At 46.2% G+C, this 67,647-nt stretch overlaps 9 protein-coding genes and 1 long non-coding RNA gene across 14 annotated transcripts; 5 read left to right on the forward strand and 5 right to left on the reverse strand.

Moving 5' to 3' along the window:
- Positions 1-764: 764 nt before the first annotated feature.
- On the reverse strand, positions 765-2,942 carry LOC117836091 (GPI-anchored protein LLG1). The gene is made up of 3 exons (XM_034715467.2): positions 2,600-2,942; positions 2,463-2,522; positions 765-1,402 (listed from the first exon to the last, which is right to left on the reverse strand). Exons 1-3 carry the CDS (start codon positions 2,688-2,690, stop codon positions 1,044-1,046), a joined length of 510 nt encoding a protein of 169 aa, XP_034571358.1. The 5' UTR covers positions 2,691-2,942; the 3' UTR covers positions 765-1,043.
- Positions 2,943-3,409: 467 nt separating this feature from the next.
- Positions 3,410-6,083, reverse strand: LOC117836103 (GPI-anchored protein LLG1). Of its 2 annotated transcripts, none has more exons than XM_034715478.2 (3): positions 5,499-6,083; positions 5,341-5,403; positions 3,410-4,043 (listed from the first exon to the last, which is right to left on the reverse strand). In XM_034715478.2, the coding sequence occupies exons 1-3, from the start codon at positions 5,584-5,586 to the stop codon at positions 3,691-3,693; spliced, it is 504 nt and encodes a 167-aa protein (XP_034571369.1). In that variant the 5' UTR covers positions 5,587-6,083; the 3' UTR covers positions 3,410-3,690. The 2 variants fall into 2 exon arrangements, with proteins under 2 accessions (XP_034571369.1, XP_034571378.1); XM_034715487.2 differs by having other exon boundaries at positions 5,341-5,400; positions 5,499-6,040.
- A 251-nt stretch (positions 6,084-6,334) lies between these two features.
- Positions 6,335-12,566, reverse strand: LOC117836075 (phosphatidylinositol/phosphatidylcholine transfer protein SFH8). Of its 3 annotated transcripts, none has more exons than XM_034715446.2 (15): positions 12,306-12,565; positions 11,765-11,873; positions 11,339-11,654; positions 11,149-11,248; positions 10,723-10,989; positions 9,957-10,034; positions 9,775-9,876; positions 9,647-9,696; positions 9,473-9,572; positions 9,262-9,354; positions 9,050-9,169; positions 8,686-8,848; positions 8,190-8,551; positions 7,523-7,597; positions 6,335-7,258 (listed from the first exon to the last, which is right to left on the reverse strand). In XM_034715446.2, exons 2-15 carry the CDS (start codon positions 11,769-11,771, stop codon positions 7,238-7,240), a joined length of 1,854 nt encoding a protein of 617 aa, XP_034571337.1. In that variant the 5' UTR covers positions 11,772-11,873; positions 12,306-12,565; the 3' UTR covers positions 6,335-7,237. The 3 variants fall into 3 exon arrangements, with proteins under 3 accessions (XP_034571337.1, XP_034571329.1, XP_034571347.1); XM_034715438.2 differs by having other exon boundaries at positions 8,190-8,554; positions 12,306-12,564; XM_034715456.2 differs by lacking the exons at positions 6,335-7,258; positions 7,523-7,597 and having other exon boundaries at positions 8,494-8,609; positions 12,306-12,566.
- A 2,548-nt stretch (positions 12,567-15,114) lies between these two features.
- Positions 15,115-18,222, forward strand: LOC117836118 (transmembrane 9 superfamily member 12). Its single transcript, XM_034715496.2, has 2 exons — positions 15,115-15,428; positions 16,034-18,222. Exons 1-2 carry the CDS (start codon positions 15,414-15,416, stop codon positions 18,026-18,028), a joined length of 2,010 nt encoding a protein of 669 aa, XP_034571387.1. The 5' UTR covers positions 15,115-15,413; the 3' UTR covers positions 18,029-18,222.
- A 3,027-nt stretch (positions 18,223-21,249) lies between these two features.
- Positions 21,250-24,356, forward strand: LOC117836128 (transmembrane 9 superfamily member 12). Its single transcript, XM_034715508.2, has 2 exons — positions 21,250-21,480; positions 22,021-24,356. Exon 2 carries the CDS (start codon positions 22,065-22,067, stop codon positions 24,033-24,035), a length of 1,971 nt encoding a protein of 656 aa, XP_034571399.1. The 5' UTR covers positions 21,250-21,480; positions 22,021-22,064; the 3' UTR covers positions 24,036-24,356.
- Positions 24,357-26,795: 2,439 nt separating this feature from the next.
- LOC117836139 (probable amino acid permease 7) lies at positions 26,796-32,601 on the forward strand. The gene is made up of 5 exons (XM_034715518.2): positions 26,796-27,250; positions 27,348-27,584; positions 28,644-28,737; positions 31,387-31,604; positions 31,721-32,601. The coding sequence occupies exons 1-5, from the start codon at positions 27,151-27,153 to the stop codon at positions 32,461-32,463; spliced, it is 1,392 nt and encodes a 463-aa protein (XP_034571409.1). The 5' UTR covers positions 26,796-27,150; the 3' UTR covers positions 32,464-32,601.
- A 3,065-nt stretch (positions 32,602-35,666) lies between these two features.
- On the reverse strand, positions 35,667-40,099 carry LOC117838724 (ADP-ribosylation factor GTPase-activating protein AGD12). Its single transcript, XM_034718863.2, has 9 exons — positions 39,727-40,099; positions 38,278-38,374; positions 37,818-37,902; positions 37,491-37,566; positions 37,160-37,323; positions 36,948-37,077; positions 36,688-36,804; positions 36,501-36,596; positions 35,667-36,251 (listed from the first exon to the last, which is right to left on the reverse strand). The coding sequence occupies exons 2-9, from the start codon at positions 38,327-38,329 to the stop codon at positions 35,976-35,978; spliced, it is 996 nt and encodes a 331-aa protein (XP_034574754.1). The 5' UTR covers positions 38,330-38,374; positions 39,727-40,099; the 3' UTR covers positions 35,667-35,975.
- A 5,129-nt stretch (positions 40,100-45,228) lies between these two features.
- On the forward strand, positions 45,229-50,258 carry LOC117836164 (KH domain-containing protein At5g56140). The gene is made up of 7 exons (XM_034715546.2): positions 45,229-45,495; positions 45,959-46,044; positions 47,614-47,762; positions 48,692-48,796; positions 48,873-48,989; positions 49,370-49,513; positions 49,614-50,258. The coding sequence occupies exons 1-7, from the start codon at positions 45,386-45,388 to the stop codon at positions 49,761-49,763; spliced, it is 861 nt and encodes a 286-aa protein (XP_034571437.1). The 5' UTR covers positions 45,229-45,385; the 3' UTR covers positions 49,764-50,258.
- Positions 50,259-50,703: 445 nt separating this feature from the next.
- On the reverse strand, positions 50,704-58,541 carry LOC117836155 (enhancer of mRNA-decapping protein 4). Its single transcript, XM_034715536.2, has 13 exons — positions 57,733-58,541; positions 56,971-57,020; positions 56,651-56,807; positions 56,347-56,565; positions 55,581-55,709; positions 54,345-54,915; positions 53,371-54,269; positions 52,640-52,999; positions 52,451-52,570; positions 52,079-52,249; positions 51,780-51,944; positions 51,489-51,614; positions 50,704-51,382 (listed from the first exon to the last, which is right to left on the reverse strand). Exons 1-13 carry the CDS (start codon positions 58,468-58,470, stop codon positions 51,074-51,076), a joined length of 4,014 nt encoding a protein of 1,337 aa, XP_034571427.1. The 5' UTR covers positions 58,471-58,541; the 3' UTR covers positions 50,704-51,073.
- LOC117836174 (uncharacterized) lies at positions 51,493-56,278 on the forward strand. Of its 2 annotated transcripts, none has more exons than XR_004636034.2 (2): positions 51,493-51,633; positions 55,989-56,278. It is a non-coding gene; the product is annotated as an uncharacterized lncRNA (long non-coding RNA). The 2 variants fall into 2 exon arrangements; XR_004636033.2 differs by lacking the exon at positions 55,989-56,278 and adding an exon at positions 51,747-52,183 and having other exon boundaries at positions 51,494-51,633.
- Positions 58,542-67,647: the final 9,106 nt, after the last annotated feature.

Consider the following 67,647-nt stretch of genomic DNA (forward strand, 5'->3'; position numbering starts at 1 on the left):
GTGGAGCGCCGGTTGCGCCACATGCTTTGGCGCGGCTCAGGTTTAATCGTGCCAAGCGGCGTGGCGCGATCAAAATGACTACTTCTTGAAATTTTAGTTTAACTTAGGCTGTTTTTAAAATTTTAGATTAAAAAAGGTTAAAACAAAAAAATTCGCTTCTGTCTGGCTTCTCACTCAAAGCTGCTCTAATTCTTTCATATAATTTTTGTCTCGTTGGAAATTATTTTACCGAGACCTATCTCGTTACTGATCTGTTTTTGTCGTCGCTGCTTCCTGTTGACTGTTGCCGCGATCGCAGTGGGTTAGACGAGATAAGAGTCGGTTAACATTCGCGCGCAAGTATTTGCAATAAACCAGAGTCTTTGGTATATTTATGCTAATCCGAGAAAAAATTAGAGTGATGAGTGTGTTCACGATCATGAAATGGTCTAGCAAGCCACTGAAAAACTATAAAATTGGAAGCATCTTCCTGTGAAATTCTTTGACTCTGAACTGAACGGATAAGGATTCGAGGACACTTTGGGCCCAAGCCTTGCTGAACAGAAAGGAAAAAAAAATGCCTTTTTTATCGCTCTATCTGATACGAGAACACCCGGAAAGATTACGGTGTTGTGATTGTGACTGTAGGTGGAAAACCACCGCATTTCTCTGCACCGTTTTCTTGCCAAACAGAATAGGTCAAACTTCCTGTAGAGTCACTTGCTGATAATATAAGATGTTAACAGAGGAACAGAAGCTGGTGAACCATGGATTCCTTGCTCCTCTTACCAAACAAAAATAGGCCACTATTCATATGAATGATAATTGATATGACAATACAATGATACTGTTGGGTTGAGTTGAGTTTGAGCTGAACACCAACTTTGACAAATCTAATTCCAGATAATACACAACAAGTAGTAAATTACATTACAAGAGATTTTACACATAAAAGGAAGAACGTGGCAACGGACTCACGATGAGCACCATAAGGCGCCATGATCAAACTCAAGCCTCATCAGTTGCAACACCCTATCTTTGAGGGAAATGAAAGGAGTTATCGTTCAGTGGAACAACAACGCTACTACCACACTCAAGACAGTAATCCATGCAAGCAAGCTGCTTTGAGCGTGTTGTCCACCGTTTGCAGTGGTAATGTCTCTCTGAGGGACATCTGCGCACGAAAGCCCCAACTTGCCTTCCTTGCACTCGCTGGAGAACAGCCCTGGTGGGTACTTGCCATAGAGGTTGATGTAGGTGAACATTGTTGTTGCGCAGCTGCTGCTGTCATCATTGAGGTACATATAAAATGGGCATGCGAATTCCTTGAGAGCGGCACAGCATTGTTTGGCAGGAAATTTTGGCCCTTTGCACTTGCTTGTGATGATTGTGTAGTTTTGGAACTCAAAATTCACTGGGCAATCTGATAAGCATAGGTAGGAATGAAAAAAAATATGTCAGACCGAGGTACCAAAAAGTACAGAACACGATTTTCTTCTTCTGAAAAGAAAGCATATAACATGACTTAGAGGTCAATTAGACAGAAATACATCAGAATGAAAAGATAGGGTCAGCTACTCAGCTTGATGTTACTAGGTACTACTCAATATCAACGATACATATGTATTGCTCACTGCATTAATGTTACGAAAACATACAATCATGGACTGCCTTGAAGAACTTGATCCATCTGCAGATTATTGCAAGGACCAAACAACCTCACTGACTTTCAGTTCCTAGAAGAGATTTGCTATTTCACATTAGCTAATTTTCGCCCCTAATTTCTCAATATGGTGCATGCTCTATTCTTTTCGAGGTGATTCCAGTTGATGAGAATATGAGATGGCCCCCTATTACCAAGTCAGCAGGGGCATGTGCATCTCGCTCTTGCCCTAAACCAACCCCAAAACAGTGGCGAATGGCACCGTTCAGCTGCACGCTGAGATTTTCCATGTCGAGATCAATGCACTCCTTGTCTTCAGACCTCTTACCATGACGCTCAACTGCCTCATCTGCTAGAGATAAAAATGCAGGTGTTGTATATATGACTTTCTACCATCTATTTCATTTTCGATAGCACAGCAGCATCGAACCTTGAATTGTCAAGAGTCAGTTTCCCCTTTGCATTTATCAAATGTAGTTGGCTGAAAACTTGGTGTCTTCAATTTTCTGTTTGCTTCCCTCAAATACTTCACAGCAAGGATGGGTTTTCCTTTTCAGCTTAAAACACCGTCGCTTGAGAGGTTGGGTAAGCAACCGAGTGTATCTGTATGACGACTTAACCGCCAATCACTTACGCCTAAGATTTCCTGAGCTAGTTTCTCCTACTCGCGGGAGCTGATTTACCTTGCGCAGGAAATGGGGAGGGTGGTTAGCGCTTGACAGGTCAGGTCATCCTACCTCAATTTCGGACCAAACCCCATCTCGAATCAATCACGGATTATATGGTGGAGGAATTGAGCAAGAAAGAGAAGGAAACATACCCTTCCTGGCCTGCAACAAGCTCCTCCCAGTGGATCCGGCGCTCACCTGGAACACGCCGTCTGCACACCAAGCACGAGCAAGAGTTACAAACGGAAAAATGCAAAATTGGCAGCAAGAAACACCGGCACGCACTCACCGGACAAGAAAGGGCCAGCGGCAGAGGCGACCCCTGCCAGGGCGGCGGCCGAGAGGAGGAAGAGGAGCAGGCGCCCGCACGCCACCGCCATCGCCCACGCGTCCTCCCACCGGAAGCAGAACTCGCTGCCGCCGCCGCCGACCGTGAGACTCTACCAGCGGGGCTGCCGGAGGGTAGTGGCCTCGAGGGAATGGAGCTCGGGAGCTTGGCGGAGCTAGGCCGACGTCGATGACGGTGATAGAGGATTAGAGGTGGAACGCGGGATGCTGGACGCCTTCGCTTGTGGCGTTTCGCAAGCTCTAACTCTCGTGTGTTGGTCGACGCGTCTCGGCGATATCTTGAGTTCTTGACCAAGCGGTTTGGGGTCGCTTTCTTCTCGTGCTAGCTAGCTGGTTGCCAATTGCCAGTTACAGTTGCAGCGGATTTCTTAAAATTTATTTAAACTCCTGAGCTTTGACGATATTTTCCAAACACGCAAAAGCTTTTCGTGTCAAATTTTATAGATAGAAGTGGTCGTACATGGACCAAAATACATCGTGCATTAGACCAAGCGCGCGTGTGGCCTACAATGAGATAACAGAAGACAAAAACAACCGAACCCAGGAAGAGCTAAACAAGCTTTGACAACTTATTTACATATAATAAAGTTAAGCCACAAGAAATCCAACGTTATCTGACTACATCAGCATTACAAGATGGCAACAATAGTTTGTTACAAGTGCAACGTTTTGCAGAGGAACATACAGTAAGCTGGTGAATGGTCAATTTGTTTCTCTGATGAAAAAATATTCACAGGTACAATCATACGCATGAATGAATGGTATGAATTCAATTTAATTTAATGCAACAGTCACAATACAATGGTATAGTGAATTGAGTCCCAAAGCTCTAATTCGGCATCGACAGACGACAGGTGTGAAGCCCATAGAATATGCAATCTGTCATAAATTACATTAGGAAAGATTTTTACACATAAAAGGAAGAAATTCTCAGACCCGCCCACAATTTTAGCACCACAAGGCACAGAGAATGAACTTGAGCCTCATCAGTTACAAAAACACCATTTTTGGCGAAACTGAAGGCATCATCATTCAATGGAACAACAATGCTACCAATCCACAAACGAGCGTAACCAAAACAAGAGAGCTGCTTTGAGCTCGTTGGCCACCATTCGCAGCGATGCTGCTCTGGGCATCTGTGCAGGCAAGCCCCTTCTTTCCCTCACGGCACATGTTGGCAAACAGGCCTGGTGGGTACTTGCCATAGAGGTTGATGTAGCTGAACATTGCCGAAGAACAGTCGCTGCTGTCTTCATTGATGTAATCACGGAACGGACATGCGAATTCCTTGAAAGCACCACAGCATTGGTCGGCAGGAAATTTTGGCCCTTTGCACTTGCTTGTGATGATCGTGTAGTTTTGAAACTCAAAGTTCATGGCACAATCTGATAAGCACAGGTAAGAATAAATAAAAAATTAAGATCCAAGTACTGAAAGTATTGAACATGACTAGAGGTGTGTCAGGGGCAGAATACATTAGATGATAAGTTGGGCTCATCATGTTAACATATTTGTTGCAATTAACATTTTTTTCCTATCTAAACAGTTCAGCTGTACAAGAAAAGGTGTTCCTGCTTCACCATCACAGGGCACAAGCTTGGTGATATGCTTCATTCATTTCAGGACCTCTATTGGTATCATGGTAAGGACTGGGGATGAATATACATGGATATAAATTGAAATTGTCTAGTGAAAGCATCCTAGTATAAAGCATCAGCAAGTAAAGTTCAGGTAATAACGTTTTGACTGCTCCTGAATCCTAGTGTTTGGCAATTTTTTTCATTTAAAAAGACAATCCCTTGCAATACTCCCGAGTGACAGGATCATAAATTCAATTGCCAGCTTTCCTTTTGTTCTCCAAGTCAAGAAGCCCCACGCCCCCTCTCAACCCCTCTCAACGATATAACCATATAGGCATATATGCACCTTTCGTCACCACAAAGAGATTGATCCTGATTCCTGAGTGTCTAAATGTGGTGCATCTCCTGTTGTTTTCAAGGTGATCCTGTCAATGAAAGATCAAGATGCCTCCTGCAACCAAGTTGACAAGCCTGCATGCTGCCCTCATGATCTCACCGGAGAAAGTGAACAGCACTCACACCGTCATATTCTAAGCCAAGATCAATGCACCCCTTCCCCGTCAGACCATCACCATCACTTGCATGTGCCAATGCTGTATGGCATCCTCTTAAACTAATTAATTTGATGTGTTGTTCAGAGTTGTTCTATGTATGATTTACTCCCTTTTTTTTTTCCCTCAGAGGCGCCATTCAATCCTTAGTTGTCAAGTGTCCATTCTGCCCTTCTTTCTTTCAAATGCTTCACATCAAGGACAGACTTGAGACTTTCTCTTTCCTTTTTCAGCTTAACCGGATAACGCCATTTGCCCATAAGGCTGGGATTTGCAACCTAGCAAGAGCTACCTAGATGACTGCTTTGATTGCCACTTACTTGTGCCTAAGATTTCCTGAACTAGCTTATATTAATGGATGCCGATTTGATTTGCGCAGGGAATGTTGAGGATTAGCGCGAAGCTCAAACAATCTAAAAACTAGTACATCTAACGGCGCCGCTCCCAATTTCAGATCGAACCCCTCCTACCTTACCACCCCAGGGTAACCTCGACTCGAATCAATCACGCGTTGTGCGATGGAAACGAGCAAGAAAGGCATGGAAACGTACTCTTCTTGGCCTGCAGCAAGCTCCTCCCAGTAGATCCGGCGCTCACCTGGAACACGCCATCTGCTAGCCAGCATTCACACAAAACCAACCCACCATCAGGAGATGCAGTTACGGGACGGAAAAGCAAAAGCGTCAGCAAGAAACACGCTCGCGCTCACCGGACAAGAAAGGACCAGCGGCGGAGGCCACCCCGGCAATGGCGGCGGCAGAGAGGAGCAGAAGGAGGAGGCCGCGGTCCGCAGCCATCGCGGCGCCTCTCTCCCCACCGCAAACAGGAACTCGCTGGCGCTGAGGCTTTGTCCGCGGGAGGCTGGTGGCCTCCGGGGGAATGGAGGTCGTGAGCTTGTTGGATGGATCTAGGCCGACGACGAAGGCGGTGGAGGTGGGACGCGGGATGTAGAGGCCGCCCACATGCGCGCCACGACGTTCGCGGTGGTGGTGCTTGCAAGCTCAAGCCCAGGTGTTACTGCTCCAACTAAATTTTAGTGTCGTGGGGTGGTGGAGATGGACAGGGAGCAGAGCTTGGAGGTTGGAGCGGAGCTTGGAGGGGGCCACCGAGCCAGAGAGTCGCGACAGGGCAGGCAGGATTAGAAGGGGCGCGACGCGGTTTGTTCGGTGGGTTCGCGTCCGTCCCTCTGTTTCTCCCTGGCTGACAGTGAGTCGGTGACGCTGGGAGTTGGGACTAGCTGGGCTTGGAGGGAACGGGGGAAGAGCTCGAGGAAAGTCTTGACGAACAACGATGATGCTTCTTTTTGGAGGATGCCTACCTGCTACTGCGTTTACTAATACTCGAGTAAAACCCAGTGAACGGTACGCAGCAGTTTGCTGATGGGGCGAAAGTGGTGATGGTGTAAACCTCACCTTGAGTCGAGCAGATCAGTAGATTACTCGAGATTTTTTTTTGAAGTAAAGATTACTCGAGATTGACGGAGTACCAGACCTGCGAGTGGAGCATATATAAATAAAAATCTTTTTCCTAGTCAAAAGGGGGCAGTTAAGGCAAGGATGATTTGCAGCTGCAAACATTTATCTTACGGAAGTGTCACAATCAATGGGGCACTGGTACATCCTGGGTCAGAGGGCAAAGTCAAAATTACACAAATTCTCTCATCATCGACAGGTTCAAATGCTCAGAGTTGGACCTTTCCGCCACCCTTTCCTCGCGGACATGTGCGCTCTCGCATGCTCACGGCTCACCCATCCTCGTCCTCGCTGCCCAGGACTTCTGTTCTGCCAGAATATGACGCCTCCCAGCTGGCATCTGGCTGTGGTCTCCTTGACAGCTCAGTGGATGCATCTTCGACTGCCAGACAGCTCATGATGCTGATGAGCATCATTCCTCGATATGCTGACGGTGTATAAATGCAAACTTGCAAAAACTTGACCATTGGGCATGGCGGAAATAAGTTCAAACTTGTTCTCACTTGATCCCGGTTAACACCACCAAGTTGAATCATGAAGTTTGATAGGTGTATTAAGTAATCAACCAAAAAATGGATTGAATTATAAGTGAAACTAACTGTTCCGAAAAATGAGAGGAGAAAATGCACTGAGCATTGGAATACATATGGCAGATCAGGAGGGCCAACGCTCAAAGGAGCATATACAGAAGCATGGTGAGGGCATAAGCTGTGCATTGTGCTCTTTTATAATTCCTTTTGCTCTATAAAACTGGACGGTGTTTGGGCATTTTCCAGGATGCTGTTTTTGACCATCTCCTCAGTGTACAGGTCGACAACTATCTGTTGTTATTGAGGCTAAGATGCCATTGCTATTTGCTCATCTCTGTAGGCCAGGGCAGCCATGTACAAAGCAATGTGGTTTGATTCTGTCGGGTATCAGATATTAGTAAGTAACCAACTTGTTTCTTGTTTCTGTACAATTGCAATTAGGTGTATTATGTACAAAATTTCCTCCTCTGCACCAAAAAAATGCGAACAAAAACAGATTAGTGCAGACAAGTACAATTATAATCTGCAGGATGGTCCCAAAACCATCTATTTTATATGCTATAATTCAGGCAGAAAAAGAAATGTAAACCATGCATAGATACACATGCTATGGTTGTGTCACTTTCAGACATTAGTGCTCTATCAAACTCAAATTAAACTGCATTATATGGATTTGAAGAATACTCAAATGTGAGCAGGATAATGAAAGTATGTGATTATGTTATACTTACCCTAAGATCAGACTCCTTCACAGCTTCCAAGGTCTCAGCCATCTGCATTTGTTTGATAACTGTTGCATGCAATACCTGGAGGCACAGACCAGGAAAAAAAAAGATCACCTGAGTACAAGTTCACTTGAAATACGAGAACAAAGAAAAATAAGCTATCAGTTAGATCCAGAACAAATAATGAATAGGTATCTGATGAAGAATAACCAGTATGCACATTGCACTATAGCAAAGACCTACCCTCACTACACACTGGCATTCTGGAACAATAGCAGGATATAAGATATATACACAATGGAAGTCTCGAGATCATCAGAAAATGTGTTTCAACAGGTGCTAATCAAATATTAACTTGTGGTTCCCACAAAGTTGTCCTAAAGATATATCAAGTGGGACCCAACAAAGGACTTAAGCTTAAACCAGCATGTTCCCTGCAGTTATGTTTGTACTATGAGTAATAATGTTTCAGCCTTTCATGTCAATTTTAACATCACAAACTGGCAGATTTAAATTTGTAAAAGCAACTGTCATATACAAGTTCAATTCGCACTGTCCGAGATTTTGTCTGTAATAAAAGATGTGCTACAAAAGGTAAGATGGAGCTATAGCCATCAAGGCTAAAGCCAAAAGCAAGTCTAAGCACCATAAGGTCCTTAAAACATAAGTTTACCTTCTTTGTCTTCTCCAGATCAAACTCAATGGACTTTATCCTGTCAAAAGAATCTTGTATGGCCTGATCCTTGTCCTGAGGAAGCTCTGGAGGCTTTCTGCTCAGCTGATTAAACACTGACTCAAGTCGATCAAGACGCTCAAGGCAAGGATTCACACGATCTTCCCTAATAATCTGAAGATCTGCCTGATTACGGGGCACAGTTGTAGCATGCGGATGAACGTTTTCCAAGTGTTGTCGCCGACAAATGAAAAACCGCAAAAGAGAGAGTACTTTAAGAAATACAGCAACAACTTTTCTTGATAAATGTTTCAAGATCCCATCATCAGCATTGCCCCCACCATTGTTCGGGACACGCCGACCTGCTGGTTTGAATCCATAACTTTAAGCATCAGACAACTGGCCATCACTGTGAGACAGCTGATTTGAAGAAATCATAGCATATGACATCGTTTTTATATAGCTTAACCCAATCGTGTATATTGTGAATGGATACCTGGTGCAGGTAAAGCCCCATTTACGAAGGAACGTTGTTCAGTATTGAACTGTCTAGCTTCATTTCCAGCAGTGTTGTATCTTTGGTTGGATCCTACAACTTTATCCGCCATATGAGATGTGCCATCAGAACCACTGTAAGTTGTAGATCCTGATTCCCTCACCTACAAGGTCAACACTCAGAGATGAACTAGAAAGTTGTACAACATGCTAATATGGAGGCATGTGCCCAAAGGAAAAAAAATCAGATGTTTTCTTTTCTCAGTCTAAATGTCCAAGCTAAAAGCTACATAGTTCAAGGTAAACACAAGAAAACGGTTGGATTTTTTTTAAAGAAAAAGTGGTAGAACTGAGCAAGACTTTACTTCCTCACGAACTGGTGCCAAACTAGGATATTCAACATCTTCAGGAGCCACAGGGGATCCAAGATCGTCAATGTCTGAACCTGATTCAGCATTTGATGTGTCACTAATTCGTTCTGGTAACTGAAAGAAGCAGGAGAACCACATCCAATGTCAAAATTGAAGAATAGAATGGCTTATTGAGCAATATGAGACTTCATGATAGGTAAACTTGCCTTGAGAGCACGCAATCTGACAGAGCCTGTAATTGTTTCCTCTATATCAGATACTTGCCCAATTTCCCTCAATGACTCCATGCTATGTACAAGCTACAATAGAAAATAAGGTCATCAGAAGCAGTGACAGATAAGTTAAATCTATTCATGTACCATAAGAACTAGGAGACTACGATACAGTACGAGGGCATCAGAAGATTCATGAATTTACCTTCATGATTGAAGGATCGCTCCAGGGGCCTTTGTTGGACCTCAGGCACCCTCCGTGGTTAGGACATGAGCATGATCCACCGAAGTATTCAGGTAATTGGCTGCAGATACATTTTGCTTAAGCTTTGCATAGAGGTTCACCAATAAAACAATCTTTAAAGAAGCAATCACCAACCTTGCATCAATAGCTTCAAGAAGTCTGCTTTGATATTTTGTTCCTAGAACCTGAAATCAAAGAGTCGGTATGAAGCCACACAAAGACAAACATGGATAGTGAACTACGAATGGTTGCAAAATCAGTACATGGATTTTAGATGATGTCTTGGGGTCAAGAAGTCCCTTCACAGTACTCCAGATCAGCTTGAAACCAGGTCCAGCATTTACAATAAACATTTGGTGTAGTGTCTGCATAATTTTGTGACATGCTTGGTAATCAGAATGGTCTCAGACGTTCTATATTTAATCGTCTTGCTAGTATGGCTAACCTCAGGATAATAGTCACCATCTATTTTTTGCATACAACGCACCAGATCCCTCGCAATCTTGCTAAAATTCTTCCAGCCCTATATCACAGGGAACATAAAAAGAAAATAGAAATCTTAAACATTGTGCATACAGCACAAAGATGCTAAACAAGAAAAGGTTCTTTACCAAAAAATATCATAGATTCAGATATGCCAAACGTATAAGGAATGAAGTAACAGAGCTAATGAATTAATGCAGTTCTGTCGGCATCAGTAGTACAAAGGAACTTAACCTGCTGCTCTACCAATTTTTTTTCATTCGTGGATTTACACCCCAAGCATTTGAAAATGTCAACCAATTTATTAGAAACAAATCTACTGCACCATTTTTTCTCGAAAAGGGTAGGCTTGATACTATAGACATCTATGGTGATATACGCTATGGAGATTGAAAAACCCACAAAAGTTGGACAGCTTTCAATCCAGGGTCAATTTTGCACCAAACATAAAGCCAAACAAATTACAGGGATGTTTTATCACAATTGATGCATTTCCATGCCAACATATATCCCAAGAATTGTGACTGAGGATTGCATGTTTGTCTCAGAATTGTAACTGAAGGCAAAATCGAACTATTCTGCATCCTGATATCTTAACTAGAGAAATATCTGGCAAGACTAACAAACATGTTGAAATAGATTATAAACAAAAAAAGTTAATTTACTGGGATACTATTGTAAAGTAAAACAGTTAGAGGTTAAAAGAACAGTTAAGGCAATGAACGTACCACGCCATGGACATCCAATATTGTAGTTGTGGTATCTATGTGCCTTTTGGCAGCAATTGAGCATGCAGGAAATTTCTCACGGAAAGCTCTCTCGAACTCTTGCACATGATACTTAATGTAGCGCTCCACTGATGTAATTTGTACAAGCTTGTTGGGTTCTACTTTCCCAAGCAACTCAATGTATACTGGCCTTCCTTCCTTGTCAACCCCATGATAACCATGGGGATAGTATTGCAGGACCTCCTCTAGCTCGTGGAATTCAAAATCCTTCAAGGAGTATATGAATTAGCTGCCGTTAGTATGAATAACATAGTATTGCAGAATCATATGCTGGAAAAACTTAGAAAACATACAGCTATGCATCTAAATATCTGTAAAATTTAATATAATTCTGAGATCAAATTTTTACAATGGACAGCATCCTACTTCAAAAATTGTGTCTGTCCCGAACTCCTTTCTCCAGTGCAGCATGTCTGCCCACATCTGTGCTGCCTTCTCAAGGTCGAACTTCCTTGCTTTTAAAAATCTGCACCACAGATTGGCCACAGTGAAAAATCACTAACTGGTATGTCACAGCTGAAACCAACAATATGATTGTATTTCCACAGATACCAACCTAAGCATCATATGGTAGTCATCATGCTTGACTGGCAACAAGCCCCTAGCAAACAAAACCTCCCGAAACGAGCTCACCGCCTGCTCTTCCTCAGCATCCCTGACATCCTCTATCGCTATCCTTTGTACTCTGCAGTCCACTTTCCTCTTCCCCCTCTTCTTCAGCGAGTGTGTCAGCCTTGTCGATGCATGCAGCGCTTTCTTCCTCAGCAACCGTATTTTTGTGTGCCTCGGCTCGTCCTCTGAGATCTCAACATCTGCTCTGTCCCTCCTCTCATCATTACTAATTGCTATCTCGATGCCATCCACATTTCCCTCTGCAACAGAGAATGGCAAGCCCCCAGAACATTAGCTGCACCTGCATTGCATGATGGATTCATGAAAACTACATGCATATAGCAACGGGCACCTGGCCATACGCCCATACCTGACATTCTCTACTAGAGCAGATCAAACGATCAGGCCCTCCCTCTTCGTATTACTCTGATCGATCACTGATTCCGTGTATACAGATAAAGTGGCACGAACCCCCCACGCTGCCATAAACAGTACATAGATAGAGGTTAGAATTCACAGAGATGCCTTCGCATCAAATTCGCAGCGCATTTCTCTGGTACAAAGCCAGCGGCGGACTAAACGAGGGCCGTGCGGACTCAGTTGAGCGCCACATAAAATTGGAAATATAAACCAAACCACATATATATCAGTACGAACTCCAGCAACGCAGCAAACAAGCAGCCAACTGGATGGATTGGGAGAGCGACGAATATTCGACTTCCAGAGCTCACAACGAACAAAGGGGGCGAGATTCTGCGGAGAAACCGAGCAATCGGTGTGCCTACGATCACTCGGGTTCACACGGATCGGATCTCCACTCCACGCCGGTGGCGTCTCAGGGGGCCGGGGACGAGGCCGTCGCCGACGGGAGGGGTGAAGAGAGGCGCGGGGGCTGTCCACGGAGGGGGTACCTGGATCTGGATCGCGGCGTCGGACGGCGGTGGCGCGCCTAAAAAGCTCGCCTCCGTGGCCGCGGTGAGATCGGCCCGCCGCCCTGGGATCACGGCGGGGGCAGCAGCACGAAGCGTTTGGTGTGATCGGAGCGCGGGGCCTCCGCTTGCCTCCTTCCCTCGGCGCCCGTCTCCTAACGCTTACGCTTCCGTTGCTTCGTTTCCGCCTACTACTCCTCCCTCTCTCCCCCCTAGACTTGTTGCCTTGCCGCCGCTAGTGCTCGGGTACTGGGGCGGGCGTGGGCGGCGTTCTTTTTCCCGGTTCTTGCTGCGGGGCGGGGCCCTGGCGTCAGCGGCGCTCGCGTGGTGTCGTGTACGCCAGAGGGGAGTGCGCGCGTCGCGATTGACTCGCTCCCTCCCCTCTCGGCTCGGCGCGCCCGCGTCGCGTGACTGCTTTACACGCAGCCAAGCGGGCGCCGACGCTCACGTGCAAGGTCGCCGCAGGCGCTGTGCGTGGGCCCCACATTGCCCGTTGAGGACATTGGCATCCGCTCTAAACATGCAAGGTGAGAAATTTCGCTCTATGAGCAAATGATAGTAGGAATTACTTTCTATCATCCAAAAAAAGTTATCTAAATGACTAAATCACTTTCAGCGTAATAACGACTTAAAATCCGTTTTCCCAAAAAAACGCATGTTGCGAGAAGAATAATTCTAATCGTCGATATCACGACAACCACTAAAGACCACAAAAAATATAACGAAGTATAAATAGATAGAACATGCAATTATTTATGTGCATGCAAATTTTGAGTTTAAAACTTGCCTGAAAGGAGATATCGACATGTGTATTGTTACGAATTCCAGCATGGCACCCAACTATTTATGCACATGTTTTTAATCAACGTCAAAATTTCCACAATAATGGATTCTTGCATGTTTTATCTATATTTATTTTTCATAAATGTTTTATGCACATTTAGCTATATCACCGACTCGCTCGCGTGCGTTGATAGCCTAGAAGCATGCACGCGCGCAAATAGAGAGTAGTGGTACCTTTTGTCGTTATAGCAACACACCTCAAGTTCCAACCTATATGTATGTGTAAAACTTAACGTTACCTACGTTGCAGTATTATACTAGTAAAAGTCTAGTTTCTTAGAAATATAAGAAATTGATTGCGATCGTTTAGTAAAACCGTCTTATAGCTTAAACAATGTTTTTCTCCAAACATCTAGTTAGGATTATAAAAACATCCATAAAAATCTAAAGGCTTATAAACAATAAACAAACTTGATATTGCGATCATCTATCTTCTACGGCCAATGTTTGGATACAATATGGTTTTAGTACAGGAAAATGAGATTTGAGAAATGATATGCAAAGGGGTTAGGGATATCAAAACACATGTTTTTTAATTTGTAGTTTATACTTGGTTTAGAATAGATATAAATCATTTATGACCAAATTACCATTCAACTAATAGTCACAAATAGAAAACAAAAATAAAAATCATCTCATATGCTAAGAATATTCTTTCCAATCTGATACTGCCCTCGTACTGTGTACATCTGTCTAGCTAGAAATTACATCTGTCTAGGTAGAAATTGGATCGTTTGTTAGCTCGGACGGAGGTTGGACCAGCTGGTGTTTGCTAACCTATTCGGCCTCCCGGGCCAAACCTGCGCGGTGGAAAAGAGACCTTCCAGCTTGCACGCGTGGAACTCCACGGTGCAAGCCCGGCGCGGCTCTCCCGAGGTGTTGCGATGACCGGCGGTTCTTTTCTCCTCATGCACGCACACACGCTCAGAATGTACCGTCGCTCCCCAACGCCATCGCCGCCTCCTTCACCCACGCCATCCTCACCGGCGGCGTCAGTCCCCGCCCCAGAGGTCCCACCTGATCTAGCCCGTCCCCGTGCCCCACGCCCGACAGCCGACGCCGTTCCCCCCGCGCCACCCCTGTCCGATGCGGCGCCATGGACGGCCTCGCCATGGGCTGCCCCTACCCGAGCTTTCCGCATCATCGCGCGCCTCGCACCCAGCTGAATCGGCGGAGGAATCGATGATCCGCCCACAGATTCTCCTTCACGGCCGCGAGCAAGTCGCGAAGCAGCGCGGCGAGGCAAGGAGCGCTTCGCATCCACCGCGGCATGCTCCAGCGACGGGATGCTGCCGAGCGGCAGCGGCGCATGCACGTTGTGGCGTGGCGCGGGCGAATCTGCGGCGGCGGGTTGCTATTGCTGTGGCATGCTCGAGGGAGCCAGCAGGGTAGTGTACCGTGAGAGAGAGCATAGAAGTATGATGTCGCTTTGCAATTGGATGTTTTTGAACATGGATTATGTATAATTTGGGAATGGAAGAGAGACCCAAGATGATTTGGATCTCGAAAATTGTTGTTTGGCCTGAGAAATTATTGTGGTTTTGAGATGAGTTTGATGCTGATCGGGAACACAAATTTGCAATTGGAAATCATTAGTTGGATTGAGAGATTTGCAATGGAGGATCCGGTTCTTCCTCTACTGACCTTGCTCTGCGACGGGCGAAGGCGAGCTGGCAGCAGCCACAACGGCCGGGTGAGCGACGAGCAAGCGAGAGCAGCACGTGTGTGAGTGGCAGCGCGCGGCTGCCGAGGGTCGCGGCTGACGGGCTAGGTGCTGGCACAACGAAGAGGAGAGGTGGTGGTAACTCCGCCATGGGTCAGATACACGGTGAACCTATCTAACACCAAATAAGATCACTGAGACGTGGTCCATGAGATGCAGATTTGCCCGTCTCTACGTCTCGTAGGTATGGCTGGGCTGGCTCGAGCCGGCACGCGGGCCTGGCTGAGGCAGAGGCAGTACAGCCTGCCAAAACGCGCCCAAACAGATTCGGCACGACGGCAACAGAACAGATCGAGCGAGCCCCCTCGCCTCGCGACTCGGTGGCCTCCTCTCCCGGCGACGCTGCTCCCGGCGGCGCCCGCTCCCGGCGTCCGCGGAGCCCTTGCGCGGCGGCGCCCGCTCACGGAGGCGACTCCTGCGGCAGAAAAACGCGTCGGCCCCTCTCTTCCTTTTCTTTGCTAGCGGCGACAACTGGGCGAGCGGCGCCACCTTACGCCAGGTCTTCGTCGGGCCGAGCGCCGGCGATGAATATCCACCAGGTACGCCCTTCATTCCATCCCCTTCCCTCCCCGCTGTCGAAATCGAGCTCACCGGACGCTCTTGTTAGCCAATTTCATTCGGATCTGACCCAATTATAAGTATATACATGTATCATATACATGTCCTGTACTGGATTCGCCCCTGAATCTACCCAAGGACCAAGGTGTAGTGCAATTATTTTGCAAAAATCCTGGAGGCTGAACTGAAACCCCATGCCGTTAAGTCTTCCCCTGCATCCTAGTTTCCGTCCTGACTCCGAGGATGGTTTTGGCGAGCAAACATCCTGTGCAATTAGTTGATCTCTTATGCAAACTATTTCAGCTAATATATGTGTAATTTCAATGTTACTCAATATATTCACGATATCATGCACTCTAAATCGTCAACATGAATCTTGAAAACCTGGCTAGCAGTTGCTTTGTTGGGTCTGATTGGCTGTAGCTTACTGCCATTTCAGTACAAAACCTGTTTCTGTTTGCAAGGACAAGCCATAAGCACATAACTGTCTCGTGCTCTTCTGTTCAACTTTGGTGCTGCGCATTTACTGTGCACACATGTCTATTTGGAGATACTGAGCGTGGATGATGTTTTTCTTTTGCTTCAGGTTATAGGCAAAGTTTGCCTTGAACTGCCAATCATGGTGAAAGGCTGGGTATTCTCTACTTTGTTAGTGGTGTTTCTAGTGTTTGCTCCACCATGCGGGGCATTCTACTTGCCAGGTAGTTACATGCACACGTATCGGCAAGGCGAGGAAATAGGGGCGAAGGTGAACTCCCTCACTTCCATTGAGACAGAACTGCCCTTCAGCTACTACAGCCTCCCATACTGTCGTCCTAAAGATGGCATTAAGAAGAGTGCTGAAAACTTGGGGGAGCTTCTGATGGGTGATCAAATTGATAATTCCCCATACCGTTTCCGTGTAAATGTCAATGAATCTCTGTATCTGTGTACCACAAACCCACTTGGTGAGGCTGATGTGAAGCTCCTCAAGCAGAGAAGCCGTGATTTGTACCAGGTGAACATGATTCTTGACAATCTTCCTGTGAGGAGGTTCACTGAGCAGAATGGAATGACCATTCAGTGGACAGGCTATCCAGTTGGTTATATTCCAGAAGGCACCAGTGATGTCTATATCATCAATCACCTGAAATTTAAGGTCTTGATCCATAAGTATGAAGGAGGCAAAGTAAAGGTAGTTGGGACTGGGGAAGGAATGGAAGTGATCTCAGAGACTGACAGTGATGCCAACTCTGGCTATGAGATTGTGGGATTTGAGGTGATCCCATGCAGTGTGAAGCGTGACCCTAAGGCCATGTCGAAGCTTAAGATGTATGATAAAGTTGATCCTGTGAACTGCCCTGTGGAGTTGGAGAAATCTCAATTGATCAAGGAGAAAGAGCAGATTACTTTTACGTATGAGGTTGAATTTGTAAACAGCGATATCAGATGGCCATCACGGTGGGATGCATACCTGAAGATGGAGGGTTCAAAGATTCACTGGTTTTCAATCATGAACTCACTGATGGTAATTCTGTTCTTGGCTGGCATTGTTTTTGTCATATTCTTGCGGACGGTGAGGAGGGACCTGACTAGGTATGAAGAGTTGGATAAGGAGGCCCAAGCTCAGATGAATGAGGAGCTCTCTGGTTGGAAGCTTGTCGTTGGAGATGTCTTCAGAGAGCCAACCTCATCAAAGCTGCTCTGTGTCATGATCGGCGATGGGGTTCAGATTCTGGGCATGGCAATTGTCACCATTTTCTTTGCTGCGTTTGGCTTCATGTCTCCTGCATCAAGAGGAATGCTGTTGACAGGGATGATAGTCCTTTATATGTTACTTGGAATTGTGGCTGGATATGCTGCTGTCAGGCTTTGGAGGACTTTAAAAGGAACGTCTGAGGGATGGAGGTCTGTCTCTTGGTCAACTGCTTGTTTCTTCCCTGGCATTGTCTTCATCGTCCTAACTGTTTTAAACTTCATGCTGTGGACAAGAAATAGTACTGGAGCCCTTCCCATCTCACTTTTCTTCGGTCTTTTGTCCTTGTGGTTCTGTGTCTCTGTGCCACTTACCCTTTTAGGTGGTTTCTTTGGCACAAGGGCTGAACCAATAGAATTCCCTGTTCGAACAAATCAGATACCCAGAGAAATCCCTACAAAGAAGTACTCATGGCTCTTCATACTTGGTGCTGGAACTCTACCTTTTGGAACACTCTTCATCGAGCTGTTCTTCATTCTTTCTAGTATTTGGCTAGGAAGGTTCTACTATGTGTTCGGCTTCCTCCTCGTCGTGCTCCTTTTGCTGGTTGTGGTCTGTGCTGAGGTATCAGTTGTTCTTACCTACATGCATCTCTGTGCGGAGGACTGGAGGTGGTGGTGGAAAGCTTTCTTTGCCTCTGGAACAGTGGCCCTTTATGTGTTCCTTTACTCTATCAACTACCTGGTGTTTGATCTGAGAAGCTTGAGTGGGCCGGTTTCTGCTATGCTCTACATTGGATACTCTTTCATCGTCTCCCTTGCCATTATGCTAGCTACTGGTACCGTTGGGTTCCTGACATCATTCTCTTTTGTCCACTACCTTTTCTCATCAGTCAAAATTGATTGAAGGCTTTATCTTGTGGAATCTTTGAGGATGTCTCTACACAAAAATCACCTGCAAGCTCAAATGGTTTGATTGTTGCATCTAGAGGCCTTTGTAGACCTGTTCGCAATGTAGCTTATTACTGAGACTATTGTACCTGTTATGAACAGTATATTTCAGCAGATGTGCTTTTAAGCTTGTGGCTCCCTTCTTTGCTACTACCTCCGTGCTCATATGTTTGACCTTGTTAGTTCAAAATTGAACTAACTAATAACAAGCATTCAAGAATGGAGGGCAAATACTCTCCAAAAAGACCTGACTTCACAAATATCGTTGGTGGCTTGTGGAGTGGTTGGTCTGCAAGGTAGGTTTGCAACCAGAAAACTATTTTATTGTGTTCCCCACACACCAGTTTGTGCTATATGCTTACCTAAGATTCATAGAACACTAGATCTAATATATGTTTGATAATTAAGTATGATTAATTCATATGTGCCTTTTTACTTGACCCTTCTATGAATGTGACACTGCTTTTTTTAAAAAAAAAATCAGTGTAAACATATTTCAAGTTACTCGGTAAGCTTTCATTAGATCTGTTTCTATCAGGTTACTCTCTTAGTTTAGTTGATTCTGAAATCAGTGACAAAAATAACTAAGATTTGGAACGCACTTCATGCATTTTGTTGTGTGTTTTGACTGTTTTCAAATATCACATGAAATTATTTTGGGTTCTGTGTTCAAATCTCTCTTGTTTTCAACTGTTCTAAAATGCTAACAAGTTACTCAAAGCAACGTGTCATAAACATGTACAAACAGCAATGGAGTCAGATTGCAGACGTTACCACAATTATTTTTTTGCTTGGTACTAGAATATCCCATTTCAACCTTTGCTGTTTGTGTACAATTCTCTTGCTGCTTAGCTGTGAAACTGAAACTTTTCTACTATGGGCATGTCAAGCTGAGTACCTGCCTGTATTTAGTTAGGCCAACATGTTATCGTGTGAGGTCTTGTATTTTTCTGTGCTACTTGACCCCATTTTCATGGGTTGCCAGTCAAATCTATATGTTAGGCGACTTAAGCCCTTTCTTTATCATGCACTTCTGACCAGTTTCTTGGATGGCAGCCAAAACGTCATCTAGAAGGTTCCTATATCCAGCGATTAGCTATGTTAATGACCTGACGAAATGTATCAACCCTCTTTACTTTTTCTTTGTTTCTGGAAGTCTGTCTCATTCTTGGCTGTTGCTTTTCTTCTTCTCAAATTAGGCGTTGCGCTGTTCTTCTCAGCCTCAACCCGTAACAACCAAACAGACAAAATGTACCAGAAACCTAATGCCGATGTCGACCGGTGTATTTGTCATCCTCACCTTAGTTTAACAATGGTTTAGTATCATCTAATGACGATTTATGCCACAGAATCATCTGTCTAATCCCTGCTTAGCAATGTAATATGTCAGTCGATAATATAAAATCACCAAAAAAATCATTAAATCCTCTAAATTGCTTATCTCATAAAAAAATTGTCAGAAAAATTAACGGAACCAATTCACACTGAACTATTATAGCGTTTGACCCAACATTAGATGTGGCATGTAATATGTCAGTCGACGATATAAAATCACCAAAAAAATCATTAAATCCTCTAAATTGCTTATCTCATAAAAAAGTGTCAGAAAAATTAACGGAACCGATTCACACTGAACTATTATAGCGATTGAATCAACATTAGATGTGGCTAAAGAGTGATTGATGATTACATGACCTAAACCGATGTTATCTGACACTAAACCATTGCTAAACTAAGGTGAGAATGATAAATGCACCGGTTTAGTTAGTTAAAGGTTGATTTGCACCAAATGAAACGTGAAGGATGCGTATCAACTTTTGCAATACTTAAGAAATGAAAAATACATTTTTTTCCTTTTTTTTACCGGTGAAACTATCATGCATGTGCCTGCATCTTGCTTTGGATTTACAGGTCCTCTTGATTTCTTTGGCGGATCCGCAGATGTGACCTGGCTGTTCATGTGAAAGGTACGCCCAGGCAGTTGTTGCCTCTCTAAGAAACGTGCCCCTTTTCGTGCTCATGCAAATTGCGATGGCTTCCCCCTCCTTGTTTATTCCCAACTTTCTTTTTTCCCCCAGACCGTTCGCCGGTTCACGTCGCGGGTGCTCCAGTCCCCACTCCACCGACCCCTTTTCCACCAAACGTGGTTTGCTTGCTAAGAAACGCGGGGGATCTATCTAATGAGAAACTGGTGTGACGAGCAGAGGAGGGTGTGTGATCGTGATCGTGAAGCCTTTCTGCTGGCCCCGGAAAGGGAGTGGTGGCCAAGCAAGGCATCCGCGGGCACGGCCACGGCGGCAAGTTTGGAGATCGGTCGCCGTTGCCTGGCCGGACCAGGCAAAATTAAAGGACGCACCTGCTCTCTCTGAAGTTCATATGATTTCCACTGGCGGGGGATGCGTTGGGGGCTTGTCAGTTGTCTGCTTGCCTCCTTGTTTTGAAGTCAATTCATGCATGATTGGAGTGGAGCAGCATCTGGTCACAACAGCCGCGGGGCGGGGGCACACGATGCGTCCATGCATGGTGTGTGATGGTGACAGCTCTCGGCTCATGTCGTCTAAGCTGACAGCCTCAGAAGATGCTGGACAGCGAGACAGTCCATTTTACCTTGATCTCCATTGCCCATTCCTCTCCGATCTGAGCGCACATCACTACGCCGTGATTCACCGGCTAATTTTGACGTGGTTTGCGCCGTCGATCGGGTAGGCAGCCGCCACGATTTCAATGTACCGTGTACCTCTATGAACTTCCTATTCTACGCTGGGGCCTAGTCTACTGTGTACCAGCTCCTACGAAAAAAAAAAAGAAGAAGAAAAAAGGACCGACCGACGGTGCAGATCCGCTGCAAAGAGAACGCGGTCCGGTCCTGGATGGCCCACATGGCATTGTCCCAGTGTTAGGCTCCCCACCAACCTGCCATCCTGCAAAACCCGCCCAAGTCAAACAACCCATCAAATTAGTCCACTAAAAAATTCTTGATACACGTGGTGAGCTAGTCGCGGAGGCCCAGTAGGAAGCACGGATCCCCACGACGTGGACCAGCGCCGAAACCTTCCACTCACACACCGACGAAATGGCCCACGACCTAACGAACAAAAAGCGTTTATATTTAAATAAATCTCACAATATATATATACATATATATAAATCCCAGCAAAGGAAAACATATTTATTAGAAAAAGAAATCTAAGCTGCACTGCACGCAACGAAGGGAGAAGAAAGACGGGCGGGTATAAAATTTGGCGGGTTCGTGCCGCGTCTCCTCCCCCCGCTCCTCGATCCCGCCGGCGAAGCGTTTACTTCTTCTTCTTCTTCGTCCGCGATCTCGAGGAGGGGAGCGCGAGGGGGGAGGGGCGCGCCCATGTTTTGATCTCGCCCGCGTCGTCCCGGCCGCGATCCAGATCTGAGGTGAGCTCGCTTCCTTCCCTCCCCTGATCTCCGGCACCTCCGTGTGCTCGCCCGTCCCCTACACCGCATCTCCTCGCGCTTCGGCCCAGATCCGGGCGTCTCGTTCGATTCATTTCTTCGTTCGTTGGTAAGGGAGCACTAGTTCGCTTAGACGCATGCTCGTTTTGTCCCGCGGAATCGTTTCTGTGTTGTTACTATTGTGCCCTGAAAAACAAGTATTTGGTTCTGGAATGTGCTTCAGTGTCCGATCCGCGCGTTTTGCTGCGGATTCGTCTGCTGCGTTTATATCCCTTCCGTTCGAATTAACCACTGTCTCAACCATTATTGATGCGGTGGACTGTTGATATAGTAGCAGTTTATTTTCAGAAGTTTCTGGGGTTTCAACTGAACCCCATGTCACATGTTAGTTATATATATCCTTGAGTTTTATCTTTCATCTTATGCTGTATGTTGATATCTCCACGGGGAAGAGGGACTTGAAAACAAAGGAGGCGTTCTTAGGAATCGAATTGATTTGTTTTTTTATACACTTGCTTGCAGGTCGTGAGGTTCTTGATTGAGCGATCTCAAGAGCTGTCACTGCAATGGTCGCCAAGATGCCGTCATCCAAATGGATCTCGGCCTCCCTGCTCGTCCTGCTCCTGAGCCTGCACCCGGCTGTCCACGCCTTCTATCTCCCTGGCACCTTCATGCACACCTACTCCCCCGGAGAGGCGATCTCAGCCAAGGTCAACTCACTCACCTCCATTGAGACCGAGCTGCCCTTCAGCTACTACAGCCTGCCATACTGCAAGCCTCCGGAGGGTGTCAAGAAGAGTGCTGAGAACCTTGGGGAGATCCTCATGGGTGATCAGATTGACAACTCGCCATACCGATTCCGCGTCAATGTCAATGAATCTGTGTACCTTTGCACCACGGACCCGCTCACCAAGGAGCAGGCTGAGCTGCTCAAGAAGAGGGCGCGGAATCTGTACCAGGTCAACATGGTCCTGGACAATTTACCGGTCATGCGGTTCACTGATCAGAATGGGATGACAATCCAGTGGACTGGGTTCCCAGTTGGGTACAACCCGACAGGGAGCAATGAGGATTATATCATCAACCACCTCAAGTTCAGAGTCTTGGTCCATCAGTACCAGGCGCAGGGCGATGTTGTGGTCACAAGTGAGGATGGTGTTGCAATGGTCGAGTCCGATCGCAAGAGCGGATTCCAGATTGTTGGGTTTGAGGTCGTGCCTTGCAGTGTAAGGCGTGATGCTGAGGCCATGTCCAAGCTCAAGATGTACGACAAGGTTGACTCTGTGAACTGCCCATTGGAGCTTGAGAAATCTCAGGCGATCCGTGAGAATGAGCGGATTACATTTACCTATGAGGTTGAGTATGTCAAGAGCAACATCAAGTGGCCATCAAGGTGGGATGCTTACCTGAAGATGGATGGTGCCAAGGTGCACTGGTTCTCGATTATGAACTCAATGATGGTTGTGTTCTTCCTGGCTGGCATTGTGTTTGTCATATTCTTGAGGACTGTCCGCAGGGATCTGACAAGATATGAGGAGATGGACAAGGAAGCACAAGCTCAGATGAATGAGGAGCTCTCAGGATGGAAACTTGTTGTTGGTGATGTATTCAGAGAGCCATGCTGTTCAAAGCTGTTGTGTGTTATGGTCGCTGATGGTATCCAGATCACCGGTATGGCAGTTGTTACAATTGTGTTTGCTGCTCTGGGATTCCTCTCCCCTGCTTCCAGGGGAATGCTCCTGACTGGAATGATCATTCTCTACCTCTTCCTTGGCATCATTGCTGGATATGTTGGTGTCCGTGTTTGGAGGACTATCAAAGGAACCACAGAAGGGTGGAAATCTGTCGCCTGGTTGACTGCCTGCTTCTTCCCTGGCATTGTTTTCGTCATCCTCACTGTGCTGAACTCCATTCTGTGGGGCAAGAAGAGCACTGGCGCTATACCCATCTCATTGTTCTTCACTCTCCTGGCCCTGTGGTTCTGCATCTCTGTGCCACTCACACTTATCGGAGGCTTGCTAGGTACACGTGCTGCAAGCATTGACTACCCTGTCCGCACCAACCAGATTCCACGGGAGATCCCTGAGCGCAAGTTCCCCTCATGGCTGCTTGTCCTCGGTGCGGGAACTTTGCCTTTCGGTACCCTCTTCATTGAGCTCTTCTTCATCCTTTCCAGCATTTGGTTGGGAAGATTCTACTATGTCTTTGGCTTCCTGTTCATTGTCCTCTTCCTGCTGGTCATAGTCTGTGGTGAGGTTTCTCTTGTCCTAACCTACATGCACCTTTGCGTGGAGGACTGGAAATGGTGGTGGAAGGCCTTCTTTGCTTCTGGTTCTGTCGCATTCTACGTTTTCCTCTACTCTATCAACTACTTGGTGTTCGACCTCAGGAGCCTGAGTGGACCAGTCTCTGCAACACTCTACCTTGGCTACTCCTTGATCATGGCTCTTGCAATCATGCTCTCCACCGGTGCCATTGGCTTCCTGCTCTCATTCTACTTCGTCCACTACCTCTTCTCATCTGTTAAGATCGACTAGAGGTGCCTGCTCCCTCTTGCTGCAATAGAGTCACCTGATCATGGTGACAGTTACCCCTTAGAAACACTACACAATAATATCAAACGGAAGAAAAAACTGGATACATGGCAACGCCCATGGCTTTTGGCCCTGATTAATTCAATCATTTAGGATAGCACAGTTACTCGAGTCGAAGCTTATTTCTTAGACATGTTTGTAAGGTTTCAGCTATGTTTTATCAACTTTTGTAATACTATTCAGTTTTGCTTGCTCTGGGCATTTGTGAGCAGCCTCTGGTGTTGGAACACTATTCAATATGAAACAAGCTTATTCGTTTAGGCATTTGTGAGCAGCCTTTGGTGTTGGAACACTCGAATTCTATTCAATATGAAACAAGCTTATTTGTTTACAATCTGTTATGATTCTGAAGGCTATGCTGTAACTCTGTAACGTGGTTGTCACAGGAGTTGTGATGCCTGATAGTTACTGTTAGTGATAGAACTGGCACTACTTTGTTTTCATTATTATTAATTCTACGGAGTATTGAGTCAAGATATACATGCTACTGAAATTTGACATGACTCTGCTAGCTGCTAAATGCTGAATCGTTCAGCGGTCTGACCGTTTGTTGCTGCTAATGTTCACAAACGACTGCTACTCATCCTGAAAACTTCAACTTGTATAACGAGGCCATAGTTATCAGTCTGTTCATCATGTCGAGCAATGGATGATTGGTAACAGTGACTTTTATCCGTGCTCGTCAGTAGTCGTTTCCCATGAAACATGATGCACACGGACGAGGAGTCGAGGACCCAATGCGCGCGTCTTGGGTCCTCTGCTTCTCGATCCAACTCGGCTGACGCCTGACTGTATACGCCACATGGATTGTATTATAGTATACGAGTATTCATTCATTTGTACGACCGTACTTGCTACCGTAGATGATGAAAAACGCTCAAGTTCTTGACGCTTTGGCTTGGATTCAATCCAGGTTAGGCCAAGCCCGGCCAGTACAGACTACAGAGTTTGGTTGCTCAGACGAATAGCGCCCAGACGCCCAGACCAGGACAGCCAAGATACTAGCTAAGTAGCTTGCACGTATGAACGCTTTGAGGGATTCAGACCTCCATTTTCTGTTTCCAGCCTATACTCCTTATTTTTAAAATTTTTTGGATATTACTAGTGCTACCACCAAAACCTTCTAATGAGTATTACCACCAAAATATATCAATGAAATACCACCAAAACGCCCAAGATACGACGGGCTTACACGATGCTGGTGCCGCGAGACGGCGGTATTGGGCCGGTAGCCCAATGGGTCTGGAAGCTATCGACAGCTGGCTACACCTTTGCAGGCCCAGTTTTCCTCTCTCTTTTTCTCCCAATTATTAATTGCTAAAATCAAGAGAGCATAGACACAGATTTGGGACAAAAAACTCATGCACGTAAAACTTTAGGGTGGTGTTTGGTTGGCTACGAATCCCTTACCTAAATAATATCTATACAAACTTGTTACCTCCTCCTCCCCCACTGTAATTAGATACAACACCCACACCACACTGTAATCTGATTAAGTTACCAGAGTGCAACCAAATAAATAGGGTAATCACCCATTCCGTCGCCAAATACACTGTAATCTCATTTCCTTTGCGTTTACATTACCTTACCACGAACCAAACACTATATAGGTTCGTGTGATTGTCATGTTTCTTTTACAAAGAAATTTGATGAGTATTATTAGAAGAGCTATCTTTCAACTCCATAACTAATGTTATTGGCCAAGGGAATTAAGGAAAAAATGGAGTTCACAGGACAGAATTGACAGACCAAGTTGTTATGTGTCTAGGATAAGATACTTTTGATTTCTTGAACATTCCTCTTTAATCCTTGCATCGAGTTCTGTAGTCCAGGCCCAAATACAACAATGGTAGCTAGGCTCTTCACACAATAGACGTTCTTTTTTTTTGGCATCTGTGCACAGTCTCCATGCATGTCCCTCTCGGCCTCGTATGCTAGCAATAAATCCTTCCGTACAAAAAAACAGGCAACCACCGGATTGGACAAGAACAAACAACAACAAACCAGTGATTGTAAACTTGAAAGCAAAGCAAGTGAAGAACAAGAAGAACCAAACATCATGTCTGACTCACCTTTTTTTACTTTCAACACCTGAAAAAAAACTCTTGACTTCTTGCCTGCAACCTAACCGTGCTCAACTCACAATTTTTTAAAGACCCTGCTCAACTCACAATTTATGAACGACCCTGCTCAACTCACAATCACACCTAAACCTAAAGAGTTGTCACTTGTGTGCTCTCATTGCTCCCTTGGCTCCTCCATTGTGGCATTTTGGCTTTAGCTCATGGGCATGGCAAGGAAGCTCATCTCTAACTTTCTTTATAGCAGCCAGGGAGTTTTGTGGTGCTGAAATGTCTTTGGCGCCAACTCTTTCTGCCACGAGCTGAAATGTTGGCGCATTTGGGCAGTACTTCCACATGCAACTCCTTAAGAAAACCGAAGAACTGCCTATGGAATAAAATTGAGCAATTTTCACATAACCACCTGTGGAAATAGGTGTCCACAAGCGGCTCTTGAGTGTTGACCTGAGGTGGCCCCCGCTGTCTCCACGGGCAGTTAGGAATCCAAGCCGTATGTAGATAGAGAAGTGGAGTGTACGCGATGTTGATTTTTTGTAGTGGTGCCAGGCAGGACTCGCTTGTGGGGTGTCATCAGAAACATCTTCCTCTCTACAATGATCTTCACTTACTCTGTGCCATGTTCTGTTACTCTGCCATCCCCGAACACGAACCGTGACGCGGCCCACAGAATGAGGTGAGTGAGTGGTGACCCTCACTCTCTCAGACATGGACTGGCACCACCGTTCCCACCTGCACCGAACCACCCCCTGACCTGACGTATGCATCGGCCAACCAACTCAATCGGCAACCGGCATGAACAAGCAGGGGCTTTACATGCCTCCAAATGAGCGATGATTTCGTAGCAGGAAAGCTTTCTTTATTTATATACAGCAGCGGTTGTGTTACCGTGTAGCATTTAGCTAGCTTAATCCCTCGGGCAACAGCATAACGTAGAGCCGTAGAGAGAGAGAGGGAGAAAGCAGCAAGAAGAAGCAGCTATGGGGACAGTAGGCGGCGATGGCGGCGGAGGCGACCGGCAGGCGCAGCCGCTGCTCGGCAAGCTCTCGGAGTCCGACGAGCACCTGGTCAAGAGAACCGGTGAGTCCCTGAGCCATGTCGTCCATAGCTATAGCTCCTCTTCGATCGCCTCATCTGCTTGCATCCGCTGTTGTGATTTGTCCTGCGGCGCGCGCAGGCACGGTATGGACGGCGATGGCGCACATCATCACGGCGGTGATCGGGTCCGGCGTGCTGTCGCTGGCGTGGAGCGTGGCGCAGCTGGGGTGGGCGGGCGGGCCGGCGGCCATGGTGTTCTTCGCGGGCGTCACCGCCGTGCAGTCCTCCCTCATCGCCGACTGCTACATTTCCCACGACCCGGAGCGCGGCGTCGTCAGGAACCGCACCTACGTCGACGCCGTGCGCCTCTACCTAGGTAAGTGAGCCAGCCATCCATCGATTCGCCTTCTTGCTAGCTTCGTCCATCGTCGATCAATACTCCTCCTCTTCGTTCTCCAAAGAAAAATTTCTCGACGCGGAATCTTTGGCGAGATGACGCTAGTGGAGACCCTTTTAGTTACGGATAAAATCGGACCCGTGACTAAAGAGACTTTAATCCCGGATCAAATACCAATCGGGACTAAAGTCCCCCCTTAATCCCGGGTCAAAAATCAGCCTCCCATGGAAGATCCTTCAGTCCTGGGTGAAAACATCAGCCACACATGAGAGACTTTAGTCCCGGGAATTTCTTTTTTTTTCTCAAAACCATTTAGTCCCGGTTGGTACCAAAGGGGTGGGGGTTGTGACTAGCGTGGCAACCCTTTAGTTCCGGGACTAAAACCTCCCTTCCATTTCGATTACTTTATCCCATATAAATTTTCGAGAGATTTGCCCCTACCAACTGAGACTAAAGGTGAGTTGCGAACATTATTGAGTGAACAAAGACGATAATCTAAGCTAGATGATAGCGAAGCACTACCCAATTGAACAAGATGCAGCACCTTGAGTGACACAACCCGTCAGACGGCACCGTTGCTGTTATCCATAAAAATGCCAAAGCAAGCAGGATGATAGGTCGCTATGCAAGTCTCTGTATATTACAAGGAGTGTAAGAACAGTGACTGAAATCGACCGACGACTTTACATGAGTATCCTTTTTTCTTTTCAGAAACAAAGGTGACACACACACACATCTATCTGCATTTTTTTTTATCATTTTAGATAACCATATGGCGCTTGGAATATAGCAATGAGATGACTCGCTTTCAGTAGAGCAAGCATGACTCACGACTCTGAAAACTTTTGCATATAAAGTCAGGATCATACATAGTCTGGATAAGTCGCTTTCAGTATACGTAGGGCTCCGATTTAAAAATTCAGGATCAGTTGGCGACAGATTTATTAAGGCCAATACAATTGGCAGGAAATGTAAGCCATTTTGCATAGTTGCTAATCGATGCGACTAACGGCCAATTGGTGGGTGCCACGTGTGCAGGTGAGAGGAGCCATCTGTTCTGCGGCTTCTTCCTCAACTTCAGCTTGTTTGGCACCGGGGTGGTGTACACTCTCACCTCCGCCACTAGCATGAGGTACGTAGGATCCCACCACCATATTTGCACATCGGTTTCACCCATCTCATTCTTCATTCGCTTGTTTGCGTGGCAACCTGCCTCTTTTTTTTTGGAAAAAGGAATGCAACATATATTAAAACGAAAGCACAGTACATTCCTTTCTTGCAGAAAGGACCCTGAGTAAAACAGAAATTACAACAAGATCCTCCGCACTACTGTTTACCTTCTTCCCTGGAAGTAGCTGTCGCCAAATCTTCTCCGGCCACGGAGCGTCGCCCCAGATCTTCAAGCCGCCTTCACCACCTTTCCAAATCAAAGAGCGGACTCCAAACTTTGGAATACTGCAAGGGATCCTCGGGAAGAGAGCATCAGCTGTCGGCTCCTTTGATTCGGCCCCTCGTCCGCCTTCACCCACCAATCCAGAAAACCGGAGCTCAACTCCAAGTCCGACGAAGGAAAAGGCGGCAGCAACCCCAAGGAAGAGCACCCAGAAGAGGGAATCCATCCGGTCATCAACGGAAGAACCCCCAGCAAACTCACAGGACAAATCCGAGAAGAGGACCTCACCCAGATCCGCCCGGAGAAACAAAATCCTCTCCACCGCGACGCCAACTCCGACATCCAGCGGAAGGAACAGCAGCCGCCGAGGGGACACCACCGCCGCTCTCATCCGAACGCGAACGAAAGAAGCAGCACCTCTCCTCCAGCAAACCCTAGACCTAGACACAAACCTATCTAGTCTATATACATCCGCGCGCCTATTTCCCGGCCACCCTCCCTCTCCGGAGAGGAAGAGGGCCGGCGAAATCGCCGCCGGAAGTCGATTCCGCTTCGGGGTGTTTGTACCGTACCACATCGAATCTTCAAAAGTTAATTAGAAGAATTAAATATAAGTTAATTATAAAATTAATTACGCAAATGGAGTCTATTTCACCAGATAAATCTAAATGATTACTATAATCACATTATTAAATCGTAAACTAATTACACTTAATAGATTCTTCTAGCGAATTAACTTTTATCTGTTCAATGAGTTTTTTAAATAATTTATATTAAATATACTTATGATTAGTATCAACATTCAATGACAAGAACTAAACTAACTTTAGAGGTGGGACCTCCGCTTTCGCCCTGTCCGCCTCTCTCAACTGTAGCCAGGGGAAAAAGGAGGAAGCGACCAGCTACCGCGGGTTTCTATCGCTGGGAAAGATGGATGCGTGGCAACCTGCCAGCCGCGAGTTTGTCACTTGTGCGGTAGCAGTTGTAGCTTATTGGCATGGCGTAGCTAGAAAAAGGAGGTGAAAACATCATCAAAAAGAAGAGAAAGAGAGAGCTGTCAAAGCTGGAAATGCCGCAATGGAGAGTGATGCAAGGCCTTGTCCTTTGATAACCATCAGGGCTTGACCAATGTGCAATTTCACTAGTAACCTACTTGGCTACTTCTTCAAATTACAAGTAGTTTATGAATTTTCTAGATTCATATTACTACATATCTAGATATCGTATATATCTAGATGTATAACAAAAGCTATGACCTAAAAAAATTAAAACGGGCTATAATTTGGAACGCTCAATTTTAGTGTAGGCACCTTTTTCTTGAAAAAACAGAAGCTAATCATACGATTGGAAATTTCTTGATGGATGGACTAATTAAATTCTGAATGAGGTCAGACTCTATTATACATGGACCTTGCGTGTGCAGTTTTGCCTACAGTTTCGTGTAGAGTTGGACAATGCCTTATGCTGCTATCACTTGGTTCTTTTTTGGGTTATCTTGATGACCCAATATTTATCCTGTTAGATAAAATTTGTCTTTTTAGAATCACGTAGTATTCCCTTGGTCTCAAATTACTATTTATTTTAGTTTTTTCTAGATATATACCTTTTACTATGTATCTAGACATACACATATATCTAGATACATAGAAAAATTCTGTATCTAGAAAAGTCTAAACGAATAATAATTTGGAACGGAGGGAGTATATTTTTTATAATCTTATTGTGCTTTGTCGTGGCTAAGCTTTAGAGGAGATGAATTGCTGGTGCCAACCGTTTGCTTGCAGAGACGGACAAGGATCGGATACTGTCAGATTAGCAGATCAATAGAATATATCTTGTGGGCGCGCCAAGCGGCCTATAGTGCAGCTGGTTAGTCTCCCCGGGGAGGAGCTACCCGACCAGGGGTCACCCTAGTTTGGCACCGTTTTCAGGTGGGGTTATTTATCCCCCCGTTGCCCACCCTCAACTTTTTTTATCTTGTGGGGGCACGCCGCACGCACACCATGGTTAGCTACGGGTGGAATGCACGCCTCCTGTTCTTCCCCGGCAACGCTCCAACAGCCTCGTCACTAGCTTCATTTGTAGTGACGAACTGCTTGCACGTCGAACAGGCCCACAAAGACGAACGGCCCGTTTCCTCGATATAGGCCGAGTTGGGCTTCATTGGTCAAGGCCTGCTAGTCCAATCTACTAAACCATAGAATACAGCTTTTACTTGCTATATATGACATGAATCTTACGAGATTTGGCCAATTTTGGCAGATTTACCGTTCAACAATGATGAAAAGCCTCGTGATTCATGGACGCAACAACGATGCTCGTGTCGAATCTTTCAAAGGACTCATCTTTCTATTTTTTTTTTGTCATCGTATATGCAATATGTCGCAGGGCGATTCAGAGGGCCAACTGCTACCACAGGTACGGCCACGACGCGCCGTGCTCCGTGGGAGGCGACGGCTACTACATGCTCCTCTTCGGCCTCGCGCAGGTGGTCCTGTCCCAGATACCCGGCTTCCGCGAGATGACGGGGCTCTCCGTCTTCGCCGCCGTCATGTCCTTCTTCTACTCCTTCGTCGGCGTCGGCCTCGGCGTCGCCAAAGTCATCTGTACGTGCCGCCTCGCCTAGCGCAACCGCCTAGCTAGCCGTTCACCATACGAGTTCATTGGCATTTGATTTGGACATGATCGACGGGGACATGACTCTCTCCGCCGATCACTTCAGCGAACGGGGTGATCATGGGCGGCATCGGAGGCATCCCCATGGTGTCCACGACGCAGAAGGTGTGGCGGGTCTCGCAGGCCGTCGGCGACATCCTGTTCGCCTACCCCTTCTCCTTGGTGCTGCTGGAGATAGAGGACACGCTGCGGTCGCCGCCGCCGGAGAGCGAGACGATGAAGACGGCGACGAGGGCGAGCATCGTGATCACCGCCTTCTTCTACCTCTGCTGCGGGTGCCTCGGCTACGCGGCGTTCGGCGACGGCACCCCGGGCAACCTCCTCACGGGCTTCGGCTTCTACGAGCCCTACTGGCTCATCGGCCTCGCCAACCTCTGCATCGTCCTCCACCTCCTCGGCGGCTACCAGGTGTACACGCAGCCGGTGTTCGGGTTCGCCGACCGCCACTTCGGCGGCGCGGCGGCGGAGGTGCCGGTGCCGGTGCCGCTCCTGGGCACCCGCCGCGTGAGCGTGTTCCGGCTGTGCTTCCGGACGGCGTACGTGGCGGCGACCACCGCGCTGGCCGTGTGGTTCCCCTACTTCAACCAGGTGATCGGGCTGCTCGGCGCCTTCACCTTCTGGCCGCTCGGCATCTACTTCCCCGTGGAGATGTACCTCGCGAGGAACAAGGTGGCGCCGTGGAGCAAGCAGTGGCTCGCCATCCACGCCTTCAGCTCCGTCTGCCTCCTCATCTGCGTGTTCGCCTCCTTCGGCTCCGCCGTGGGGGTGTTTGGGTCGGAGACGAGCTGAGCTACTCTGCAAAGGCAGCTTGCTCACTAGCTGCAGTAGTTTCAGATGTTGACTAGTATAATTAGCGTAATCAGGTCAAATTCTATGTATTAAGAACTCAGTGTATATATAATATATTGGTGGTGAGTCTAAGAACGAGCAAGATGTCAATTTTATGGTCCTGTTACAAACCTTGCACGTTCTACATACACAAATGGATATCTGACATTTTTTGTATTTCTATCACAATCAGAAAAAATGCAAAGTCATATGTACATGTGACCACATAGTTTATCTCAACCATTGATTTCTCTCCATCCAACCATTAATCCACTACCTACACATGTACTTCGATTCATCTCACCATTAATTTAAAAATGAATGCAGGCACAAAGCAACAAGTTCTAGAAACAATTTTTTTAGTGTAACGGGGGAGAGAATCCCCACCCTTTTCATTTCGTGGAGCTGATTGCAAGCTCAACAAATCAGGAGGGTTCAGCATTTTACAAATCACGGTGGTGAGGGAGGAGGGAATTTGCTAAAGTTTTACATATTAAGACAAAACGTTTGACACCATGCTTCAGTCACCATTTGTCTTCACGAGGCAGCCTGCATCGCCACAGACGTGCTTCTTCTTTGCAGGTTATCCGCAATCTTGGAAGGGAGACGTCTTGCCCTCGGAACACCACATCGTGCCGGTGCTTCCAAAGTTGCTGGACGCACGGGACGCAGCAGGTGGCAAAAGACGTCGCTGGCAGCTGCGGCACCAGCCTGGGGATGTCCCAAAGGGTCGCAACCGTTACTGCAGGCGGGATCACCATACCGACTGCTTCCCAGAACAAATGGTGACGTGTGCGCTATGTTCGTATGGGGCGTGTGCGCCAAGATGTGTTGTATGGACCCAATGACTTCACTCCAGATGGGGTGACTCCCGAAGACTTTTGCTATCTCTTTATCCAAGGGATCTACCTTGCCGAAGCCGACGGGGGGCAAGCCCGTATATCAAACGGTTTGCGTGTTCGCCGCATTGCCCCTACGACTTGAACTAGGGGGTTCTCTTGGGTGATCTGGATAGAGCTCTTACTCATCTGGAGAACCTTGAAGACACCGGATCACCCCCAATACCACCTCCTTGGCGAGTGATGTGGATATAGCTCTTACTCATCCGGAGAACCTTGAAGACACCGGATCACCCCCAATACCACCTCCTTGGTGACTGATGTGGATAGAGCTCTTACTCATCCGGAGAACCTTGAAGACATCGGATGACCTCCAATACCACCTCCTTGGTGAGTTCCCACCGTGCTAAGCTATTTATGTAATTAGATGGTGGTTATTTAAGCATGTGGTTTCTACGGGATAGTGCTTAAGAACTCAACAACAAGAGGCGGTCCGTAATCAACTCAAGCAAGGCTAAATCAAGTGATCTCCAATCTCAACATGACCCTATCATTCTTGGTCAAGTCCGATTCGTCACTCACTGTTGCTCAATTTTAATCATTCCATAGCTACTCAAGTATTATTTAATAAGCAACCTATACTCGTGATTGGTGGTGACCTTGCCACCTCTCAACTTATATTGAAGCTAAGCATGGATAAGCAATTTAAATTCGTGACACCTATACAAGCATACTTATACTTATGTACAAGGAGTTATTCTAGATCAAATATGGATAATGCATAAAGTAGGAGCTAAGCAAATATATACATAATTATTAACTCATGCGTTTACAAGACTCGTGTATACATCATTAGTCCAAAATAAAGTTAAGAGATGTTAGGTGCCTGCCTTGGGGTTCAAAGGAAACGCCGGCGGCGATGGGCTCCGGCTCACCCACCTCTTGCTCTGGCGTCTCGAACTCTACACGAATACAATGATGCATGAACTCTACACGAATACAATGATGCATAATTAACAACAATGCATGTATGAATGGCGTCTCGAACTCTACACGAATACAATGATGCATGAACTCTACACGAATACAATGATGCATAATTAACAACAATGCATGTAGATGGTGCAAATGATGTATGGGATGCATGAAAAAGAATGTAAACGGTTTTTACTATACTAGTACATCAATTCCAAGAATTGATACATAATAGAACACTTAAATCCTACACAAAACATAGTTTTATTCACGTTTTCCCTCAATGGCAGAACTGAAAATCCTGGTGATTCTCGCGAAAATGGCATTGCCGGTGATTCCGGCGACTAATTACAATGGGGTTTGATTCTAGAGCTTGATTGAGACTTCATTTTGGCTCAAAAGGACGACATGCACAAAGGTTTGGACGATATGGAATGGAACATCAATGGAGTTGAACTTCCATGGGGGACTAAAAGAGATGCTTCCAATGGAGGATAGAGCAGGAGGAAAGGTCTTGGGAACTTCACTGGGGAAGGATGATTCAGAGGGCCACATGTTGGAGTATGATGGCGGTGAAGGAGATCGATGATGAGATTGCTTCACTGGAGGAGCTGAGGGAGAAACACAAGAAAAACAGACCGCAGCTTGATCCTTGTCTTGGGGGAGATGGAGGGCAGCGTGTGGGGGAGGAGCTCGCCCTTGGCCTGGCCGAGACCTGGTCGGGCGGCGCTGCCCCTGTTGACGGCGCAGGCGAGCAGAGGGGCGGAGCGGCTCTGGCTCGGGAGGAAAAGAACGAGAGCGGAGGGAGAGAACGGATGAGGGGGGGGGGGGGGGCCTCAGGGAAAAGAGGGAAGGGGTGGGGGGCAGCGTGTGCCGCGTCACGGCCACGCGTGGCCTGCGAGCCAGGAGATCAAACTTTCTCATCAAATGTTTTCAGCTTTCATCTATAGTGCCAAATCGGCTATAGTGCCTCCACAAATGACACCTTCGGAATCCAAATCGGCTATAGTGCCTCCACAAATGACGCCTTCCGAATCCAAATCGAAGTGCTTGGTGGCGCTCGCACCGCCGCCGAGGTCTCCGGATGCCGCTTTCGCCTCCTGGGCAACCAGCCCGCCGCCCGAGCTCTCATTAGCCTCGCCGACTAAATGATTGAGCTAGTGATTAACATGTACTCCCTCCGTTTATTTTGATTTTTCTAGATTCATCTAGATGTATAATAATATCTATGAATCTAGAAAAGGTAAAACGACCCATAATTTGAAACAGAGGGAGTACTCGCTGAGGTGCTAGCGCCACATAACAATGGGAGCTACTAAAGCACCAACACGGCATTAGCACAGGAGTTCATAGCCGTATACTGTCATCTCTTATAACACACAAGTCCTTTCATTGGGACAATACAACAACAATCGAGAGTACTTACAAGGCATAACGAGTGACCAGAGAACAAAAAATGAAAGGGCGTGAGTATATCCGACAGTTACACCATTATATTCTACAATGGCATTTTTTTTTTTTACAAATCCAAGCCATCCAGCATTTACGTCCAAGAATAGCGAGTGGATGGCTTTCAAGGCATTCCGCTCAAGTGAAAAATATCGATGTATCTTGAGGGTAGGCTTTTATACAACGATCAGGTAAGGTATCATTGGTAGTCTAGATCGGGACCCATTCCAGCTCTAACTCCAACTCACCTGATTCTACGTTCTGCAGCTTTAGGTGCACCTCCTGTTTCACCTTGCCCGACACAACATTGACAGTGCTATCTTTCAACAGGGCGTTGTCTTTGGTCATGAACCACCTTCCAATCTGCATGTCGCCAAGGCGTGAAGTATCTCCAAAGGCCATGGCAGCTGTGATCATTGGCTGGAGATCTATCTCTGCTTCACCCATGATATCATCGGCAGAGAACGTATCATGGTCATACACTTCCTGGAAATCGAGATTGTGCATATTATTTTTTATGCCGTTGAAGTCAGCAGCAGCATTATATGTGTAATGATGTTCAAGTGGCTTTCTAGTTGTTTCACTCCATTTGCTATTATGTGATTCAAGTCGAGGAAAATACCCTAGAAACAGTGCTATAATTCATTACACTTTTAACACATTATACTCTTGCTTGGATTAGAATCCTTTGAATAGGAGGAAAATAATTTAAAGGGCGCAAATGAAAAAACTTACTAGTTTTAGAGGACCATAATTTCGAGGTACAGATATCTTAAGCACCTCATTCCATACTGGATTCAGATCACTCGTTTTAACCGTCGTTTGAGCTTTCTGCAATTAGGAGTGATAGTCGAATATTTTAAATGCGAGGTTTAAGCATCACAAATAAATTATTATGTATATAAAAGTGATAGAAATATACCTGCGCTCCGAGTGATAAAACAACATATGGATCACTTGTTAGCATATCTCTGACAGCCAAGTTAGTACCTTTCACCACTGTAATGTTCAGCTCTCCAACAAATTCTCTGGTATCTTCCTGTGATCATTTTACAAGGGTAAGGTGGATGGACTATATCACAGAGATGCAATTGCTATGCAGAAATCTTGTCAGCCAGGAAATAAAAGAGTTAGATAAACATAAAAAAAATTTAGCATCTATATTTCAGCATAACATCTTACAGAGAAATCCTTCCTAGAACTGCTAGAGAAACTGCTATCCACACTCTTTGTAGAAGTGGTAGATTTAAAAGATGATCTTGAAGAAATGCGCAAACTTGGCTTCAAAAAATCTTGTGTCTCATACTTAGCTCTGTGTACAGAAAAGATAAGGGATTACTATATGAGAAAACATTGATGAAGTTATAGAGGGGGAAATGGAACAGTTACCAGACCTTATAAATTTTGTTCTATACTCCATTGTCGAATCTGGTTTAGGTTTTGGGTGATCTTTTGGAAGAAAAGCCTCGTAAATTGAATTTGCGTACGAGTTTCCACCAACCTCAAGCATGGAGTCAATATCACTATCGGCCCAATCATCCAAAGTTACAGATAAAACCTGATAGAGAACAGGTGGAAGCATGAAATGAGTAGAGTCTATACGCATGAGCTATTACAGATTACAGATCATATGAAAGAATGGAGATGAGTCTGAAGGTGCATTCACATATTGTATAGAGCACGGTGAAAAGAACATATAAGACAGTTTCTAATGGTTCCAATCACCTTTGAAATGTCAGGTCCAAGTGCCCTATGAACATCTCCACACTTTAAGCAAAGAAATACTCCAATATTAGCAGACCTGAAAAGCACAAAATATAGGTTCTACAATTTATGTACAAAGAGATGAGAAATCAAAAGAAAGAATTGTACGTGACTGTAGCAGTAAAGCTATGTGTGGCTGCTATTGTATTCATCCTCACATAAAAAGTCAATGATCCAATTTATCAACATAAAAGGGAGGAGATTTTCTGTAGAAAAGCCTTGCAAGTATCTCTCCTCTGAAATGGAAAACATAATACATGTTTAAACAGAAACGATAACTTCACTTACGCCCATTTGGGATCAGGTGCGCCACAATCAGCACATATCCTATTGTCACTTTTTATCATGAGATCCTTCAATTTTCTTGCTTTGCCTATCACATGATTAAAAATAATTTAGCAAAGTAATATTAGCAAATCATGCTATACAAAACACACAAGTCATATCCTAGTCAAGACTCAAGAATGTAGTGAAATTCATGCCAGAAGTTTTCTTTTACAGGATTCTTATTATCAATGTATTGTCATCTTAAGCACTGATGCCCTTCAGTTACAGAACAGAAGCATGACACAGCATATACTAGTTGAGAATATAGCGAAATTCATGCCAGAAGTTTTCTTTTATTGGATTCTTAGTATCCATGCATTGTCGTCTTTAGCACTGATGTATGCATTGCACCCTTCATTTACAGAACAGAAACATGACACACAGAATACACTAGTATGTCAGCAAGTAATATGTTATGTACCTATAACAGGCTTGGTTGACTTGATGTGTTGATAGCGATTAGCAGTACTCATCTTTGCGGTGCAACCTTGGATAACTCACAAAACCAAAACTTAGACCTGCAGACAACATAAGGAGTAACGTAAGTCAAGGATCATCTGTTTATGAATTAATTTTATAAAACTTGTTGCAAAAAAAAGGAATCATAAAACTACAACTATTTGTGTCTAACTATCAAGGAACTACAACATCTAGGATCAATTTCACAGAACTAAAATTATTTGTGCCCTTAATTTCACAAACCAACAACATTTTACATGGACCCACATGTAAGCCACACAAAGTCTACGAGGGTGTGGGTCTCCACATAACTTGTGTGGCTGACATGTGGACGTGTGCAAAACATTGTAGGTCTGTGAAACTGAGGCATAAATAGTTGTAGTTTTGTGAAACTAACCCTAAAAGTTGTGGTATCCTTGATAGTTAGGTGGAAATAGTTGTAATTTTGTGAAAATTAACTCTTATTTTATAATAATGAAAGGAAGAGAAGCATGTCAAATAAGAAGAAAAATCCCCAACCTTTATCTCATAAGAACACCTCATGCACAAGAACCACTGTACAAATGGGGTTTTACTAGCCCAGCCAATGTCAAAGCCAAATTTAAAGAATTTAATAGTCAAATGGACAGAAAATTTTCATGATACAGATAGCCTGGCTGTTGAAGCTGGAACATATTCGTGAATCCTGGATACCAAGCTCACAGAGTTGGTTCTAGAAATTTCTTCTGCATATTTATCGCCTAGACAAGACCTTAACCAAGTTGAAACAACTCATCATCCTGATGATTATGTGTGGTTGGCTCATCTCGCATTGATAAGCTCTGCACGGACATGATGTACCAGACTACAAGGGCAGAACAAGAACCACTACCCATGCGCCCTGTCTTGCCTCAGACATCGCATTACCCTAATTACAGTGATCACCCAGCCCCTAAGTTTTGCAAATGCCATGTGCTCTGAAGCCTGATAGAAAGAAATCCGGCCTAGATCAGGCAGGATTACAAACTGAACATTGGTGTTAGCTCGATTTCATCCTAAGCATGAAACATCCTAGATTTCCATACAAGCAGACTATCAGAGCTGAGATGTCAATCGATTGTCCCAACCTTGCAATACGGATCATCCTAGATTCCATTCCATACAGCGTGCATTAGAATCGCATGAAATGCCTACAGAAAAATCTGCAGTAGGGGCCAATCGAGCGGTCAAACCAACACCCGGGACCCAGGGAAACCAAACGCGCGCGCACCATCGGATCGCGATCGCGACGCAGCACATTATCTCCCCACTCCCTCCCTGGCGGATCAACCACGAGCTGACAGCATCGGCGCTTGAAAGCGAACCGAATCAGAGGATCCGCGGGGTACAGAAATGTCAGAGGGGAAGAGATAAAACCAACGAACCAACCAACCTGAGGGATCGACGGGCGGCGGGAGGATGGGGGTACCGCCGGCGGCTCCCGGGGGGTGAGGTCGCCGGCGGCGCTGGAGCGATCGCCCCCCAGGCTTCGTCGCGCTGGCTGGGGTTGGGGGGCTGGTGGACGCGCAAAACGAGCACGGCGACGTGGGGAGGGATTATATGGGGCGGATATTCTATTCTCCTCCTATTTCTGTAGCTCACCCTTGTCACATGCTGCTGCTGGATTCGCTCGCGGTCATGGCGATGGAGAGAGGGAGCGGTGGAGCCGGTCGAGATCGCTGGAGCTGTTCGTCGGCCTTGGCCTGGCCGCGTTTGGGTTTGGGCCGGCCGGCAGGCTCTGATGGCGTCCTCCTGTACGGTGCCTGTCCGAAAAATGGCCTGGGCAGCTGGGCTCCTGGTCAAACGCGCGTGGGCGTCGAGTTTTCGAGCCAGCTCCCAGCGATGGATGGGAGAGCGTGGGGCGTGTACTGCCGTGCATTGCGCGTGCAACTACTTCCTAGTAATGAGCGTCATTGCAAGAATTTTCGCAAAGTTAACACAACTAAAATGACAACAAATAAGAGGAAATGGCAACAAATATAGGAGAAATGGACACCTAAGGTATGTTTGGTTGGACTGTGACTTTTGAAAAAATTGCTGTAGACTATAGGCTATGAAAAAGTAGTTGTGAAAAAGTAGCTGTAGGAAAAGCAGAAGGTCGTTTGGTTAGAGCAGTTATAGCTTTTGAATAAACTGTCGAGTGGACCCTACATGTCATTCACAGTCCACCCTACTCAACTCTCTCCCTCTCTTACTGACGAGCGGGTCCCACTCGTCAGCCCTTTTTCTTCCTCCTGCTGGCCGTCCACCCCACGATGGAGCTCTTGCCCATAGCGGAGCCCGCACCCACGGTGGCGGAGGGAGTGGCGGCTTGCATGGAGGTCGGCGAAGGGTGGCGAACGGAGCGGCGACGGAGGGAGCTACGCTTCCCATTTTTCTTCGCCGTCGTCAGCGCCACGGCTCGCGCCTACCTTCTTCTATGTGAGCTCCACGGCGGAGGCGAATGGGCGGCACGCCTACCGTGGGGCGGGTGTAGAGGGCCTCGCCCGCAACATCGGAGAGGGGGTGCGCCGCCGAAGGGGAGGCGAATGTGGAGGGTGCCGTACGGAAGATGGCGACGAGGCGGATGGTCGTCGCAGCCCTGCGGTGAGGCGGAGGTGGAGGGCGGGTGGGCGGCCGGGGCCGGCGAGAGGAGGCGGACGGGTGTGCGGGAGAAAGAGAAATAGAACACGAACGAACCGGTATTTTCATAATCAGTGGTAGGTGGGTAATTTTTTTTGCCCCAAAACAGGTTGAAAAATCCAACCAAAGGCAACCCTAATTTTTTATGTCACGTTGACATAAAAAATATCTAATCTAAGCATAGTATTATTTGTGTAGCAACTTAACAAGGGAGTGGACATCTAAGTAAAGTGTTAAATATGGTTCAATTGATTCATACTCCCTCCGTTTCAAATTGCAAGTCATTTTAGCTTCTCTAAATTCATAACTTTTGTTATAAAAAAACTATGTATCTAGAAAAAACTATGTATCAACCTATAGTTTAGAATGGATGGAGTATACGCTGGGTAGAACGGATGGAGTATATGCTGGGTGAACCATTTATTTTGAAGGTGGACTTGTGGTTGATTCGTCTGTTGCAGCGAAGCGAGCATGGGATTCCACATAAGTCAGATGTGATAGATCTCAAGGCGAGCCATCTTCTCGTCTACTGAAGATTTTATCCGTTGATCTCCTGAAACTGGGCACCTCTCTGCAAGATGCAGGAAGTAACACGAGTCCATAGAAAAGAAGTCAAAGCTCCAAAACATGTACTTCCATATGTAGCATAAAAACCAGGCACCGGAGTTCTTGGCACTGGCTGTCTTTTCGCATCCATCCACGCTATTGCCACACACCGAGGGCACCTGATGGTTCTGGACCTTGGAAGTTTATTGCCAAAAGCACGCACAAAGTCACAAAGATGTTTGAAGGTTTCAGATAGGGGCGGCAAGAAGCTACCACATTGATCACTTGGCACTCCTGCTTATGGCACACACACATTGTTTCAAATGATCGATGCAGATTTGTTCGACATGGAATTTTCTGGAACGACAGATGCAATGCAAGTCTATGAATTACACTATTTTCATGACCGTGTTTTCTAATCCTACGAAATGTTTGTCAAGCAAGTAAGCTACTCTGTGTGCTGAGCTTCTGACCTGTCTTCCAAGTAGCTACTCCTATATGGCTATATCAGTCGCCATATGTCCTTTACAAGTGACAGCTGGTACCATAGACCTTATCTAATGACATTATACTCTGGAAACACTCACGAAAGAATATTCTTTAATTTGTTACTTTCTGGTCTTGCTTTTAAACAAATGTTCTGTGTCAAAAGAATATTAATTCATCATGCGCTGTTGCACGTCTAAATAAAAGAATGCAGATAGTCCAGCTACCATCTCCCCCTGGCCCCTTGCTAGCACATTCAGCTTCAGTTTGTTTGGCCTCTGATCCTGAAGCCAACAGAAAATGCTTTTCAAGTTTTCAGTTCTCTCCAGAATCTACAAGCCCAATAGCAAATGTTGCAGCAACAGAAAGGCGGCTGTGCTACTGCTCTGAAATTGCTGACGGTGAGCACTGCTAGAATGGGGTGGTTGAGGAATTGAAAAACAAAACCAAATAATCTGTCCGGTTAGGTCAGAAATGTCACTGGAGGGGCAATCATTGGTGGTAACAGTGATTAAGCTTCACGGTAACATGAAAACCAATTCATCAGTATCACACCTGAAAACTGAAAAGGTAGTTTTAGAGGTGTTGAAAACTGAAAAAGGTAGTTTTAGAGGTGTTTGGATCTTTAGTCCGGACTAAAATTTATGTCACATCAAATCAAACATGAGCTAATTATAAAACTAATTACACAGATGGAGGCTAATTCCCGAGATGAATCTATTAAGCCTAATTAATCCATCATTTGCACATATTTACTGTAGCACCATATTATCAAATCATGAACTAATTAGGCTTAATAGATTCGTCTCGCAAATTAGCCTCCATCTGTGCAATTGGTTTTGTAATTAATTTATATTTAATACTTCTAATTAGTATCTAAACATTCGATGCGATAGAAATTTTTAGAAGTGGCTAAAGAAACAAACGGGGCCTTCCACGACAGCATATAGTACTCTCTGCACAGTATTCTTTTTTCCTTCGAAAACACTCTACCGATATCAGCATGTCCGCCGGCCGCATCGGCGATTCGCGCAGAGATTTCTTGAGAGATCGACAGGCCGGCCCAGTAGGGCAGTACAGGTAGGCAAGTGACAGCTTACGTGGGGCTGGGCCCCGATGTCTGAAGCCTAGAATAATAAACTACCAACCGGAATTGGTAGGCATTGCATTGGATCCCTGCACTGCAGTGCGCTGCATTCCGGTGCGGCAACTTGCAGCAACTACCAATTTGTTCGCGTTGGGGCCGTTCTGGACGCTTGCACGAATGATTGTGTCCGTTTCTTTCTCGATCTCCTGCGAGAATTTGTGAGAGGGATCGGGATCTCCACCTCGCAGGGAGCTGTTCGTCTTCTCTGATGAAGCTACTGAATCACGATCACCAGTGACCAAGCATTGCATTTGCATCCCAGCGGATCAACTCCTGATGGGAGGAATCACATTCAAACCAAGTAGTACCTCGCAAAACACCGTAAAATTCAAACTTGGTTTGAAATTTGCACCACGTACGACGCTTGGTCAGTAGCTAGGCTGACAAAACTGAGGCGAACTCGTCGTTGCGAAATCCTCAGGTCCTGTTGAGAGGCGGACCAGGTGGGGGAAATCAAATCACTGGCGCTGCCATCAGAAGATGTTGGCAGGTGGATCGTCCGCCCCGCTTTTCTCGCGGCGCAATCAAACACGCCCCCGGCCGGAGGGGCTTTCGCTTTTTTCTCTTTCGCGGCGACAGCCTGGCTGATGGGGACGCGCCGCTGGGTCATCGCCATTCATCCCGCCCGCCGTGACGAGTAATCCCCTCTGGTTCCAAGCTTTGAACCCGTCTCCGTCTCCGTCTGGCGTAATGGTTATCTGCTCACCCTCCTCGTTCCCCAACCCCAGTGGATGATGCTAGTGCAGTGTGCATCTCCAACTTTCTTTGCAATGCAAATGGCGGCCGGAACACAGGTGGCATACTGGCATGCGATCTGGATGCTGTTTTTAATTTTTTGGTATTTAGCATGTATTTTTTTTTCTCAGATGAGCCTGTGCTTTGTACTAGTAGTTTTCAGCGCTGTTTCTATCATTATCTTGCAATTATATTGCTTAACGTACTGGAATTCACGAGCGAACGGTTCAGTTAATCATGGGAGGAGGAGGAGTCGTCGCTCGTGTATTCTACAAGGCAAGTATTCCGTAGCGTGTGGTAGCATTGGCATTCATTCAGGATAGGTAGAATATACTATTTCCGTTCGTTTATATATGACGCCGGCTTGCTCAAAATTAAGCTGATCAACGTCACATATAAATGAACAGAGGAAGTATAGGGAATGCTTATTATACTATCTTAATAGGATTCTGTGATTGTACGGGCAGTCGTCGCGAGTATTATTGCCTCTAATTCCTCCCTAACAATTACAAGGTACAACTACTAGTGCTTAGCATTTTGGTGAGATTATTATTTTCCTTTTGAACCGTTAGTAAAAGAATAGTCAATGAAATGCAGTGTGAAGCCGCGTAGGGTACATGAGCGTTTAGGTTTTGTAGCACGGTCCCAAAAAAAAAGTTGTGATGGACTGACTTCTACACAGCATGAGACTTCACCAAACCACTTACTTTTTATGGCATTTCTAGGTAAGTGCAGCTTTTACTTGAACACTGGAGCAAGCAACCATGAGAGATTGAGAGCGTTAAGAGGAGACAAGCTTGCATTGGGCGTAGCATGTCGATCGTTCACACAAGCCATCTTTGTACTGGCTTGCGCTAGAAATTCATTCGTAACGGAGGATATTTAGCAATCGTCGTAATTAACCGGAGGTAGAGCCATAGAGACGGCATCGATACGTCTCTGACACCTGAAAGCGTAAAACGGATGCAGAGATCGTCAATCCGCAAACTGCGTAAAACAATGTACACGTAAGAAACATATTTTGATACGAGGCCGTACGATGCCGATCGGACGGCGCAGGGGCCTCGCCCCCCATCACCCGACCCGTACCTGATCAGCCTGTCAGATTTCCCACCCTCCCTCCCTCCCGAGTCTCCCGGCAAATTTACCGACCACCACCGGGAGACCGGGCGCCGCCCGCCCGCAACCTCTGTCCACGCTCGCCTCCCCCCACGCCCCGGCCACTATTCATTCACTCGCCTCGCCTCACTTGTTACCGCGCGCGGCGCGCCTACCACTACTCCACCAGGGGCGGACACGCGCACCCATAAAAGCCCTCCTCCCCTCGCCCTCCCACTCCCCCTCCCGTTTCCTCTCCTCTCCCTCCCTCCCTCCCAGCAGCAGCCGCCGCCGCCGCCGCCACCTGCCAGGCCAGCTCGAGCGGGAGCGCGCCCCGACGCCTCGACAGTCCCGCGCCGCCGAGATCTCGCCGAGGGAGGGAGGGCATCGGCCAGCGGCAGCAGCAGCGGCGGAAGAGATGTCGTCGGGGCGGTACATGGCCTACTCGCCCTCGCCGTCCACCACCCCGCACTCCCCGCGCATCGCCGGCCTCCGCGCGCCATCCGCCGCCGTTGCCGAGCAGGAGAAGTAAGCCTGCGCACTTCGCGCCCCCCTCCCGCTTCTCGTGCTTCACTGCTAGGTGTCGGCTCCGATCGTTCCCGGGAGGAGAGGATCGGGCGCCGATTTTCATGTGTGCTGGGAAGCATCCGAGGTTTTTACGGTTTTTTGAATCTGGTGTAGTACGACGACGAGGTTTAGGACCTTTCGGCATCGGATCTGATTCGCCGCGCTGAGATCTCCGGTTTTTGGTCAAAGTTGCTTCTCGCTGTACTTTTTCCTCGATTTTTTTCGAACTAAGCGAGTCGCTAAGCTCAGTGTTTACTTGCGTGAGTTGTGATCCAGTTATGACCCCCTAACATGTGTATGTCGGCTGGATTTTGGGATTTTCATGCTATCCTTGTTTTATACTAAATTTTATCTTTGTAAGACTGGTATGCTGTGCCACGCTGGATGAATGATTACTGATGAGTATGCTCCGATCCTTCTGTAGGTACCTTGCCGAACTGCTCGCGGAGAGGCACAAGCTGGGCCCCTTCATCCCAGTGATCCCGCATAGCGTACGGCTGCTGAATCAAGGTTAGATCTCATGGCATTTGAACTGCGATGCGCTCTAAACTGGATGCATTGCTACTGCTGCCAGCCAGCCACGCATTCAGAATATTCTGTTATGATGTAGGAATCTTTGACTATTGCTGCTCATGTTGATTCTGCACCTCTCGATTTGCTTCTGTTAGCGACTTACCACAAAATCAGTTTATTCTTGCTTGGAAATTGTTCAGCCACCTAGCTAATCCCTACAGTGCTAGTATTTAGTGGTCATTGTATTTGTGTGAATCCAACGCCCCCATCCCCTCCTTGACCTCCTTTGGTACCTTACAACCTTTCACTTTTATCACCTCAGAATTGGTCTGAATGTTATAAATGATTGCCTTGTTGTAGATGGGACCCAAGGCAATGGCTTCAGTAACATGGGCCTGTGCATTCTGAATTATGCTTGCCTTTGATTGTTCGGAAAGAATTCAATTGTTTTATAAGAAGCCTTCTGAAGATGCTGCTTAATTTGTCAGAATTTGTTTCGTTTTCTACCAAGGCCTGTGCTATTAGTGGTAGTTTAGAGACCTGCATTTCTCTTTTGTTGCCATAATTTCCTCTGGCAAGTTCACTTAGGAGCTGTCGGATGGGTACCGGTCCTCTGGAGGTTGTGTGTCCATCTGGTTATTCTAGCCTACAGCAATGAAACCATATCATACTGCCTTTGACAGTGTCTATTACATTTCTGTAGATGACCTTGATTTTCTTTTTCTTTTTGCAGTAGATTATTTTATTTCCGTGCAGTAGTGAAAGTTTGAATGGTGGGCCTTGCAGTAGTAGTAGTAGTGAATGTTTGTGATCATGCTAGAATGTGATCAATGCGGGGCAACAATTATTTGATAGAATCGCGATTTGGTTTGTAACATGCGAGTGTATGTGAGTCTTTTTGGGCTAGGCGGCGTGAAGTTAAGAGATCAAAATGGTGCAATAAATGAGCAATTGTTATTGTGCTTACTATGGCAAACAACACACATGCTTCTAATTAGCATATTTAAGTTCAACATTGATTCGGAACATGGTGAGAGGGACACGATGGTTCGTGTGATTCGAGTAATAGATAGATAGAAGTATGCCTCATTAGTTCTGTTCACTTGGAAACAATATATGAGCAGGGATGTTCTGCAGAGAGCGAGCCAGAGAAACTGATTCTCCTATCTTGAGGAACATGAATGAGGCAAATTGTTATCCTGTACAGACTCTTGTTTTCGTTTAGGTGCTTTGCTTATCTGCTTGATTTGTTTTTGATGAGTTTTTTTCATACAGGTTTTCCTTCTGCTTTTTCCTTTTTGGGTGCTGACAGATTGCCATATTAGTTACTATAATTTGCATATATTCTCAACATAAATGTTTTAGATAAGAGAAGTTGACTCTGTTATGACTTCAAGTTGTCTACTGTAAAGAGAGAAAAAAGCTCCTTTCAGATTAGTGATTTAACACTAACAACGTCAGTTATATGCATTTACTAATCACTAATCTAACTGCATTTACTAATCACTAATTCTAACTGCTAACTTTTTTCTACATCTTGTGCTTGCAATTGCAATGTTGGAGCAGAAATTTTACGTGTTTCCACACTATTGGAGAACGCATCCCTTTTAAATCAAAGTGGCCTTGAACATGGTAGTCCACTAACAACGGGAGGATTATATTCAAATGGAGCAGCTACTGACATGAATGGGTGGACATCAGCGTTTCAATCAGAAGTATGGATACTGACCATTTAACATAACTTACTCTTCATGCCTAATTTACCATCTTGAAAGCTTAGATCAGGTTTTCTCTAACTGGTTTTGACTTAACTGAAATGCTTACATTCTTCATATTGCTTGGCCCTTCTGCTAACTCGCTAACTACACTAATCCCTTTCAGGCAGTGGGTTCCAAGATGCCATTAAATTCTGTATTATATATCTTGGAGTTTGGATCACGTGCTAACACTAATTTCACTGATTTTGCTTCATATGTTCAAAATCTGGCCATCTTGTAGTCAGTTGGCATGCTGACATCAGAATCTACTGATTGGTCTAACCAGATTGCTAGCCATTTTCTGTTTCTATGCTGGTAGCTGTGCTTGAAATCATATTTAAATTATTGGTATGCAATATGGGTATCAAGTGAATTGCAGCAAAGCTGTGCCTATTGGTTATAAAGTACTCCCTCCATTTCAAAATGCAGGTCGTTTAGTTTTTTTCTCTTTAAGTCAAACTTCTCTAGCTTTGACCGAGTTTATAGAAAAGTGCACCAACATCGGGAGCATCAAATTGGTTTAATTAAATCCATCTTAATATATCATGACAGTACATTTATTTGGATTATAGATGTTAATATATTTTTCAGTAAACTTGGTCAAAGTTACAGACTTTTGACTTAGGCTAAACTAAATGACCTAAACGTTTTGGTACGGAATAAGTATATTGTTGCTATCTTTTGAACCTTACATTAACAACAGGACAGCTAAAGTATAACCCATGTGCTCAAGAATAGATGTATCATCACTCTTTCACCATAATCCTATAAATGTATGAATTCTGTTGTTTTTCACTTACTGTATTAGCTACTATCTTTCCCATTTCCAACGATCTTTAGTTAGAAGGTTGTAAGCTTCTGATATAATCAACTTGTGACCATTGCAGAGTTCACCAGCTTATAGCTGGCTTGGAGGTTCCCAAGGCAGCTCCTCTGGACTGATTGTCAAGAAAACAATGAAGGTTGATATCCCTGTAGACAAATATCCAACAGTAAGTGTGCTATTTCCTGATTTGTATACTCTTGAGTTGCTATATCCTCATCGTGGTTTTATGTTTATTTTCACAGTACAATTTCGTTGGTCGCATCCTTGGTCCTAGAGGAAATTCCTTGAAGCGAGTGGAGGCAAATACAGACTGCCGCGTGCTAATAAGAGGCAGGGGCAGCATTAAAGATCCAGCTCGGGTAAAATCCAGATCAGTGCCTCTTAACCTTGTTTGATAGATGGACTTGGAAATTTGGAGTATATATATTAGTTATGAGCTTGATTATTAATGTATGGCTTATGTCATTCAAAGCCAGATTAACCCTGCTAACCCCTGCTAGGAAACAATGGCTATTTCATTGTTTGCTTTTGAAAAGTGTTTCCTTATATGTATCATCTAGTTTATGTATTGGCATGAAAAACATACCGGCAGTTCTTCAAAAATCCACTTTCTGGCTGGAACTTGAAGGCTGCAACGGACTACTAATCCTTAAATTCCCAAGCTACCTTTATGCGTGTCTACATCTAGTGATTTGTTTTGTATTATGGAACTGAGGTCACTTATGCTATTATTTTGCAGGAGGAAATGATGCGAGGGAAGCCAGGATATGAGCATCTGAATGAACCCCTCCATATATTGGTTGAGGCAGAGCTGCCTGTTGAAATTATTGACGCTCGCCTCATGCAAGCCCGTGAGATCCTTGAAGACCTGTTGAAGCCTGTGGTATGCCATCAACACCTTTATCCTTTTAAAACTCTTAAATCAGTTCACTTTTAGTCCATCTTGAAGAACCAATGTTAATAGTTTGTTTGCTCCTACGCAGGATGAATCGCATGACTTCTTCAAGAAGCAGCAGCTGCGGGAGCTTGCTATGCTCAATGGCACCCTCCGTGAGGAAGGAATGCAGAGGTCTGGTTCAGCATCTCCTTTCAACAACAGCCTTGGAATGAAGAGAGCCAAGACAAGGGGGTAATGATGCAAATATCCTGAAGGGAGAATCAAATCATCTGTTCTGAGACCAATCCTGAGTACGAATATGGGGTTGCCTTGCTGGCTATCGGCCCAATACGGTCTCGCGCCACCAGCATCGGGGCGGCCCGTACCTGATAAATACATATATCTGGAGTTTTGTTTCCTGCTACCGGGGAGCTTTGGTTATCGCGACATAGGGTGTTGCGCTATATATTGGGTTGTGCAGGGTTTTGTAGCAATGTGGTTTGTGTTCTGCTCATTTGGAGCTTGTGAACTGATGAATGGAGCTTTGGAATGCTCTGTGCTTGTATTTATTTGTCTTTTGGAGACTGATTTAAGGATGCTGTTTGGGGTTGAAGTGACGCTGTAAGTCGTGTTTTGTGCGTAACTGTACGAGATAAGCATGGTGGCTTGCGATATTTCTTAATTTGGATCTGCTTTGCGGATCCGGAATAAAGGCTGCATTCTTCAGCAGCGTTGAACTGTTGATATCTCATATCTGTGTTAACTCCTTCCGTTCCAAATCCAAATTGTAGGTTGTTTTGGCTTTTATATACATTGTGGGTCGTTTTGACTTTTTTATGTATAGTTTTTGCTATGCACTTAGAAAAGTCAAAACGACCTACCATTTGAAACAAATATCTATGAATTTAGAATAGCCAAAACAAAATATCTATGAATTTAGAATAGCCAAAACGACTTTGAAACGGAGGGAATACTTACTATTACGACTGCTTGTGTTCATCTATATCCAGCTGTTCAGCCGCTTCCGTTAGTATGTTGACATGCAGTGGTCATTGCCTCGATGACTTGCTCGATGCTCCGACCGGTAGCCTCCTGCGAGCGTTGCGTTGCGGCAGAATTAACCTGTGCTCGGTCCACCTATTCCACATGCTCACACAAGCCAAGGACAATAAGCCGTTCAAAGTACCAACATCAAATAGCGAAACAGAACTATCTGCTTAAAACAATGTCTCCACTTCCAAAATTTGGGGGGTATCAACCACCACGAAGCAGCCGCTACATGATTCAAACCGTCCCGGATACAACAGGGACCACGACTGACCACATCACAAACGAACTAGACAATTCGGATGCCGGAAATACTACAATAGTGCAATATTTGAATAGTGACACAAGCCTAGTTTACACCCGGGGAGGACGCCTCCACCCACCTTGCAAAGTGTCCTTGGCCACATTGCCACACCATCACCCTTCTGGGTTGTGGGTCCCCTTTTCCGTTTCAAAATTTCTCTATACAAAGATAGAATAGGCCTAATTCCCACAGTTGCACAGCCACCAATGGTAGTATCACTTGTAGCTGAGCAGAACCGAGTTAATTACATGCATGAGCATACGGATGCTGGTGCCATCTGATGAGATCATAGTGGGGAGTGACCGCTGGTGGGCCAATTGGCTGTAGACTTGATCAAAGATGGGTCGCACATGCACGGCAATCATCGGGTCCGCTGGGTTGATTGCCATGGCAACATCTGTCATCCATTGAACCTTTCGTGATGTCTCATTGTTTATGTCAACTGCTAGCTGCTGCAATAGGGCCAAGAGGACCCCCTGGTTAAGAGGGACTGGGACCATTGCCAATAATGCACGCAAATCAACCTGCACACGATGGTATAACTTGATATCACAAAGCCAAAACAAGATTGTCCTGATAAGGAACAACTAGGGTGGATCTTAGCTGATCAACTCAGTGGGAGGAAGATACCTGAGAGCACAGCCACGATACTATGGAAACATCACTCCTTTGAAGGGCCATTGTAAATGCCTCGTCAAACTTGCGTTCAGATACCAGTCTGCCCAGCTCTTTCATCGGATCTAACGGAGCCTCAACCTGTCAGAGAATAAGGCAGGTAATGTATGCTTGTTATTTCATTCTTCATATCCTAATTCAGTAATTCTACACGGAATAAATAGAATATCATTATCACAACATATAGGCATGTTAACAAATTGTGATCAGCAGTGTTACTAAAGGTGGAAAATTGTCTGCATTCACCTTCACCTCCTGAGGGCCGCCCATAGGACCATTAATGGGCTGCAAAGCATTGGGAGTATGTGCCTTGGCATTCCCAGAAGCAACAAGTGCCAATAGCTTCCGTTGGCCATCAAGTAACTCTGATGAAAAACTCTGGGTGATTGATGATGCAGAATTGATGGTTTCCTGGGGGGTTGAAAAAAAATCAAAATACGCAATCATTTCTTAGTAGATGGCAGGAAAGAAATGAGTACCCATCAGCTTTTTGTTTCCTGGTATTTGATATACAAGTATAGATCTAAAGTGGCATCAGAACTCACCTTTAAAGTTAACGCTAATGGAGTATGTGCTGCCTCAAGTTGCTGTTGAATAGCAACTGTGTGCTCAGACATTCCTTTCTGAAATGTACCATCTACTTGCTCAAACATTGTCTTGCATGATTGTTCAAATGCTGGAACAAGCAATGATTCAAAGCTAGTGCGTAAAGCATCCTGCATGCAACGATTTAAAACCAATCAGTAGCTGTAGCGTAGCTAGAACAAAAGGCATTAAACAATAAATATCGTATTTTCTGAACCTGAAGCAATCTGTTAAGATACTAATGTCTAGCAAACAGATCAAATGTGCCATGCTATATGGGGAATAATCTGCTGCTTGACAATCATCTATAAAAAGGAACCAAGGATCCATACCTGAAGAGCCTGTTTTACAGATGTGTGGAACTGCATTTGGATTTGCCTGGCAAGTGTAGCTTCAAGTTTTCCACTAATAGACTTGTCCAGCTGATTGCACACCTTGTCACCCACCCCTTTCTAAAAACAAACGATCAACGAGGGGAAGCATGACCAAATTCAACATAATGAATACAACAAGAAACTAACCTGAACTGAATCAGAAACAGCAGAGGCTATGCACTTCTCAATGATAGGTGTAATTGCTCGAGCAACAACAGGCCCAAGTGAAGAGATTTCTTTCTTAAGTGACTTCTCCAGATTAGAAGGAACATCCTTATTTATTGAGCTCGTAATGAGAGTAACCAACTGCTGCATTCGCTCTCTGTCAGCCTTTTCACGCTTAGTGTTTTCTTCCTGGAGACGAACCCAAAAAGCATCAAAGTGAGCCTTGATAGATTTCTCCATGGTGCGCCCTAATGATGTCTCAAGTTTTTTGCTTTCCTTTGCCACAGATACAGGAATCATAGTATCCAACTTCTTTTCCATGTCCTTCTGCATACCTATGAGCTGGAAGACATACAAGCACAGTAAATTAACCCCCCCAAAAAAATTCTCATAACCATAGTCTATCACATTGTAACATTTAGATGAAAACAGAAAACCATATAGATAACCGGGAACTCTCTCCAGTCCTCCGGTAGAACTAAACAAGATAGCATGTCAAAATTAACCAAGTGACATCACAAGTAAAATTCTTTCTTCCTAAAAACAAAAGAATGTTTTGCTAATTTTGCAAGCAGACAAAAAACTGAAGTTGAACAAAATCAAGTAAAAGCATAGCTCAGGCTTCGAGATTGACATATGGACAGAGTGGCCCAAAACACACATAATACCATGGAAATGCATAGCGCATGTATGATTAAGGTCAAGGTCATCACCTGTTGCAGCATCCCTTGTGTGGCAGCAACTTCAGGGAAGGAGCTGATTGGAGGGTATGCCGAGCTCAAAGGCTCATGTGACTCAGTTGAGTTGAAAGCACTCACAGAAGGAGATGGTTGACCAGATGTTTGAGGGTGTAAAACTTTCTCCTCCTTCGTATACGACGACGATTGCTCCCTGGAAGCAGAGTAATCACTTTTCTCAGGCATTTCCAGAGAGTTTTTCCGGACATTTTCATCAGCAACGCCAGTATGGTCCAACGTCGGTTTATCAGATGGTGCTTGTGATTCTTCCACGCTGTACTTGTCAGTTGTCACTGAGCGCTCACTGATCATTTCAACAGTTTGCTCCAAGGAACGAGTTTTCTCCATATGCTCACAAACAATCTGAGCTTCCTTGACTGCTTCAAGTCCTGAATTTTGATCTGGTTTACTCTCATCAATATGTTTTGGTTCCAATTCTGCAATCCGAGAGCTTCTACTAGAAACATCTTGAATTTTTCCTCCATCAGATTTAGAGACATCATTGTTTTCAGCAGAAGAGAGAGTGCCCGATATAATTTCAGATGGAGTAACCAAGTGTGTAGCATTCCCTCCAACCTGAAACATCAAACGGGGATTTGGAAGCATTGCAACATCACTGTGACCATCTCTTAGCTCATCCTTTCCTAAGATATCCTTCCTGATGGGCATGGGCGTATCTTGCCTTTTCAAAGCATCACGCTCCATGTTTCTGTTTGCTGTATAGTCAAAAGCTGATTGATCTATATCACGAGTCCCAGGTGCTGGTCCTGATCCAGGAAGCTCCATCTTTGATCCAGGAGGTGCAGATGGAAGATGCACAGAGCCATCACCTTCTGAGTATGCAAGTGGTGGAGCTGATGGTTTCGGATCAAACTCTGCAGATAAATCACAATAAATAACTACTTCTGAATTAAATGACGAGACTATAGGAGAATATGTAGCTGCATTACCTGCAGACTGGTCAGCAGTCGGTGGTTTACTTGAAGCACTGACAGAGTAAGAGTCAGTGAAACTAGTTGTAGATGACTCTGTTCCTGCCACTTCCGGTGGTGCCTCATAAACACGGGAAATAGCTGGATCTCTTCCAAACCCAGTAGTATCAGCTGTAGGAGGCGAACAGAGTGATAACTCTAGTCCGTATTGCTGAATGGCCATTGTTTGGACACAATAGACTTGAACAACTTGTTCACCATCAGGTTGGCTTTCATGTGTCCCAGTAAGGCTTAAAATAGGCATTGCAACTGTGAAATCTGCTATATAGTCCAAGCGAGTAGAGGCAGGATCCGGGCCATAATCAACATGGACAGCATAAATAGCATTCTTTTTAGCATTTGCAAGCAAAATCAGGCTTGCTTGAGGCAGCACTGCGACCTGGTTGAAAAATGCCTCCTCGACTCTAGGCTCCAGAGAACTAACAAGTTCCAAGGTCTGAGTACAATTCCAACTCTCAGAATCACTTGGCAACAACCAACCATCTTCATTAGTAGAAGCCCAAATTTTAATTTCTCGGTTCAGAGGACCCTGCCACATCAACAAAAGATTAGCATGTAACGTGACAATATCTCCTGAAAACACACAAAAAAAATATTTTTATCATCGAATATTTCAAGAGCATAATTAGAACAATGGTTTGCCATTACTAAAAGAAACACCAAGGATAAACATTTTTTCCAATGCATCCAACATTTCATAGATTATCCAAAACACTGAGCAGTCTTAGGTTCATATAATTGTAGGCAGGTACTACCCATTCAGGGTTTATTTTTATCTGGATGAAGTACGAAACTACTACGAGGCAACCTTTTTAATTGAAGCAAGAATAAGGACTTGGTAGTACATTTGGTTCCTGGATGTCTGCATGGATTAGATGTAATAATGTTGCACAGCGGAATTCATTATCTGACAGTAAGAGATTGAAGCTGCTGAATAGTTTAGCTCACCATAACTTGATAGCAAAAAAGTTTACAAAATGTGATGCAAAAGATCACATGCTTAAAAGAATATGTGAATAGAATAAAGATTGGCATAGTTAAGATTAAACGTATAAGACTAAAAAAATAGAACAGCCTACTAGGTGGATTTTTATATTAATAAGAAAACAGACATTGAAAATAGCCTCGACAAGGACTTGAACTTGGGTGGTCTAGGCGTACATCCACACCCACCAAACATATAAGGCCACATACCGCTGTAATTAGATTTATATGATTTGGACGCTCAGGTGCTGTAAGAAAAGCAACTGAGTAAACAGGTTGACCATCGTGTGGCTTCAGAATGGATAAAGGATTTGGTTTGCGATCATCCCAGATCTTTACCTGCAAAGAGAAACAATATACATCATAAAAGGGCCAGTACTAATGCATTGCACTTCTCTAGATAACGTTGTTCCTAGTGTGGAAAAGTTTGACCACCAAACTTAAAACTGCTGACAGTGAGTTGCTATCAGTAACCTGATAGTACCAGGCTGTTTTCTGTATGGGAGATTTTCTGTCGTACCGAGAGCTACACATTCTACAGTTAGGTTTCAAAAACAAAATGATAGTGTGTTTTCTATTTTATTCCCAATAATAGTTTTACAATGTAAAACATTGCAGAAATCCTCAAGATAAATGGACTGTGTTCTGCCGTTCCAAGTGGAAGTGAAGGTGTTCCATCTGAATAGAACTGAGGTACGAAAAGTACAAGTAAAAATGTACTGCAATCCTATCATACTAATCATGTCTTGGAGGATATGTTATGGTAGAATATACTGTTTAATTTAGTCAGTGTCTGGAAGAAATTTCCAAGTTGCACAAAAGAGGAATTTAGCCTCTAATGAGATTGAACTAGAGAGTTACATTTCACATCTGAGCTTGGAACAGATACAGCAGTTGAAAAGCATAAAGATACCATTCAGCATAGTGCAGTTTTGCAAAGTATTTTATGAAGAAAGTAGGATGTTTTAATACAAACCATGCCATCCTTTGATCCTGAGGCCAAGCGGGTACTCATCCATTGAGATATGGACAAATCTGTCACATCACCATCATGCTTACCAACTAAGCGAACACCATCAATAAGCTTCTCAAGATGACATTTAACAGGTTCTTCCACAGCAAAGTCTCTTCCTCTTCCCACTCTAGTCGTGTCTATTCTTAAGACACAGTTCCCAATTCCAACAAACAGAATCTCCTGCAGGATACAGGTGTAAGTCACTTTGTAGATTGATATGCAAGAGAACTGCAAGGGTTAAGCGTGATGTAAAAGGCTTTATTACTTGCTTATGTGAGTGCCAACATATCCTTGGATGGTAAGCTTCAACTTCGCCTACAATTTGGATGGCAATTTCAATCTTTCCAGTAATTTGTGGTTTATTTTCATCATCAGGTCCCTCATCAATCCTCCACACATATATCCGCCCATCTACACTCGCACTGCATAATATCGAATAGGACGAATGCATTCAAAATATATTCAAACAACCAGATAAATTCCCAGATGCAATTCTAGAAAACAATATAATAACCCTGCAGGGGTAGTACAAAGATCACTTGTTAGTGCGGTGATAACTGAATACTCATCATTTTGTATTAGTACCTTGCCAAACGATGGACATCCTCAGCAAAGAAAGCCATGTCTGTCACCCTCTGCAGCAAAAATAGAAAGGTAACAGGATAGATCAAACAAATGCAATCGCATGCTGAGTAAATGAATTCATGAATCCACAAGAAAATAAGAGGAGCACCTAACCATATAGCAAAACTAGCATACACCAATATGCAATATCTTCAGCACTTAGAGTTACAAGACATCACATATCACATCAGCTATGTTTTTAAAAAAAGATTTCTGTGGCTAAGCTGAATGCATGTACCTGAGATGAGAATGACTACAGATACTAGGCCAAAATAATAAGTATGCATTTGAACAGACAAAGTATTCTCATAAAACAAAACCATTACAGCCTTATTGCAAAAACTGAAGCACAATTTGTCCTCTCTGTTAGTCAGCTGCTAATGGTTACTTTCCCAATCGCATAGTGCCATCAAGCACAAAAATAAGGAGTCCAAACAAAAACTGACAATCTCTTATGTGTAACCGTGTACAGCACATGCAGCTGAGCATGGCCCGAGGAAAGAAAAGGAACCATTGAAGATGTTAAATTATAAACTATTGTGTTCCTATCTCATGGCAAATCAATACAGTTCTCTTCGAGTTTTCACCACATAGCCAAGCCACTTCAACTCAGTTGGACCGTGCATATACATCAGAAGATCCCACTACCCAGTAATTCATCAAAACATTTCTATGGAAAAAAAACTGACCAATGAGCGTATCTCTTAATCCACAAGTGCATACCTGTGTGTGGCCACGGAGGAGGGAGCGGAGGGCGGTGTTGATGTTCAGCACACGGATGTTCCCGAGCTTGAGACCATACACGATGTAGGTTCGGTTCACCGCGATCTGCCTGCCCAGCACGAGCCCCGGATCCGACGTGTATTTCGTGATCGGTGTCACCTCCAGCTGTGGTGGCTGCGCCTCCCCGGGCAGCCTCGAGTCAATATCGTGTACCGCTCGTTCCCCACCGCCAAGCAGCCGCCCCCTGGGCACCTTGCTACTGGTGCTGCTCAGCATCCTCGCCGGCGGCGCGGATGGCATCGCCGGGAGCGGCTGCGCGAACTCCGAAGTCGGCGGGGGCATGGAGACTGCGGTCTCGAGTTGGGTCGGCCCGGAGTTCCCGAGCAGCTGCATGAGGCGCACGCCGGGGTTGGGGCCCGGGACGGCGGCGTTGGGGTTAGCGTTCGGGTTGGGGTTGAGGTTTGGGTTTGGCATGGGGAAGGAGACGACGGGGCGGGGCATGGCGTGGGGGTCCTGCGGGTAGTGCAGGTAGGGTCCGCGGTGGAAGGGCGGGGTCACCGGAGGGTAGGAGTAGGGACCGGACGGCGGCGGCGGGCCCGCGGGGCCTCCGGCAGCGCCGGGGAAGATGGTGGCGGCGGTGGCGGTGGCGGTGGGCATGGGGTTCGGTGGCCTGAAGAGCTTCCCGAGCTCGAATGGTGGATTGGGGTTAGGGTTAGGGTTGCCGGTGGGAGACGCCATGGGAGGCGGCTCGGGAGGGAGGGAGGAGGTGGCAGTGGAGTAGATCTGAACTGGGGAAGGGAGGGAGGACGAAGTGGAGGTGCGTGGAAGGGCAAGGATGGAGGTGGTGCTTTACTTTTCGAGCTTGCCCCCGCAGTTCTCCTTTAACGCAACAACGGGCTTACAATTTCTAGTGCTAATTGCATAATTTTTTACACTACGAAGCTACTCCTAAACCGATTATTTGGAAATGAATCGCCTGTGAACCAAGGATTTTCATGTTTCAAACAGATCCCAAGGCTTATTTTGAAGTAATGAAACGTGAGCCCACTAATTCAATTGGTATAATTTGGCAACAAGATGATAGAGAAAATGCAAATTCCAGGGTGATGAAATTGAACCGAAAGGAAAGGCTAACTTTTCACACAGGTGAGTTGAGGAAATGGTAAGCCACAAAAAATACTTTAGAGTAACTCCAGGAGGCTACTAATCTTACCCCTAATACCTTTTTTAGGAAAAAAAGAGAGAAAAAATGAACTCCAACAATCCACCTAAACCTTCCACAATTTTTTAGCGACGCTAAAAAACAGCCCACCGCGTATATTTTAGCGTTGGCGTTCCTCCCCCAATTCTGATTCCCGCACACCCGCGTGTCCCTTCCGATAGGCCCAATACGATGACGTGGCCTGTGTTTGAAATATTGGGGGCTATTTATTAACGATTTGTTGTGGACGGATAAGCTTTTGGGGGAAAATTTTTTTGGGAGAACCCTAATACATAATTTTGGGGAAGAATTTTTTAGGATACTCTTGGAGTTGCTCTACATCTGCATTCATAATGTACACCTATTTCATAGGTGACACACTATTACAACGTAATGGCCGTGTGGTTTGAAAAATACGAAAGAATAAAAAGGAAGAGAAATTCACCTCCTAAGACATTGCTTTATTCGAGAGACATGAAAAGGACGTCAAACAGTTGCCTTTTCGAAAGTACACAGTAGTACAGTACCAATTTGTCGCATTGACCCAGCCTCCGGTTCGAGCCTTCTTCCAAATAGCAGGTCATTCGAGGGGCGAACTGCAATCCTCGTCACCTTTCCAAGTAGATACTGTTTCCCGATGATCCGATCTCCAGAAAAAGAAAAAGAAAACGCCTGCTGCGTAGATTTGCTCGGCCAGGTCGGTCTCAAGCGGGCGCCCGTCTAGCTATTCCGAGGCCGCATCGGACGGTGAGTCCCAGCGCGGAGGTGCCGCGGCCGCACGATCCGCTCGGGCACCCGGCGGGACGACGCGGATGGTGGGGGTGGTACGGGAACACGTGCGCGGCATGCAGCATGCCTCCCGAAGACGCCACACGATCCGGCTTCCGGCCTCGCCTTTCGAGCGCAGCAGCCAGGTTCAGGCCATCAGGTGCCTTGTGCCCCCGAGCACCAGGGCAACGGCGCCTTCCCTGATCTGGTTTGTTCCCATCTGATGATCCTCCGAAACAAAGCCTAGCGATGCGTCTCGCCTTTCGTCCGACGGTTCATGGGGTGATTCTGGTAGCAGAAGCTCCAAGATTCCAAATACAGGCACGCAATTTCTGGCGCAACGACACAAAGCATCGGCAGAAACAGGCTGAATCTTGACGCGACAATTTCAACAAGAATGCGGTTCCTTGATCCATGGGTTTTTCATTTTTTGCATCCTGAAAAGAGGTTTGGGTCTGTGGCCCACACGGCACGACAGAAGGAACTTGCCATGCTCCGTTGTTGGGTGGGTAGGCCTCTCATCCTGAAGTCAAAAGTCCCATCCAAATTCAGTATGGTGGCGATCATGATGATGGCCACATGATTGGCTTATCTTCCCGAATCCCGACGCTCCCCATTCGCCCGCTCAAGCGCCAGAGGCTGTTTGTGTTTGCATCATCGACGAACCCCTACCTGCAGTGACGACAAGAGTGATTACACAGAACGGCTGACGAATTGGGTTTTCCTCCATCAGCACTGATCGAAGCAGATTAATTAGTTTTCATCAGCTGAGAACTCCAGCGTCCTCAAAAGAACACCATGGTTAGGCGTGTAATTAAGATGCAGCGGCAGTTTTCTTAAGCGAGACTGGGACAGGTTGGACCTGTGAGAGGGGTGACGAACTGACGATGCGTCAACGAAGATAGTAGAATAAATCTGCAGTGACGAAGTCTCTTGTCCAGTCTCCGCGGGTTAGCAGCACTAACGATCCATGAACTATTTTTAGTTCGGTTCATATTGGATATTTGGATACCAATTAGAATGACTAAACGTAACTAATTGTATAAGCCGTGGCTAATTCGCGAGATGAATCTATTAAGCCTAATTAACTCATGATTGGCACATATTTACTGTAGCACCACATGTCAAATCGTGGACTAATTAGGCTTAATTGATTGATCTCGCGAATTAACTTTCATTTATGCAATTGATTTTGTAATTAGCCGATATTTAATACTATGTAAACATTCGACGTGACGGTCCCGGAACAAAACACCCTCTAAACTTGAAGGTGATCCAAGCTGATGTCACGTGTTCTCTCGCACATCCTCGATATGCCCATATGCAAGATCCTCGATGTGATTCGCGATGGCGGCTCACGAGAATATGGTCCCGTTTGGCGGGGCTTCGGGAGCAGCTCCTCGAGCGGCTTCTCCCGAAGCCCTGCCAAAGGGCGTGGGACGCGCGAAAGGGCTCCGGCTCCGGCAGCGGAGCCCTACGAATCCCGCTCTTAGGAGCTGTTTCGGGGAGGCGGAGCCAAAAAAATGGGCTCCCGCGGCTCCTCCTCCTCGTTTCCCACCCTTGTCCTTGGGGGAGGGCCCGCAGGCAGGCGGAGGTAGACGACGACGGGTTGGCGGCGGCCGACGGCGACGGTGGGGTGGAGACGGGCGGGAGGCGGCCGACGGCGACGGCGGGAGGTGGACAACGGCGACAACGGGAGGCGGATGACGGCGACGGCCGGGAGGCGGGGGCGGAGGCGGCCAGGGGATCGGGAGCTAGGCGGTGGAGGAGAATGGATAGGGAAGAGAGAAGAATGGGAGGTCGGTGGTGGGAGGCTGAAGGAAGAGAATAGAAATAGGAAAAGGAAATAGGAAGAGGAAAGAAGGAAAATAAATAGGAAGAAAAAAAAGAAAAGGAAAAAGGAAAGGGTATTATAGGTATTTCATCTAATCTAACCATTTTAAACTATACGGAAGAATTGTTTTGTAAGCGGTTTTCCAAAAGGACTTCACCTCCACCAGAGAAGCCACTCCATTAGAGGAGCCAGAGCCGGAGCCATTTTCAGAGGAGGCGAAGTCGTGCCAAACTGACCCATGCATATAGCAGTTGTCGGGGCGTGGGGTAATGCGTACTGAGAAAGTTTTGAGAGCGCCATCACCTACAGGGCCAAGTCACCTGCAGAACACACGAGTGGAAAAGGAACAGAGATAGAAACAAACACGGTGCTTGTTGCCTCCCGGATATACAGTAACGAGAGGTATTTCATTTTTCACATGCGAAAGAAACAGATACTCTATTACATGTAATATGTGGAGTAATCAAAGGATATATGTCAAATCATGGCAGCCGAAAGTTAACAGTGAACTACTTGCCCTGGTCCCTAGACTTGACAGCCAAACCACCTTGATCGTCGCCATTTTGAATGGATAGCAGTTTGTTTGAGAATATAAAGTGGTGTCGCGACCACTAGACCCTGCTATAGCGCTATCACCGTCGTCGTCATGCATGGTCTGGTTGTTCCCAATTTAGGAGTAGCAAAATTGGCATTTTGCCATAAATGCGCAACTGTAGTATTTCGTTTGTATTTATGAATTACTGTCCAAACATTGACTAATTAGGCTCAAAAGATTCGTCTCGCAAAGTACAACAAAACTGTGCAATTAGTTTTTGATTTCGTCTACATTTAGTACTCCATGCATATGCTGCAAGTTTGATATGATGGGGAATCTTCTTTTTGCATAGTGCCAAAGTTGGAATTTTGGAGGGAACTAAACAGGCCCCATGTTTCGCAGTATCTCAGTGACGGATGACGGTAGGTACCCACCAGAATGTTTCGCAGTATCTCAGCGAGGGATGAGGGTAGTACCCACCAGATACTGGCCGGCCTGATAAGTGAGCCTCGCCCCGACTATGGCGTGCGGGGTAAGACATGAAGACGCGTGGTGTACAAGTTTGGAGGCCGAGCGAACAGATTCTACCCGGATATTTCGGGATACTTGTTGTAAACCGACTCAGATTGATTTCCTTGTAACAACCGACTAGGATTAGATCCATCCGATTGTAACTCTAGGTCGTCGGCTTATATAAGGCGGCCAGGGACGCCCCTCGAGGACACGTTAACTCTTCGCGCCCGCCATTAGCAGTACAATCCACTAGAACACAAGACATAAGGTATTACTCTCCAGAGGTCCGAACCTATATAAACCTTGCATCTCTATGTTATCATTCGAGTTCTTGGTCTTACGATCTCCCCCACCTACAAATCTACCACTTGGGTAACCCCCTGGTGGACTGTCGGTCACTAAATCCAATAGTTGGCGCGCCAGGTAGGGTGATCGTGAGATCCTTCCCAGTGAGCTCGATGACATCTCGCCCCAGCATCATCTTCCCCGCGAGGATGAAGGACTTTCTCGCCAATCGGATCCAGCTTCACTTCGGAAGCATGCCGGTGGACTCTGACTCCACCGACTCGGCATCCACCTCCAGCTCAGCCTCTATCGAATCTGCATCGGCAACCACACATCCCGCCAGCGCAACCTAACAGCGGTGATAATGTCGACCAAGGCGATGTTTGAGGCTAGCGCGGGCACCCTAACCCCATGCGGGCACGCAACCTCTAGAATGACTTCGAGCAAAATGGCCACGACGTCTTCGCCCTACCCTAGGGCAACCTAGGGGCTGTTTTCGCTAACCTGGAGAACCTCACGAACTCGGAGCAATTATAGCAAATCCGGATGCGCATCCGTGTCGCAAACGCTCAGATCGAGGAGAGGGTCAAGGCCCCAGCACGCTCAAGATGCCGCTCGTCAAACTCCAGATCTATATCTACCCGGTACTCCCAAAGCCGACCTACTCAGAGTAGTTCCGATTGCAGCCGAGCGGATCACGACCATTGCAAGGGAGGTCAGCTGGAACCTATTCAAGAAGAGGAGGTGGAGCAGTCCCAAAGCAACGACCACCATCCCGACAACAAGGATCGCCGACCAGATAACCACCACTGCGACAATCGTCGTCGCGACAGAAGAGGAGACCGCGAACGGTGCGGTCGACCTGATCGGCAACCTGACCGCGACAATCTCCACGACCTTCGGGACCTCCGTGGCGAGCTCAACAACCGGCACCAGGAGCGGGACGAGGTGGACCTCCGCCGGCGCGCCCAGTACGACCGCGACTCGGCGCTCTAGGGGTCGGCAACCAGTCAAATCGCGACGCGGAGCACGAGGCCCACAACCGCTGGGAGGAGGAGCTACGCTGGCACGAAGAGCACCCCTAGCCACGCCTACAACCCACCCCAGCATGACAATGACGCACGCCCCAGGGCCCTGCCAGTACATTATCGTCTCATGGAAGACGACGACATGGACATCGACAGGTTTGCTTTGTTTATCCCACGCCTCAGGGCTGTCCAGTGACCACCCACCTTCAAGACAGCCATCAACAAGAAGTATGACGGTCACTCTGACTCGAAGATCTGGTTGAAGACATACTACACTGCGGTCAAGGCCGCGCATGGCACCTACGACCAGATGGTCGCCTACTTCCCAGTGGTGATGGGAAGCGCAACTCTCCTATGGCCAGAAGGGCTCCCACGAGGCTGCATCGACACATGGGGTCAGCTCGCTCGAGCCTTCACCCAGAACTATCAGGCCACATACGCCAAACCTGGAAGCACGCAAGACCTCGCCCAAGTCCGCCAGCGGAAAAACTGAACTACCCGTGAGTACGACAACCGCTTCTTCGACAACCACAACAGGCTGGTCGACGTTGAAGACCGCGACCTCATCTGGTACTTCACCTCAAGAACAAATCAATGTTCTGGACCATGTTCCAGGTTGATCCAAAGATGGTCGGACACATGATGCACATCATCAACCTTCACGCCGACACAGATAATGCCGAGCATGTCCAATAACAGGATGGCAAGCATCGCCACAACGATGACGACGAACTGCCAACCCATCAAGACCATCAGCGCCAACCCAGGCCGAAGCCTTCCCGACCTCAGAAGAGAGCCCCTAAGGTCCTCGCCGCTGAAGCCAACCCCACAAGACAAACAACATTCCTCCAAGAGGAGTTCGATGATACTCTGAACGCTTCGTGCACCTTCCACAAGGACGCATGCCACAATCTCGGAGATTGCTAGGTCCTAAAGAAAGAACTCGGCACTCTAGTAGAATACAAGCGGCCACATTGGGATGACCGTCCCGACAACCGTTGCGACAATAACCGCTGCAACGACCGCGACGACAATCGTTGTCGTGACAACAGCCGTTGCGATGACCGCAATGATCAACGCAGAAAAGAGCGCCGTGACCACCGTAACCCTGATGCCAATCAGGGCGCTGGAAACGACAACGGCGAGTTTCAGCAGGCTGAGCGGGAGGTCAACATCATCATCGACGGCCCCAAAGCCTTTTGCAGCAGGCGCAAGCATAAATTGCACAGAAGAGAAGTGCACTTTGTCTCCATCTCACCAGTCCAGTACTTGCGCTGGTTGGAGATGCCCATAACCATCTCCAAGGAAGATCACTGGGTGCACATCTCGGACCCTGGGGTCCTAACCACTCGTGGTGTGCCCTACCATAGACAGAGTTCTCCTTTCCAAGGTGGTGATCGACGACAGCAGCAGCCTCAACATCATCTTCACGGAGACCCTCAAGCACATGGACTTCAACTTTGAGTGGCTCCTTCCCTGCGAGGACCCATTCTACGGTATCGTACCCGGCAAAGCATCCTATCCTATCAGGAGAGTCGTCCTGCATGTCACGTTCGACACCCCCGACAACTACCGCACCAAGCACCTCACCTTTGAAATAGCTAACTTCAAGACGTCCTATGATGCCATCTTCGGTAGGCCAATGCTGACGAGGTTCATGGCAATTCCCAACCATACCTACATCATCCTCAAGATGCCAACACCAAATGATGTCCTCTCCATCTACGGCGACATCGAGACATCCTACAAGTGCGACAGGGAAGCCATGCAGCTTGCTGAGTCCCCAAAGTACTTGGCCAACGCCACCATGATGCTCGCCGAGTTCAAGAAGGTGGACCAGAACCAGCTGATGATCCCAAAGGCGGACTCGACGCCCCTGGCGCTGCTGCCCGACACGCAAGTCAGGAAAATCAACCTCGGCCTGGAAGATCCCTCCAAGATGGCCCTCATCAAGGTTGGCCTCTCCCCCGAATAGGAAGACGCGTTCAACAACTTTTTTTGGGACAACTTGGACATATTCACGTGGGAACCATCCGATACGTCCGGCGTCTGACAGAAGCTGGTTGAGCAAGACAGCAACGTCAGTTAAGCAGAAACTTTGTCGTTTCGCTCAACATCGCAAGGAGGCCATTATGGTAGAGTTAAATAAGCTCTTAGCTGCCAATTTCATCGGTGAATGTAAGCACCCCAACTAGTTAGCAAATCTAGTCCTTCTAAAAATGAAAACCGGTGAATGGAGAACATGTATCGACTGCACTGATCTCAACAGGCTTTGCCCTAAGGTCCCCTTCCATCTTCCCCGCATCGACCAGGTCGTGCACTCCACGGTCGGTTGCACCCTACTTTGCTTCCTCGATTGCTACTCGGGCTATCACTATATCGCCCTCAAAACCCCGACCAAGATAGGATTGCATTCATAACGCCCTATGGCATCTACTACTACAACATCATGACCTTTGGGTTAAAAAATGTCAGCCTACCAGAAGACAATCCAGGGTTGCCTCAAAAAATAACTCAGCAAAAACGTAGAGGCCTACATGGATGATTTGGTCATAGGGACAAAAGACGAAGAGAACTTCGTCGCCAGCCTTGCCCAAACCTTTGACAGCTTCTGGACCTATCGATGGAAACTCAACCCGGGTAAATACGTATTCGGTGTTCCGTCTAGAAAGCTCCTGGGCTTCATGGTCAGCCAACATGGCATCAAAGCAAACCCCATCAAAGTGGACGCCATCAGGAATATGACGCAGCCCACCGGCAAGAAGGATGTCATGAAGATCACTGGTATGATAGTGGCCCTTAGCCGTTTCATCAGCAAGCTTGGCGAAAAGGGACTTCCCTTCTTCAAGATGCTCAAGAAGGCAAACAAGTTTGAGTGGGATGATGAGGCCCGCAAGACCCTCGAGGAATTAAAAACATTCCTCTCCACCCCTCCCGTATTGACGGCCCTAGTCGACCAAAAAACGCTGCAGATGTACACCTCTGCGACAACACACGTCGCAAGTACGTTGCTAGTTGTAGAATGTGAAAACCCGACCACGCCAACATGGTGCAAAGGCCAGTATATTATGTCAATAAAGTCCTAAATGACTCTAAGGGCCGTTACGTGCAGGTGCAGAAATTGCTCTACGCAATTCGGATCACCTTCCATAAACTGTGCCACTACTTCCAACCGTACAAGATTTGAGTGGTTTCCTCCTAACCAATCGGCGAAATCCTACACAACAGGGATATCCACGACCGAGTTGTCAAATGGTTCATGCAACTTGTGGAATTTGACATTGACTTCTACCCACATCATGTGATCAAGTCCCAAATCCTGGCCGATTTCATGGCTGAATGGACTAAGATTCAAGTGCCACCCTCCCATGAGAGGCTGGAGCACTAGACGATGTACTTTGACGGCGACCTCAACCTTAAAGGAGCCGGCGCTGGGGTCCTCCTCATATCCTCGAAAGGCGAGCAGCTCAAGTACATCCTCCAAATCCACAACAAGGCTACCAACAACGACGCTGAGTACGAGGCCCTCATACATGGGCACCGCACCACTGCTTCTCTCGGCATCAAGCGCATCCCTGCATATGGTGACTCCAAGGTTGTCATCGAGCAGGTCAACAAATCCTAGGAATGCACCAAGGACACCATAGACGCCTACTGCACTCAGGTCCGCAAACTCGAGGCTCACTTCGACGGCCTCGAATTCCATCATGTTCCCAGGGAAGACAACGTTGCCGCCGACGTCCTGTCCAAG

This window comes from Setaria viridis, chromosome 1 (genome assembly GCF_005286985.2).
Source record: "Setaria viridis chromosome 1, Setaria_viridis_v4.0, whole genome shotgun sequence".
Taxonomy (NCBI): Eukaryota; Viridiplantae; Streptophyta; class Magnoliopsida; order Poales; family Poaceae; genus Setaria; species Setaria viridis.

What these genes read in the sequence shown, in the direction of transcription:
- LOC117836091 (XM_034715467.2), bottom strand. Translation starts at nt 2,690, where the DNA reads ATGGCGGTGGCGTGCGGGCGCCTGCTCCTCTTCCTCCTCTCGGCCGCC. An exon ending in CGCTGGCCCTTTCTTGTCCG is followed by an intron (nt 2,523 to 2,599) that starts GTGAGTGCGTGC and finishes CTTGGTGTGCAG; the next exon opens with ACGGCGTGTTCCAGGTGAGC. An exon ending in CTTGTTGCAGGCCAGGAAGG is followed by an intron (nt 1,403 to 2,462) that starts GTATGTTTCCTT and finishes TATGCTTATCAG; the next exon opens with ATTGCCCAGTGAATTTTGAG.
- LOC117836103 (XM_034715478.2), bottom strand. Translation starts at nt 5,586, where the DNA reads ATGGCTGCGGACCGCGGCCTCCTCCTTCTGCTCCTCTCTGCCGCCGCC. An exon ending in CGCTGGTCCTTTCTTGTCCG is followed by an intron (nt 5,404 to 5,498) that starts GTGAGCGCGAGC and finishes AATGCTGGCTAG; the next exon opens with CAGATGGCGTGTTCCAGGTG. An exon ending in CTTGCTGCAGGCCAAGAAGA is followed by an intron (nt 4,044 to 5,340) that starts GTACGTTTCCAT and finishes TGTGCTTATCAG; the next exon opens with ATTGTGCCATGAACTTTGAG.
- LOC117836075 (XM_034715438.2), bottom strand. An exon ending in TATTGGATGTCCATGGCGTG is followed by an intron (nt 10,035 to 10,722) that starts GTACGTTCATTG and finishes CCTGTGATATAG; the next exon opens with GGCTGGAAGAATTTTAGCAA. An exon ending in ATCTGGAGAAGACAAAGAAG is followed by an intron (nt 7,598 to 8,189) that starts GTAAACTTATGT and finishes CTGTGCCTCCAG; the next exon opens with GTATTGCATGCAACAGTTAT.
- LOC117836128 (XM_034715508.2), top strand. Translation starts at nt 22,065, where the DNA reads ATGGTCGCCAAGATGCCGTCATCCAAATGGATCTCGGCCTCCCTGCTC.
- LOC117836139 (XM_034715518.2), top strand. Translation starts at nt 27,151, where the DNA reads ATGGGGACAGTAGGCGGCGATGGCGGCGGAGGCGACCGGCAGGCGCAG. An exon ending in CGCCGTGCGCCTCTACCTAG is followed by an intron (nt 27,585 to 28,643) that starts GTAAGTGAGCCA and finishes CCACGTGTGCAG; the next exon opens with GTGAGAGGAGCCATCTGTTC. An exon ending in ACCTCCGCCACTAGCATGAG is followed by an intron (nt 28,738 to 31,386) that starts GTACGTAGGATC and finishes AATATGTCGCAG; the next exon opens with GGCGATTCAGAGGGCCAACT.
- LOC117838724 (XM_034718863.2), bottom strand. Translation starts at nt 38,329, where the DNA reads ATGAGTACTGCTAATCGCTATCAACACATCAAGTCAACCAAGCCTGTT. An exon ending in GCACCTGATCCCAAATGGGC is followed by an intron (nt 37,567 to 37,817) that starts GTAAGTGAAGTT and finishes TGTGCTTTTCAG; the next exon opens with GTCTGCTAATATTGGAGTAT. An exon ending in TTTTATCACTCGGAGCGCAG is followed by an intron (nt 36,597 to 36,687) that starts GTATATTTCTAT and finishes TCCTAATTGCAG; the next exon opens with AAAGCTCAAACGACGGTTAA.
- LOC117836164 (XM_034715546.2), top strand. Translation starts at nt 45,386, where the DNA reads ATGTCGTCGGGGCGGTACATGGCCTACTCGCCCTCGCCGTCCACCACC. An exon ending in GCCGTTGCCGAGCAGGAGAA is followed by an intron (nt 45,496 to 45,958) that starts GTAAGCCTGCGC and finishes ATCCTTCTGTAG; the next exon opens with GTACCTTGCCGAACTGCTCG. An exon ending in CGTACGGCTGCTGAATCAAG is followed by an intron (nt 46,045 to 47,613) that starts GTTAGATCTCAT and finishes ATGTTGGAGCAG; the next exon opens with AAATTTTACGTGTTTCCACA.
- LOC117836155 (XM_034715536.2), bottom strand. Translation starts at nt 58,470, where the DNA reads ATGGCGTCTCCCACCGGCAACCCTAACCCTAACCCCAATCCACCATTC. An exon ending in TCCTCCGTGGCCACACACAG is followed by an intron (nt 57,021 to 57,732) that starts GTATGCACTTGT and finishes TTTTTGCTGCAG; the next exon opens with AGGGTGACAGACATGGCTTT. An exon ending in GCGGCCCTCAGGAGGTGAAG is followed by an intron (nt 51,615 to 51,779) that starts GTGAATGCAGAC and finishes ATTCTCTGACAG; the next exon opens with GTTGAGGCTCCGTTAGATCC.